At 44.4% G+C, this 72,089-nt stretch overlaps 2 long non-coding RNA genes across 2 annotated transcripts in view; one reads left to right on the forward strand and one right to left on the reverse strand.

The window, feature by feature from the left end:
* The first annotated feature begins 1,231 nt into the window (after positions 1–1,231).
* Positions 1,232–31,955, forward strand: LOC147019456 (uncharacterized). The gene is made up of 4 exons (XR_015062012.1): positions 1,232–1,288; positions 16,175–16,246; positions 17,895–18,022; positions 31,198–31,955. It is a non-coding gene; the product is annotated as an uncharacterized LOC147019456 (long non-coding RNA).
* Positions 31,956–62,335: 30,380 nt separating this feature from the next.
* LOC147019457 (uncharacterized) overlaps positions 62,336–72,089 on the reverse strand; it is a 14,751-nt gene continuing 4,997 nt past the window's right edge. The window contains exons 2-3 of the long non-coding RNA XR_015061418.1: positions 63,142–63,413; positions 62,336–62,522 (exon numbers count right to left, since the gene is read on the reverse strand). This is a non-coding gene — a long non-coding RNA (uncharacterized LOC147019457). The remainder of the gene's footprint in view (positions 62,523–63,141; positions 63,414–72,089) is intronic.

Consider the following 72,089-nt stretch of genomic DNA (forward strand, 5'->3'; position numbering starts at 1 on the left):
TCCATGATACTATATCCACAAGATCTCGTCGACACAACACCTCTGACATTAGAGACCTACAGAGTTAGAGAAACTGGGGACTTTGGATTATTTTGTACATTGGTTGAGGGGTTTAGTAGATGCATGGTGGGAGAGGTGTAAAAGGTAGGAGAGCAGAAGGGAGGAACAAGGGAATGTTGATGATGAGCTGGAGAACATCAGGGAGTAATTTTGACAGTTGTGGAGAGGTGCACCAGAAAGGGTGCAAGTGGATACTGAACGTGTAGTTGTCAAGTGAAAGCATTTGTCACAACTTCAAGACATGCTTCTGTTGTCCAGGTTCCAGCCCTCAATTACAAACATCTCGGCCAGGATGAAAAAGTGAACTCTTGAAGGTCTGTTAAAAAAAAAACCCCAAAAAAAACACAGCACCATTTATAAATATACATGTTCAGATGGGAAATGGGAAAGAGTGTGAATTCAACCGGAGAGCAAGACTAACAGGAGGGGGTGGACAACAATGAGAAAAGTAGGTTTGGAGGAAAAGTTAGTTTGTTTAGAAAAGTTTTTTTTTTTTTTTCTAGTTAATCAAATAATTGAGCAAAAGGTAGTTTCGTTTCGAAAGGTTCTTTCTTCATTTCTGCCAATCAATTCTTACCCTTGATCGCGCTCCGAAACTCTCAATGCATTTTGCTGTTTGCACAAAATAAATCAGCATGGGTTGAAGCTGATATGTGATTAACTCAGCGATCCAAGGCATATCGTATGAACCGAAGCATGATTGAGAAAGTTGGAATTTAATGAGCATCGAAGTTCCAAAGTATCCGAGCAGCAATTCCCAAATGAAGGACACATATTCTGAACAAACGACTGTTCTTTTTGTTCTCCCTGCTGGGTGAGTGCAAGTACGAAAATAGGTTCACACGAATGCTTTCCTCACCATGGGCGATGAGAACACATGAACAGTTTTATTCCAAAAGGAGATATCTCCATTGTGTTGTGGGAACACGTGAACGTTGGATGGCACGGTTTGTAGCAAAGCCGATTTTTCTCTTTCAAACTACATAGCAGGGATATTGCAGATTCAGTTGTGTACTGGTTTGAGCATCTGCTCTGAGTATGAAATGTTGGTGGTTTGAACCTGACCCTGGCTGAGTCATGCCAAAGATTAAAAATAAATAAATAAATAAATATGTGCTGCTTCCTTGCGTAACACTCAGCATTAAAAAGGATAGAGCACAAACAACCATCACACAAGCTTGATGGACTTCATGGCCTCCTCTTGCATCGAAGTTCCTTGTATTGTAAGGTAACTCAATATTATTATATTTTACTTTTCACCTGCGACATGTCACAGGTCTACAAGAGCTCCGCTTGGTTGTTGTTGTTGCTGTTGATCGATTTTTAAAGTGTGCACCCATTGGTCGGACAGCTGCAGGATCCCGCCCACACTTGTCAGTTTGACTCCACCCACCATGGCGCCCAGACAAAATAAGATGGCCGCCATCTTGGTTTTCTGGTGGACCAAAGACATCAGGCCTGGAGGCCTCTGTTGATTTTACATGGCCTGGGTTTGTTGCACCACATTTCCATTGGCTTTGTTTGAATCGAGTGTTACTCACGATGAGGGACCCCCAAAAAAATCAAATCATATGTCAAATAACAATTATTGGTATAGTTTAATGAAGCTCGTCAACACGCGCTTCCCTTTAAAAAATAAATAACCTCACGTCTTTTTTTGAATGGCCCCAGGTGGGGGTGAAACAATCCGTGACTGTATGACGAATCAGCTCGTTGTGATATAGCCGTGGTGGAGGTTGACATGGATGAGAGGTGTCGAGTTAATCTTTTAAGTGTACATTGAATGCACATTTCCCAATCGGCGCGTTACTGGGTTTTGTCGCTGGTTGTGACCACAGTGCAGTCTTGTTCGTTTAACAGCGACCCACAGTGAACAATGCTAAGGTGCCGGTAACTTGAAAAACCTGGAATTGGCACTTTAATATGGAATTTTGGAGACAAATACACTTACAATTCTAATCTCACTTACTGTTCTCTTGACAGCAGATTCATTGCTGCCAAAGCAGTGTCTTGTATGGAATACACTCAGTAGTTTTGCATTGCCTCACCAATAGCTGGGTGTAGTAGCGTGTGCCCGTAATCCAGTGACTCGGAGGCTGGGGTTGGGGGATTGCTTGAGTAACAGGAGCTCTGATATGGTGCAGTGCTAATGGATGGCACAGAGCAGCCTGGCCGATAGGATGGTGCCCAACCCTGATTGTTAGGTCAGGCCAGATCAGATCTGTGACTTGTGAAGGATAACATGTAAACCTGTACTAACATGTTCATGGTCAGGTTGTCTGTGACTAAACTGTCTTCCCCACCAGATTTCCTGGTGAGGAGGGTGTATGGATATGGACACCCAGCAGGATGAAGAACAAAACCTGTCAAAGAGTGGAGGAGCTCCTTGTGAGCCAATAGCCATCCATATGTAGTGCCTGTCTGTGTCTGTGGATGTCCTCCTGCAGTTGGGTTACCTTTTTCTTGAAGGTTGGTGGCAGAATTTGCACTCTGGCTACCACAAAACACTTAATTCTGCAAAAAACGCACTGAGGTGTGGTGTGGTGGAGTGGTGCTGAGTTGTTCTCCACCAGACGATGGTCTTTTTGGGTTAACCCTCCAGGTGGCTGCCTGGAATGTCCTATCCCAAAGAGATGGGGATGGGTCAGGCATATACCTGGGGGATGGCCAGACAGAGACTCCTGGTGTAGTGGTGGAAAGTGGATGCTGAGACACGTTTTGAAAAGTGCACGCTCTCATTGTATATACAGTATGTTACCAGAGTAGTAGTTAATAAAAGGTAATGAATTTGTAAAAAGAAGTCATAAACTTGTCATAAATGTACACAGAAACAGTCAGAGGAACTTCCAATAGCAGAGGGGAAACTGTGGCAGTTTCAAGAACATCCTATAGAAGCTTGAAGTTCCTCTGGACAATGTTCTTGACTTTAAGGTTGCTTGGATGGCAGATCAATGTGAACAGCATCCTTTCTTCAGTCCCCCTCCCCCACCCCCAAATTATCATTGGAATCTCCCGCAGTTAAAATAAAACCTCAGCGGTGAGCACAAGTGCCTTTAGAAGAGATCCAAGTAGGAGTGTATGGAGTGAAGAAACAAACAGAAAATTAATGGCTGATTTAAAGTTTCAGATATGGATCATAGACATCCACGAGTACTGAGGGAGGTGGCAGAGAAGATCAGCAAGATGTTAATGGATATGTTCAACGGCTTGTTGGAGTCAGGACATGCACCGGAGGATTGGAGAGTAGCATTATTGATTTATTTTTATTTGAATGCAGCCTCTGGCTGCTTGGTTGCATCATTTTATGGGGGCACTACTGTGCCACTGATGCAATGCCCCCCCCCCTGTTACCAGGAAGCTGATACTCATTTTGCTGACCTCAGAATGATGACAACCTGAGCCAACCCACCTGCTATTAATTCAATGGCTCAACAGGGGCTTGAACTCAAGACCATGAGATCTTAAGCCAACATCATGTTTGGAGAGGAGTAAATGAAACCCAATTATTTAAGAAAGGATCCAGAGAAGAATTGGGGAACTTTAGACCTAGATGGAGGAGGACCTGAGGGTGGGAATTGATACGAGGTGGGGGGGGGTGAATGGGGGGGAGTAAGCAGCAAGACAGTGAAAGGTAAAGCAAACGGAGGTTTTGGTTGTACTAGTAGGGGAATCAATTATAAATCAAAGGAGGTGTTTTTATCACTCTTTTGGAATTTAGTCGTCACATCGAGAATATTGTGTAGTTTTGGTTCCCACATCTGAGGAGGGACATGGCTGCCATGGAGAGGGTACATCGTCGAGCAACTCCATTGAATGCAGACCTGGCTCGACTAAGCTATGAGGAGCGGTTGGAGGAGACACGACTTGGTACATTGGAGAGGAGGTGGTTACGAGTGGATGTTGAAAATAATGAAAAGTGTGGACAAGACAGGCGTGGTCGAGTTTATCAGCAGAGTGGACAATGTTAGGACCAGGGGTCATAGCTTGAGGGTAAAGACGATGAGAGTTAGGACAGTTTTAAGGTTGGGGTATTTCAGTTTGAGAGTGGTTAATGCATGGCATGGTCTCCCTGGAAAGGTAGTGACAGTGCAGGGGGTGGATAAGTTAAAATGGGATTGATATAGGGACCTGGATGCATTGGAGGTAGAGGGGCATGGGAATATTGGCTTGTGTGCATGGTAGGTCGCTTGTGTGTGAATAGCCGACGATGGCCTGCACCCTGTGCTACCCCAAACCGCACCAACTGGGGTTTGTGCAGTGAAGACATGATGGGTCAAATGGCCTCCTCCTGGACCAAAGTTCCTTCATTGTGTATCCTTGTGTAATCTAAAAAAAAAATCATCTCAATATACTTTACACTTCTTGCTTAATACAATTTTTTGATTTTCAGTAAACGAAACAGCCCAAAATAGGTCCTCGTCTTTCCGCGGCTGACATTCCACTTCACCTTCCTCGTCGTCTTCCATCACATCATGACGTTGGCTGTCGAAGCAACGTCACAGTTCAGAACTGACTGGGTATCTACCTTTTCCAATAGTGGGGCATTTTAAGTGGCACGTTTCCTCGATTTCTCCCATGACAATACAATACTTTATCTTCCAGTTGCATTCCGTCCTTACCTGTGTGTATTTCTTCATTTGATGTGAAGATAATGAGTCCCATGAATTTGACTTTAATTTCACCTGTCAGCCTTATTTTCACTGAGGGGACACCGTGTTCCGCAGTTGTCCCATACGGTCTGTAACAAATGGAATTGGATGTGGAGAGAGAACAAATTATAGGATTTTGTTTAATTTGCATCGTTCGAAGTGGGAATCAAATTGCCCATGAACGTACCCTGGTGCAATGCTTGACAGAGCGAGCAAAGAAGATCTCATGGAGCAATCAACCTTTTGTTAACAAAACTCTTCCTCACTTGAGTAGTCTTTCTGTATCAATTCAATTCGTGAAAAACACAAGGTCCACGACACGATTCCAGGCCAAGGCTTCTGAATATGCAATTGGTAGTTGTAGCAAGTTGCGTGGACGTGGCATTGGAGTCCAGAAAGGTAGGTTATTTGTCCGGTATTTAATTATGGGGAAGTATGAAAGTAATTTTTCTCATAAGGATTCGTGTAATAGGTGGAGGTTGTGTCAGGACGTGGATAGATGGGAAAGCCGGAGAGAAGGGAAGTCACTCGTGCATTTAAATAAATAAAAACAAATTTCACGAAAACCCGATATGGTAAATGTTGTTTGCGGTGATGGTGGAGGTGAAGGGGCGATAGTGCGGGGTTATTGAGGAGTTCCATCAAGCAAGCATTCCATATTCTCCATGATGCCCGATCGGGAATGACTCACTTTCATTGTCGTTAATGTCGTAGCACTCCGAGCACTCGCTTTGATTATCCAGTCCCCCTGCGCAGTGGGAGATGGGGTTATGCCAGTTATGGGATGGGGTGTGTGTGTGTTGTTGGTTGTTATTTCCATTTGCGGGTTTGAGGAGATGGAACGAAGTCCTCCCAGAACTCAAAGTATCCACCTTTGCTTTGGTGACGGACCAAGCTGTTCAACTTTGTTGTTCTCAGAGTTTAGTTCCGTGGGATCTTTTCAGGATAGTCACCGAACCCCGGACTGCCTCCAATTGTAGTTCGTTTGTGGTGATATTCCCGAGGATGTTTTTTGAAATCTCAGTGATGTTCTTCTATATTACTCCTGTTGCTCCAATTGTCACTGGTGGTGCAATTTCAACTCTCATCATCTTCCAAGATCTCTTGATCTCATTTTTGAGGTCCTGGTATTTGGTCATTTTCTTGATTTCTGCATCATTTAAGCCAAAATTACTCGACACTGATAGCTCAATCAGAAACGCTGTCTTTTCATTTTTGTTCCTGAGAACGTTGTCCGGTCGCAAGACTTTGTTTTCTGTGTAAACGCTCGATGTGATCATTAGGTCGTACGTAAGCATGACGTCATTATTTTCAATGACTGCCCTTGCTTTGTGCTTCCATGAGTTTTCTGGAACTGGAATGTTGAAATTTTTGCAGATATGCCAATGAATCACTTTTCATACTTTGTTGTGCCGTTGTATGTAAAGTTGTTCTGATAATAGTTTTTTATATCCCAAAAGCAGGTGACTAGTACTTTCTGTTTCTGTCGTGCAGAACCTACACTTGTCTGTATGGCTCAGTCCAGCCATCTTTTAAAATCCATTGGTGTAGTGTCCTTCATCTTGGGCATTTATTATTTTTTTCTCCGTCCCAGGTGAGCTGACCTCTTCTTTGCCATTCCACTGAGCCTTCTTTGTCGATCCCCACACGGTCCAATTATTTTTTGTATTTTCCTGCTCTTTTGTCGTTCTCCCAGTTGTTGGTGTATATTTGTTGATATTTCTTTTTATATATTTCTTTCGTCTTTTTTGCAATCATTGGGGCTGTATTTGTTGCCGTTTCATTTTCCTGTGCGGTATCTTCTATTCACACCTGTTTTTGGAAATTCCTTGCGAGGTGAGTGAGGGATACTTCTTCAGGTTTGTTGTGTTCATGTTTGTTCACAAATTGAATCCGATAGTCTGTTGAGCATTTCACGTACTCAGCTCGTCCTACACTCGTCACTCTGTGCACCTGGTTGAGTTCCATCAGGTCACTCCCTCCCTCTTGTCTCAGCTGATGCATCCTCAGGATGCCAAAGATTTTTGCAGAACATCTTGTGGATGGTGAGAAGTTTTCTTGTTTTGATGTCTAACTTTATTGATTTCTGATTGGGGCCAGTTTACTATTCCACAGCTGTCATGGAACACTGGTCCTGCGAGTTAGTTGATAGTTTTGATTTTGTTTCTTGGAGAGCGGTACGTTTTCAGGATCTGATTTGTTCTTCGTCAGTATTCTTTGGTGATTGTTTTGTCCATTTGTTTGTCATATATTTGGTGGTCCTTTTCTACTCCGAGGTATTTTCTTGATGCTTCGTTTTCTGACTGCTGTATTGTTGTTTCAAGGTCAATTTTTATGTTGTCTGTCAAAAAAAAAAAAGTCTGGAAATAGAAGCCACCAAAAGCAATGGTTCCCTTCCCAGACTTTCAGCTTTGGATATGCCTCTGTTCCTCAAACCAATCACAGCGAAGCTTCCACCTGACCTCGTGGATCTTTGGAGGATGGAGACCTTCAAGTATAAAGAACCCCACAATGTCACCTTGCCACCATTTTCGATGCTCGCATCCTTTATTCTGCGCAATGCAAAGATTCAAAATGACAGTCTGATAGTTTCCTCAGGATATGATGATAGATCACATTCTTCAGCTACGGTGAAAGCTCAACTTACTCTGAAAAACAATGTCCTCCTTCACTAATGACGCTCGTCCAAGGTTCAGAGTAAGGAAGACCGAAATCACGGGTGAATTGCTGCCACAGATTGTCGAGCGACCAACTGCAGCAGTTGCGTAGACTTCAGAAAATCAGAACACTCGTCGTTGAATGGAAGATCCGCAACAATGTTGCCCTATTCACGGGACCAAACATCCTCTTGTGCATTGCAGAACATTCAAAGCAAAAACATTGCAATCCAGACTCATCATTATTAACCAATGGAAAATGGGTACCAAATGTGCTCTGTCAACTAACCATTCAGCCAAGGAGTGTCAAGTTAAAATTTCATTGTTCTCAGTGCGACAGCATCCGTCATTGCTCAGCACTTCATCTTGCCAGTTGTGCCACCCTTGACAGACCAGCTGGGAGGCAATTTATCAGGGACTCTATGAACCCTGACAGAGTATCATATGGACTCCAAGAACATGGTGAGGAGTGACCCTCAGTGATTAACAGGTGTACAGACATTCAAATTGGGGCCAGAGGAAGATCTTGTTACAAAATCTTTTTTTGTGAAGGCATTCATCATTGGTTATCCTGAAAACTTACGCTGTATTGGATGAACAGTCAAATTGGTCTCTGGGCCGCAGCGAACTCTTTGACGACTTCAACGTGCCAAATAATCCAGTCCCCTAAGACCTCAAAACCTGCTCTGGAACTATGGTGGCCATTGTTAGGCATGTCAGGAATCTAGTCATCGAATCTTTCAATGGAATCGTCCCCCTGCTGCTCCTGGAGCTAAATGAGTGTTATGACATTCCTTGTAATTCCTCCAATATTCCAACACCGGAGGTCACAAGGCTCCATTAACATATACATCCTCTTGCTGAAATGTTCCCGAACCGAAAACAGAAGCGACCATCTTGCTGTTAATTGGACGACATGCTCCTCAGCTGCTTTAGGTCAGAGAATCTCTGAATGACCAACCTAATTCTCCATGGGCACAGCGTATGGACCTTGGACGGGTGATAATTATAATAATAAAGTCTCTTTGCAAGCTTCTGGTTAAGAAAACAGCCCTAAAACAGCAGTGTGTGGATTTCATGACTAAACTGTTTTTCAAAGGACATGGTGAGCCTCTTGAACCAGGAAAAAAGAAGCAAAATGACCGTGATGGTATCTTCCTCATTTTGCCATTTTCCATTCATCAAACCTGAATATATTAATGTGGTGTTCGACGGCTGCGCTACCTCTTGTAATGTCTCACTAAATAAGGTACTACTTCCTGGTCAAGACCTCGTCGTTAGTCTTTTCTAGGTATTAGCACACTTCAGACAGGAACCCATCGCCATCATGGCCGACATAAAGCAAAGGATCCTTAAGAGTAAATCACCTTCTCAATGTAACTGCTTGGCAACTGACATTAATCCAACAGACCTGGCCACTCACTCCATAAAAGCCGATGACCTGATGGAGTCATTATGGCTGTCTGGGCCAACATTTCTCTGGGACTCCGAACTACCCATTAAACCCACTTTGTTTGCTACCCCCACTCTCTAACCCACAAGCTTCTTACTACCTTCCTGGCGGAGGTATGCGCTACTGTCAATGCTCGTCCAGTTGTACCGGTGTCTGCAGACCCAGACATGCCAGAAATCTTGACACCAGTGGCACTACTTACCATGAAGACAACGCCTCTTCGTGCACCACCAGGTGATTTTGGTCATCCTCCAGACACCTTCGACTATCAGTGGCAACGTGTACAGCATTTGGCGAATACTTTCTGGTCACGATGATGCAAAGAATATCTTCTGACCCTGCAGTCCCATATGCGGTGGCCAGTCAAGAAACGCAACCTTTTTGCCAGTGATATCGTTCTGCTGAATGTGGATGTGCAGAGGAACAACTGGCCCTATGGACAAGTGCTCGAGACATTGCCCAGCACAGACGGTCGGGTTTAAAAAGAGGGGATTCACACCATGAAGGACGGCAAACCCCATATCTACCTGAAACCTGTAACTGAGGTCATACTGCTTATACCAGCAGGAGAAGAGTGAATTCCTTCATTGTATCACTTAATTGTGAATTTCATATTCTCATGATTTTTTCCACTATGTCCCGATCCATGAGCCATAGTCTGGTCCATTAATTTAGTGCCTGTATATGATGTACTCTGTAATCAGTTTATTTCAGTTTTGACAAATGTTCAACATTTTTGAGAATGTTCAATAACAATTTGACAATGTTTTGAGCCAAGGTGGTGACCTGGGTTCCCGTGTTCATGTAATTCTCTTTGCTCAACCTTCTACTCGTGGTTTATATAAAAACCAGGTGTGGAGTGTGATGTAATCAATGTTGAATGTAAAATGTATCCTGTATTTATGTTCCACGCATATTCATCTTTAGCCTCATGCATATTTATGCTCCGCCCATGTGTTGCGTCATCTCCACTGGAAAGGGGAGAGGGTGGCTCTTCCCGGTCTCGTAGAACAGTGGTCGTTTGTGGATAAGGCACGGTTTTTACCATCGCATTTGGAGCGTTTTAAATTCAAGAAAAAGTGATTTAAATCTCTAAGTGTTGGTAAGCTGCCCTGGAATATTCTTTCTTCAAAGACTCGGGATACATCGGCCGTTCCAGGATACTGGTCTATTCTGTGTACGAGCTCTTCGATACGCTTCAACTTCCTGTACAAAAGAAAAGTATGTATGCAAGCATTTACTTAGCTGATACAATCTTGGAATGGGGAGAGAATGTGGTGTAATGTTTAGAGTGTCTGCTCTTGAGTCTGGTCGGCCGGTGGATTGAACCCCTGCCAAATCACACCAAAGACTTTGAAAATGGTATGTGCTGCTTCCTTGCGTGATATTCAGCATTTAGAAAGAACAGAGCATGGACAAACAACCATAGCTTGGCAGCCATTGTGCAAGCTTTATGTGCCTGATGGCCGCCCCCTGCGTTGTAGTTCCTTGCAAAGGTCTGGATGTTTGACAGATGGCGGGACCTGCTGAGCTCAAAGTTCAGATCTGCAATTATTGTACTCATCATAGCCTCTGCCCCGTGGTATGTTTCAGTGATATATCTTTTCTTGAGATTGAATGAAGTTCTGGAAAAACAAGTCAGAAGCATACTCCAGATGTTTTTTGCACTGCACATGCTTTTTGCAGTTATTTCCAAGATCCATTGTTGCAGCAAAAATACATGTGGTCCATTGTGCAGAAGACATGCATGGAGACTCCTTTCTTGGATCGTACCAAGTAATTACCAGTAAGGCCACACTAGTTCTTGATAGGCCGTCACATTTCTGAACAGCTTTTTGATGATTTGAGCCATATCTCGCCGCAGTGAATCGAAGTCACATTTCCTTTTTCAAATTATTTTAAAACTGAGAATGACTCCTGGAAAAGACGAACAAACTTCTTCTGCTGTGTGACCGGAAATTGCAAAATCACAAAGGAAAGGCCGATAATTGGATTCTCTTATGGGAGTACTTGCCCTTTGTCCACGATCGCTCTGATGCACACCCTAGTGCGTTTTCTTTTTTGCTCGGGCTATATACAGTGAGTCATAAGTCATGTCCAATGGGATTTTTAAAAATCTCTTGTTCATGTTATGTTTGTGTTTCAGATAACCACTAGAGATGGCTGACCCCATGAGATATAAACCGTCATAAAAATGGAATTTTTGTGGGGCTATTTAAAGGCTGGCATATACAAAGGATGCCCAAAAACCTTGGAAGAGCTAAAACACAATGTGTGTACACAATATGCAGCAAACACACCACAAATCCTCCAGAATGTGAGCCATTTCATCTGTTGTATTAACATTTGTTCTTGACTCCAGGGAGCACAATTTGAGCACTTATTATAAGATTAGTAAGAATATTAAAAATCCCATCTATTATGACTCACCCTGTATATGTATATCCAAGAAAAGGAAAAAATATTTTAAGAAAAAAATGCAAAAACAGAGCGATGAAATCTCAAAACAACTACCAAACGAGGTAGGAATGTCACCACATCACGATTCCACAATACGACAACACAATCCTCTTTTGGATTACCATCACGGCATCTTTTGCCATTTTACTTTTGTTTTGGGATTGTGATGGAACATCAAAATATATCATGATGCTAAACCATGAGGATTGCGAGGTTGCATAGTGGAATCGTAATGTGGTGTCATTCGTCATTGTTATTCTTCTCCTTCATCCATCACAATCCCACAACAAAAGTAAAATGTCAAAATATGTCGTGATGGTAATCCATAAGAGGATTGTGCTGTCGTATTATGACATCGTAATGTGGTGTCATGACGACCTTGTTTGGTTGCTTTTTTTAGAGATTTCATATGTCTATGTTTTTTAATTTTTTAGCCTCCGTTGGACTTGGTCAGAAACAGGTGGATTTTGGATTTTGTCTCCAATTTCGTGTGTGCGCGTGCATGCGCAACCATATCTCGGACATTTATGAACCGATTTTATTCGTCCTTGGCAAAAAAAAGACAACAAATGACGGTATACATATGCACATTATTTTGTTTCGCGATGCAATAAAAGATGGCCGACTGTCGGCCATTTTAGTTGGTAAAAAACACCCGGTGTCAAACACGTCCTCAATCATTTCTTGGCCATGCATTTACCATTATTGTTCAAACTTGGCATACAGATAAGGAATAATGGTTGACATAAGCACGTCATTTGCTTTTAAGATCAGATCCAAGATGGCTGACTGGTCGTCATTTTAGTTGTAAGAAATCCGATGTTGAACACGTCCTCAACCATTTCTTGGACATGCATTTACCAAATGTTGTTAAAACTTGGCACACATATAAGAAATGATGGCTTACATAAGCACGCCATTTGTTTTTGAGATCAGATCCAAGATGGCCGACTGGCAGCACTTTTAGTTGTAAAAAAACCTGATGTTGAACATGTTCTTAATCATTTCTCGGACATGCATTTGCCGATGTTATTCAAACTTGGCAAACTGATAAAGAATGAAGGCTTACATAAGCACGCCAATTTGTTCTATGATCAGATCCACGATGGCCGACTGGTGGCCATTTCAGTTGTTAAAAAAACAAAAAAAAACAACCCTTGTCCAACACGTCCTCAACCATTTTTCGGGCATGCATTTACCGGTGTTGTTCAAACTTGTCACACAGATAAGGAATGATGACTTATATATGCACATCATTTTTTTCGAGACCAGATTCAAGATGGCCGACTGGCGGCCATTTTGTTACTTAAATGTGTCCCCAACAATTTCTCAGAAATGCATGGTCCGATTTTTGTTCAAACTTGGCACACAAAATTACCGTGCTTCCCCATTGACTCGGGTCGCTCACCTGCATTTTTCCTTTTTTTTTCATTTGTAATTTTTTTTATTTATATCTTCATTTGCGCATGTTTTTTTCATTTTCTGATTCTGTGATTTTTTTTTCCTGGTGTACCTACGAGCTTCAATATCCATTGACACGCAAAATTTCAGCTTTCTCCGTCACCCGGAAGGTCCCGATCTTTCATGTGAGTGAGTGAGTGAGTGAATCAGTCAGTGGTTCGAAAAAGCTTTATGTGTGTATGTATGTATGTATGTATGTATGTATGTACATATATATGCATATATAATGGCGTACAGTAGTATGCATATATACATATATTGAAAGGATTGAAAGACATGTTCCAAGTGTCGGACCAGCTCGTGATTTTATCCAGATCTGCAGAGAGCGAAGAAGCTGCTGCCTCCCAAATGTGAAGGATGAGAGATGGTACGGCAGAGGGTGGAGTCATCAACAAAGAGATAAACGAGGATTGTCTCAAGAGTCTGAGAGATCATTGATGAAAACTGGAAAAAGCACAGGGCCCAGAAAACTTCCTTGTGGAACTCCAGCCTGCAGAGGAAGAGGATATGAGAGAATTCCATGATGAGCCGCTTGTTGACTGCGACTGGAGAAGAAGTCCGTGAGCCATGAGTGGAGATTACCTTGGATAACTTGGATTCCTTAGATGTGGTGTAAACTCTGCCAGGCTCACCCAAACATTGCAGACAAAACAAGCGTCTACGACACTGGTGCAAGAAATTTCAGCCACCCAGTTTTTGAAAATCACTGAAGGAGCGCTGAGCATGCTGAAGTCGTTGTTGGTATACCTCATGCAAATCAGAGTCAGCAGGAACAATCAAGTCCTCCACTCGACTGATGGCAACACAGAGTAAACGATGAACAGTAACAAGCACTAACAAATATTATTATGCCCCCGCTGACGAAGTCGCCGGAGACATTATGTTTTCGGGTTGTCCGTCCGTCAGTCCATCCGTCCATGCTAATTTCCTCTGTTTTCTCTGCAACCGCTTATCTGATTGACACAATATTTTCACCAGGGGTGCGACAACTCACGTACAATGTTTTTCTTATATAATTATGACGTCATCGGGCACGTGGTGTGGCAGCCATATTGAATAAAGGAAAAACTTTGGACCTCTGCATCTCCAAAACTGCTCCATGGAAAAAAATGAAACTTGGCACATGTGAAGTACTCCCCATGGGAAACGAGTTAGATTTTTCTAACGATGTGATAGGTGACTTCGTTATTACGTCACATTTGAAAACGTCAAACAGCATGAAATTTCAAATTTCCAATCGGTATGAAATTTTTTGAGGGTCATCTCGAGCTAAATTGTATTGGGGAAAAATTATTATGTCATCAGTCACGTGCTTTGGCAGTCATATTGTTTTTAACATAAAAACCTTCAAAAATCTTCTTCTCCGAAATACATGAACAGATTGAGGCAAAACTTTACAGGTGTGATTGCCTATCCTTGAGGAACAAAAAGTTCTCCACATATGATATCATAGGTCACATGGTTTGGCAGCTATGATTTTTTGAAAAATAATCATTTAAAACACTTCTTCTACAGAACGGCTTGCCAGATCGAGGGGAAACTTCACCCACTTCATGGATAATGCTGGGGAACAAAGTTTTTGTTGCATTGATACCAGCACTTGATCTTACCTAATTTGAGTGTGCTGAATTCAAATCTGAAGTTAGTTTCTCTCTGTAAGCTCTAGATTTTTTGCAATCCACCATCATCAACATTTATTTGGTAAGTTACAATTTGAATTAAAAGCAAATTTAAATTAACATATATTTCGACATAAAGACGATAGGTGATTCAGAACAATTGATAAGGATGGAATGCAAAGTTCAAATAGGTCCTATTCAGGCAAGAATTTGCACTTGTAGTTCTTGCGTTTGTGGACTTCCACAGGGCAATCTCGTTTGATGCTCCAGCAGTAGTCTGCCATCATATTTTTGTCCCATCGCCCTTGGGAAGCGCTCTTCCATCGTCATGAGGTCCTGATGGAAGCGCTCTCCCTGTTCCTCACTTACAGCCCCAAGGTTCTCAGGGAATTGATCAAGGTGACTATTCAGGAAATGGAGCTTGACACTCATGTTGTACCCAAGATCGTGAAAAGCCAACAACATTCGAGTAACCAGAAACTCATAGTTATCTGCCTTTTTGTTACCAAGAAAGTTTTGTATAACTGCGACGAAAGACAGCCACGCTGTCTTCTCCTTGTCATTCATCTTCCTTACAAATTCCTCATCACGTACAAGGGCACGAATTTGAGGTCCATCGAACACACCTGCTTTGATCTTCTCGAAAGACAAAGCAGGAAAAGCAGAAACTATATGTTGAAAACATTCACCATCAGTACTCAATGCCTTCACCAACTGTTTCATCAAGCCGAGCTTAATATGGAGTGGGGGGAAATGATCTTCTCTCGGCTGACGATTGGGTCATTCACAATGTTTGGCATGTCTGCTTCCAGAGTTTCACGGATGGGACACTCCTTCTGGATCCAGCGTTTCTCTCGAGCTCGGCTGTCCCACATGCAGAGATGGCATGGAAACTTTGTGAAGCCTTTCTGTTGACCAAAGAGAACGTTGACCATTTTCAGGTCCACACAAATGATCCAGTTGTGCTCGTGATATTGGAGTAAGTCAATGACCATTTTTATGTCATTATGTTCTTCTCGCAAATGCACTGAGTGACCAACTGGAACCACTCCATAAACATTGCCATTGTGCAAGAGAATACACTTGAGGCTGCGCTTAGAGGTATCCGGAAATAATCGCCATTCTGTTGGATTAGACCTATTAGTATTTATACACCCAGACAAATAAATTTACATTCAATATACAGACAGGCAGACAGATGAAAATGCTGACAATATACAGACAGGCAGACAGATAAAAATGCAGCCTTACTTTCAAAGTAGACTTGTTATGTTCACCAGGTAAAGAGCGCATCCAACCTGAGCGTGACCTCAGAATGCAAGTCAGACTTGCCAAGTTAAACTCATTATACAGGGTGGGTGAGAAGCCCCTATACCCCGAGGATATAAGGAACCCAGAATGTCTGTGTGAGCTCCCTTTTTATGCCTCCGGTGAGGAAGTCGTTGGTGGCATTATGTTTTCGGGTTGTTCGTACGTACGTACGTATGTATGTGCGTACGTCCATGCGAATTTTCTATGTTTTCTCTGCAACCGCTTATCCGATTGACACGAAATTCTCACCGTAGATGTGACTACTCATGCAGAATTTTAAAATTCACAACATGGAATGATGCATCACCACAATGTGCGACAGCCTTCATAACGTCTGCGGTGTGATTGTTGCAAATGGAGCAGAAACTATGATTCAATTCCTCATTCATCTGTTGTGGCTGTTTTACTACAATCTCTTTGATATATCCCCAGAGAGAATTATTGCATGTGCTGAGGTCGTTGGGTCCAGACAATGATGTCCATGCATTGTGTCCATCCTTGCAGGCCACTCCAATGGTGCTGAATATGTCGCAGACCCATGACTGATCCACCTCCGAAAAGACGATATCGTAAGAGGTATAGTGATATCATGCAGAAACACACACTGTCTCATCATTTCAAAAAATATCAAACTTTACATTGGAAAACAAAAAAAATCATTGAAACAAAATTGACACATTATGGTAATGGCTTGTGTTGATTTGCGGCGGTGAGTTGGTCGAACAATCGATGACATCAACACGACATTGATTGAGGTATCCTAACCTCAGAAAAAACAAAAACTGGAGAAGCTGGCCTGACATGGGAGTAAGAGAGTGCGTTTGCCTTGAAATTTTGGATGTTAACTCTTCATCGTCTTTTGCTCCGAGGAATAGTTAACGCCTGAAACTTCAGCTTCACTTTGCTTCCCATGGCAGTTATCATACATCAATCAAAGTCCCGTTGATTTAAACCATTGCCAATTAATATTAGCATTAGTCTTAAGAAAATAGGACTGAATATCATTAAAGAACCAAACAGAATTGGCATGATCTCGGTGTGGCTGTCATTCCATCCTTCCAAGCTCTCCCCCTTTAATATAAATTCAAAATCCCCATCTCAGTCTTGCCAGCTCTCTCGGATTAGGTAGTCGACATGAATGCATCTGGTGGAAGGACAAAAGGTGGATGGTGGAATTGAGGGAGAAGGAATTGGGGAAAAAGGTGCAAAATAATGGGTGACAAAAGAGGCGAAGAATAAAATCCAAGGTTGTACTCACTGGTCTCTTGGCTGAAAAGCATTTGCTAAAACAAAGCAGTTTCATGTTTGTTGGGAAAAGGTTCTCGTGGTAAACTCATTGATATATAGTGGCTTGCAAAATTTTTCACCGGCTACCAAAAAATGCCACATTTGGATGAATTATGAATCATGTAAAAACAATATTTTTCCAAATGAACTTTTTTTTTTATTCATAACCAAGGAGATCAAACGAAACACTGTTATGGTTGAAGGAGGTTCCATGTCAGGAAGACCTGCAAAGAACATGGACAAATCAAACCTCGCTGGTTGGAACAGTATTCAACCCCTTCGGCCATCACCTGGTGGAAGAGGCGACCCGTCCAGGATTGTATCCAATAGCCAAGGAGACTGCTTCGGCAGCACCAACGCTCTGCACAGAGTATGATCCCAATGGATGGATGGATTGTCAAACGTGCCTGGTGTTGGCTTAATGGTTAGGGTGGTGGGCTTGGGATCCTTGGGTCCTGAGTTCAAATCCTGCTTGGCTGTTGAATTAATACCAGGTGGGGTTGACTCAGCCTGTCATCTTTCCAACGTCAGCAAAATGAGTTCCAACTTGCTGGGATGATTGAGCCAGTTGAGTATCCTGTGTTGGAGTGACGTCCTGTCCAGGATTGTGCACAATAGCCCAGGAGACTGCTGAGGCAGCTCCGACGCTCTACACAGAGTATGGTCCCAATGGATTTGGATGGATTTTTGGGTTATCAAAGCACATTATTTACAAACACTGCCCTGCATGACACATCTCATCTCCAGGATCTTTTCTAGATTAAATATACACTTCTTCCACTCATTCGTCTGGGCTTCTCAACTCACGATGTGGTCAGCCACACTTTACCACGGTGTGCTGTGTTTTACTAGGCCGCGAATTGAATCCGTTCAACTTTTTGAGGCTTACACTGGTATCTCATTTACATTTACCAGAAACACCTTTTTTAATCCTCAGGGATGGTGCCAGACCAAGGAAAAGAAACATTCGTTTTCAAAATCACGATACGAGCCGGCTGAGTGAGTCGTTGCAAACAGCAAAATCAGACCTTCGGTTTTCCATGCGTTCAGCCACAAGATCACAAGGTGTGCACACTTTGAGCTCAACGCAATCTTGCAATTCTCATTTTTTTTTTTTTTTTACACTGGACGCAGCTGGGCATGATTAAAAATTCAATAACCATTAACACTCAGACCACTCCATGAGGGTAAGGGTTAACGTTCAAGAACCTGTCTGCTTGCACACATTTTCCATGCATAAAGATGAAAACCATGGAGGGAGAGTAAAGTGCCTTGCTCAGCATTCACAAGCGCAGATGCTTACACCCAACATACCGGCGTCATTAGCTCATTACATTGCAATATTGCATTCGCTCACCACTTGCTGCCTCCTTATCCCTTATCCCTTATCCCTTCCCTCATAGCTCAGGGATTCGTGCAGCCTTTCTTGCAGCATACCTGCGAGAGACGTTCAAATTAGCTACAACGAAAATATCGAGGCAACCTCAATGTGGCTGTAAAGGAGGTCTCAAATACGTCTTTCAAATTTTCCACTTCAAGTCTGTTACATACTTAGCTATAACAATGTACCTTAACAGATTTAGAGTCAGGATTGGTGGAAGAACAGGATGTCATCAGCCTATTGTCATGAATAACAGGTAGAGAGTAAAGGTTCTGGTCAAGGTCAGACAAGCAAACTACTCACCTTTCAATAATTAATTAAAGAGAGACACTTTCAGTTTTTTGTTTCCATCTGCTGTATTTGGGGCTGGCAACACACTCACTTTTGAGCTGTCTGGTTTTGGTTCGATTCCATACTCTGCTATCAATTGTCATGCTGGTATTTTCTCATGGTGTCCTTGGCTAAGAGTATGCAAGGGATGTTGGCAACCTGGCCAACGTGTACATTCCTGCACTGACTACCATCAGGAAGACGATGGCAAACTACCCTTGCCAATAATATGATTTGCCAGCACAGATTTGCCCTTGGGCAGACCACCACGGTGGATGGTTCAGCTTCTTGGAAAGTCAAACAATAAAGAATGGAGGGTTTGTTTATTCACTGGGAAAACGATGCTTAGGAATTAGCATTATTTCATCCATCAGAGTAATGAAGAGAGTAATGAAGAGTATAAATCAGACCAATGAAGAGTAAAAATGGGTTCGATGTGAGGATTGTGGGCATTGACGTGAGTATTATGATGCAACCTTGGAGAATTCCTGCAAATAACAATATTTGGTGAATGCACATAAGAAAATATTTGAACATAGGAGTAGCATGTGCGTCTGACATAATGGGGCTTGAAGGGATGAATGGAGAGTTGGAGTTCAGACGTTGAAAAAGGGTAAAATACAGTAAAGCCACCTGCATTCACACTTTATCATGTATGTATGTATATATATATATATATATATATATATATATATATATATATATATATATATATATATATATATATATATATATATATATATATATATATATATATATATATATATATATTGAAGTTTTTGTTTGTTTGTTTGTCTGCTCGACCTAAGCTCCTGAACTGTGAAAGATAGGAGGAAACCTCTGAAACAAAAAATGTCGGGACGGTCCCCGGGAAGGTTATAGGCTAGGTGACGAGGCCCCTCGGCGGGGGGGGGGGTGTTTCCCCGTCACCAGCCCCCTTAGGCTATTACTGCAGTGGCCCAATAGGGAAGTGATACTGGGCTCGCGTCTGACCTATGTACAGAAGATTAAATTCATTCAAAAAGAACCCTAGCAATGCTGGGTGCATTCACCTTGTGTATGTGTGTGTGTATATATATATATATATATATATATATATATATATATATATATATATATATATATATATATATATATATATATATATATATATATATATATATATATATATATATATATATATATATATATATATATATATATATATATATATATATATATATATATATATATATATATATATATATATCCTGGTGTTGGCGCAGTGGTTAGGGCAGCGGATTGGGATCCAAAAGGTCCTGAGTTCAAGCCCCGTTGGGCCACTGAATTAATACACCAGGGGTTGACTCAGCCTGTCATCCTTCCGAGGTCGGCGAAATGAGTACCAGTGTACTGGGCCGGTGTATACCCCGGTTAAAATAGGTGTACCATTTCCCTGTGTTGTAAGAGGCGACCAGGGTTGCGTCAGGAAGGGCATCCGGCGTAAAACATGTGCCAAATCACTATGCGGATCATACGGATGATCCGCTGTGGCCACCCCGAACAGGAGCAGCCGAAAGAAGAGGAAGATATATATATATATATATATATATATATATATATATATATATATATATATATATATATATATATATATATATATAGATATTGTTGCGCAAATGGCCCTTAGTGTGTTATTAAATATAGGATTAGTCCAGATCCCCCATTAAATGCATGTTTAGACAGGTTGTTCGGTAATTGGACGTTACATGTGCGCCAGGAGATGTAGGAGGCTGTTCATTGTTCATACGGTGGTGGTGTACTTCTCCTTCCTTCCCCTCTCCAAACAGTCCCCGCCCAGCGCTCTGATAGGGAGTGGCCTAGATTTAGAGAAGCGAGCACCGCGAAGGGAAGGTGGAACTGAGAGCGCCGAGGTGGGGCGATCGGCTGGACAAGGGACGGCTGTGTCTGTTTGCGATCTGCTTTCATGAGGAGCGAGCCGAAAGAAAGGCAGGGAAGGAACTGCATGAGGTCTATCTGCCATCGGCTGGGAGAGAAACTGCCTGAGCATCAAGTTGGGCGATCGGCTTTGTGGAGAGTGGTTTTTGCCGGCTGTCCCTCCTCGGCCATGGACCCAGCCTGCGGAGCCCAACACCTCGATTTGGCATTGTCTGGTGAACAAGCCAGGCCTGGATTCGTATGCTGGACCTTGTGAAAACCAGCTGGAGCACACCGTGGACCTTCCGCTCTTGTGCCGTAGACCTTACGAGGGGCTGAACGCGCTGAGGCTGCATGCGTGGGCGGTGCAACAAAAGGAGGCCGCCGCCATTTTGCCACGCAGCATGTTTGAGCTTGGGCACTCGAATCCGTTGACATCGGCTTGTCACGAGCCGCATTCGTGCCTTTGACACTTTTCCTCTCGTCCATGAGGCATCACCAAGTACTCTGTGTCTTGTCTGCGTGTCTTGTCTGCATGTTATCTAAGGTTTATCTCGCTTGGATTCCCTTCGAAACCCGTAATCCTTAGCTCCCAAGTTAAGAATGGGTTATAGATTAATTATAACATTGTCGTGAATGCTTTGCTTGTGTTGTGTTCCCCGATGTGTCCTCAATAAATCTGGCTGAGTTATACGAGATTTGCCGACTTGAATTTATGAGTGCCACGCCGAGGAACGATCCGCTCAATTTGGATATAAAACCCAAACGGGCTACAGACTGGCAGACTCCGCTCGGTCTCTGACAAATCCAGTCTGTAGCCGGGGTCTATTCCCCCAGCTGGCAAGGCACAGGTGTATTTTGGTATCGTGATACGAGGCGCGTAACCCGAGACCTGTGCCACGCCAGCCGGCGTTATAACCCCGGAGATGGCGATGCTGTTAAGTGACACCGAATCTTCAACATTTGGCTGTCGAATCCCGACACCGCTGAATACTTAACAATATATATATATATATATATATATATATATATATATATATATATATATATATATATATATATATATATATATATTGCCGCTCTCCAACCTGAGACAAACGCTGTGACGTAACTATTATGATGCACATTATGATGCACGCTAGGTCTGCGGCTCCCAGAAGAAATTTCTCTCAGTACTAATTACAAAGATGTTAAATGTAATTTAGTGTCAGATGCTGTCATAAGGAAATGTAAAGTGCAGTTACCTTTGCCCTTGTTAGGGCATCATCAGGGCAACAAAGCACATTTCCATCCACTTACAACTGAAATCTTTTGGTTATAAACCAGTGATGGGACGACTCCAAACTGTGAGTGGTGAGAGCGCCCGAACAGTGTCCCACACAGCCCTTACTGCACGGTACCGGGAGCGATAAGTGCTGCCTGCCACATGGAACATTATCTCCTGCTTCACCGAGCTTGCACAGCTTGATAGCTTGCATATCCCTGTATTGCAAACTCCTAAGGATGTGGACCGAAGGCCCGAAGTGCAAGGCCTGAAGGTTTGTAAACGTGCGCGTTCTACCCAAACCTTCGACCATCACTGCCAGTGAGTGGTCTTTGAATCTTGCGGGATTACCTCGTGTGAACATGGCAGGCTTGATGATTTATTTAATGGACGTCTTCAATTAGAAAGCCGATGCCGCCATGCCCAACATTCAGGCAGACTTCCCAGGAGACACCATATCTGGTTTGGTTGCTTCTTAACAGTGATGCAAAGGTAATATTGTTACAGATCTGGAAGCCATTTGCACACAAACAGACAGCAGTCCATAAGCTGAGTTATTTCAATAAGTATGTGTATAGTTAGATTCCTCCCTATGTCTAAAGGGAATTACATGTGTGCGCTGCGAAGTTTCTTCCTCGTTAGATTTTTGCAATACCCAACGCAAACAAATCAATCCTTCACTTCTTCGCACCATCGACGCCATTGCCCACGTGCGTTCGACCTCGGACGTGGGCGGAGGTTTCCTCACCTCAGAACACCGACTCCACCCAGGAAAGGAGAAGGTTCCACCCTGTCCAATCACGGATGGCAACCACATCACCCCACGAAACCCTGTCCAATCAGGGCAAAGATTACATCAGAGCTCCGACTCCGCCCCAGAAATGCAGGGTTTTCCCCCATGTCCAATCAGAGGGGGACAGATGTCACCCCACGAAACCCTGTCCAATCAGGGCAAAGATTACATCAGAGCTCCGACTCCGCCCCAGAAATGCAGGGTTTCCCCCATGTCCAATCAGAGGGGGACAGATGTCACCCCACGAAACCCTGTCCAATCAGGGCAAAGATTACCTCAGAGGACCGATCACCACACCCCGGCCGGGGGAGGGATAAGAATCGCCGGGCTCCCCTGAGTGTTCGCTGGAGTTGGGTTGGAATTGTCGGAGAAGAAAGGCGTCGCCATTGCTCTTGGTGTGCGTCGTTGGTGGTCGTTGTTGCAGCGTCTCAAGCTGGTCTTCTGACTATTCCACAGCCGTCGACTTCCATCTCTCCTTTTGTCGAGCAATAACCTGGAGTCCAAGCCGGGAATGTCCGCTGGCCCTCTGTGAGGAGTGACCCTGACCCCTGCCTGGACCCCGCTATACTGTGTCTGGGCCTGCCGACGACCCCGAGTTTCACACCTCCAGTCGTGGGCCAAACCGCACGAGGCGGCCAGGTACCGACCAAGCTCTGACCTCCAACCTGTCTATCCCCTTGGCTGCGAGGGTCGAAATAAAGACCACCGGGTCCATTTTCTTTTGGTGTGTGTGTGTCTGTGGTGGCGCCGTCCCATAAGTAGAAATTGTATCAGTGTTGATTGCTCATTGTACAATGCCTGTATATTCGGAATAAGTCTACACTGTCTTACTATTGTAAATAAATAACTGTTAAATGTTCTAGTTCGTTGCCTGTTGTTTCTGCCACTGACCCAGCACGGTGCGGGCTTGAGAGTTAGCGAGGCCGTTTGTGCAGTAAGTTGTTATTTGGACCAGCGCGGCTTTGGTAACTCCCGCTCAGTTACGCTGGATCCGAGTTGGAACAGCGACTCGGTCCGGACAAAGCCGGCCGAGGGTGTGGCTTCTCCAGTAGTTAGATGGCGTGAGTACTTAGGTAAATTGGAATAGACAAGTGGACCCTACCTCACGCCGTCGAAATATTGGCGACCACGGTCCTTTAAGCAACCCGTTAACTCTGGAGTTATCCAGGGTGACGACCTTCGATTCCGGGTGTTCGGTGGGAGACGGCCCTGCTGCTCCATCTAACGGTCGTTCCTCGCCACCGACCCCCAGCCCACAACAATATCTGGGGCTCGCAAATGCACAGTGTAAGTTTAAAATCATGATATTTACTCACCAGCTATCATGTGCAGCCTATGGCTGCTGGATGCATCATTTTCTGGGGGCACGACTGTGCCATCTATTATTACCAGTACACTGATACTCATTTCACCAACCTCGGAAGGATGACATGCTGAGTCGATTCCACCTAGTGTTAATTCAATGGCCGACAGGGGTTCAAACTCAAGACCCTAAGATCTAAAGCTAGCCACCTTAATCGTTAAGCCAACAACAGGCTTCTATGATATTTACCACTAGCAAATATCACCCATCACTTTGCTGATGGTAATACTGAAGGGGGAATGGAGAAAAAGAGGGGGAAGAGGGAGAGAGGGTTGGGGAAGAGGGAGAGAGGGTTGGGGAAGAGGGAGAGAGTAGTGGGGAAAGGAGAGAGGAGAGGGGGGGAGCAAGGAGGGAGGTGAGGAAATGGAAGACAGTTTGAGGTGAGAGGAAGGGAAGGGAGTCGTGCGGTGAAGCGTTAATTACGATTCATACCATCTCACCAAAATGATTCTGCATAGACTAACAGTGAAGATGGAAATAAAATAATGTCTGAAATCCCTTTTTTACAGGTTGTACTATAAACACGGCCCGGAGACAAACACCGCCCAGACATAAATACCGCCCGGAATCCCCGGATGCGTCCGGAGATTAACACCATCCAGACATAACCACGTCCAGAGACAGAGAGAGAGAGAGAGAGAGAGAGAGAGAGAGAGAGAGAGAGAGAGAGAGAGAGAGAGAGAGAGAGAGAGAGAATTGAGAGAGAGGGCGGGGGAAGATTGAGAGAGGAGATGTGAGAGGAAGGTATTGCAGTGTATTGGGAGGGGGTAGAGCAAAGATGGCAGAGAGAGAGAGAGGGGGGGGTAGGGGAGTTAGCAGGAAGAATATTTTATGCTGAATGAACAAGACACACACACACGCACACGCACACGCACATGCACACACTGCCTTATATGAGTATCGATTAATCATATTTGGGAGGAGGGAGTGTGGTGGGAGTGGGAGCTGTACAGGCCGTGGGGGCCGTTATAGATGTATTTTTGTTTGTTGCTGGGGCCACAACAGAAATGACACGAGATTTTTGCATCTATTGGTGAAAGGAGAAGTGTGCGTGTGTGTGTGTGTGTGTGTGTGTGTTTTTGTGTGTGCATGTGCACGCTAGCTTGTGTGATGACAATTGTTCCCTAAAATTGCACTCTTCCCTCCATGCATTGTCATGAAAATTATGTTTGAAAGACGATTTGAATTACAGATTTTGTGCTTGCAACAGCAGGATAAAAGCCGAACTGAGTCGGTGTAAACACACACACACACACACACACACACACACACACACACACACACACACACACACACACACACACACACACACACACACACACACCACATGTGTAAAAGGCCTCGTTTAACATTCACATCATTTCTAAAGTCACGTATCTGACAAGATTGATAGAGGGTGATGCAGTTGCTGTTTTACTGACAGTGACATTGGTTACAAGATCACACAAAATGGAGAAATCTGCTGAAAGGAAGAGGGTTGTTGAGAAGGCAAGGAATACAAGGAGATATGGTGGAGGGCAGAGCAAGACAGGTTAGGTACATGAGATTTTTGTGGAAAATACCTACAAGTACCGAATGCATTCCGCCTTGTGTCGATCAGAGTCTGCAGTGATGCCATTTGAGGTGATGAATGGAATGGATGTGGAGCATACACCAGAGAGGGACTTGAACGGATGCCACCAAGACTTTGAGGAAGGATACTGCTTTGAGAGACTCAATAGCCTTGTGATTTGCAAGATGATATTGTTACGAATTCTCACCCGCCGGCGTGCGAACGACCACGTTTTACTCATAGCGGCCGTACGCCCACCGGACGAACAATTCAGTCGCCGCTTTCCGGATCAATGCCGAAAACCAGCCACGGGTGTGTTTTTAACCACACCACAACCTTGTCCGCACTCTACCCGCGCTACAGGGTCCGATCGCCAAATCTTCGATTTACCTAATTATTCACGCGGGTAGGTTACCGAGAGATTGTACCTCAACGGGGCCGCTGGGACACGAGCCGCTTAATGCAGCTCGCTCCGTTTTTGGGATAACCGAGCGGGGTGTTATCGCGACTCCCGTTGGACCCGATCGCTTTACCGGCTATTTAAAAACCAACTATATTCCGAGGGCAAGATGGCAGTTCAATTGGGGAAAGAGGACACAACGAGCAGGTTCACATTGAAAGAAGCACATTTATTTCCACATGTATACAGTGATGCAGTCATGCAATGAATGGGGAGGGGGGGTGCACACATGCAATTATACAGCCAAACAAAAGCAATGTAAAGGAGCTATGGCAGCTAGCGTAACCACGGCTCGGCCGCGGCCTAGTGATTCGGGCCCCAGCCGGCAATGCCTGAGAGGAACGAATGGGTCTTTGCTCTTTCAAAGTTGATGCTCTCTTTAACAACCCGTCCGTCCCTCAATGATGCTCGGACTGTTCCGAAGCCTGATCACCTCAGACCGTTCGGTGCTGGTTGGCGAGCTCTCTCCACGTCCCGCACATGAACACGCAGCTCCGCGCGGCACAGCAGGCTTGGCCATACTCCCAGCTCACCTCTCCTCTGCTCTCCTCAGCTTCTCCACCAATGGCAGGCTTCAGGCTCCAGGCTCCAGGCGCTCCTAACCCCGACAGACACTCCACAGACTGACTGCGCTTGGCGCTCCGCTCGCCCTTTTATGGGGCCCGAGAGGCGAGGTTTGGCCTTCGATCCCTCACCTCTGATCTCTGACCCCCCCACCCCCCCCCCCGCTGGCTCTGCCCCTCTCGATCTCCTGATCTGATTCTCGGACGAAGCTTGCACAGAGCGGACGTGCGCAAAGACAGCGACTTGCGCGGCGAGGAAACCCCCGCGTCTGCCTGCAGCGATGCCGTTCGATGCGGACTTGCCGTGGCTGGCGCCAAGATTGCGTCGTTTCGGAGACGAAGGTGAGGCGATGTTGTTCGTGTTGATCTATTGGGGGAGATGTGGATTAGGAGATGGTGAGATGTCGTTGTTGTGAAGGCGGTTGTGGAGAGGGTGGTTGGTGGTTGGCGTAGTGGAGAAGGTGGTTGGTGGTGGAGATGGTGGTTAGTGGTTGGCGTGGTGGAGAATGTGGTTGGTGGTTGGCATTGTGGTTGGTCCAAAATAACGATAGTAAAAGAAAAACGGCTACCTCAAAGATTACAGCCCTGATCACACGAATAATTCTCATTAGACAACGGTGGGGAAATCTATCTGAACAGAAACTTATCGGCATAACTGAACGAAGGACCTATATGGTGCTCTGCGAATTTCCACAGCCGTAACAATATATTTGCTGCTTACCTAATGATGGACAAACACTTGTTGTGTACCTTATAGAAAGATAAAGTTTCCTTCTGTCGGGTTAGTCTTCCATGTTGAGAAAGCAAAACTGTTTGACCCCAACTGCTTTGACACAGGATTCAGTGTTCCAATCTTCCAGAGCTGGGGTTGTGAATAACCACAGATGGAATGGGTTAAACTAGTGTATGAGAGAGTCGGCTTCTGTGGAAGGATTTGCAGGCAGAAGCAATATAGGATGCTGCGGAGATGGCAGGCCAATCCTTTTGTGAGTTGGCAAATTGCAGCCCTTGCCAGTTGGCAGTTGGCCTGTTGAAACAGCCATGTTATAGTTCATGACATTATCCATTAAATTGTCCTGTTCCGTTTTTCTCTTCATTTGCACTTCTGCACCGAGTAAGAGTGAAATTAATCGACGACAATATCATGGATAATGATTCAATGATTTGGAAAAACCTGCAAAAACTTCAGGTCAGGTCAGGTATGGGAGCATATGCCAGAACAGCGCGTCGCTGCGTCCACTTTCCGCCAGTACTCCAGGGGCCTCTGTCTGGCCATCCCACAGGCAGATGCCAGGCCCATCCCCATCTCCTTGAGATGATGGTCAACCTGCTGCAACCATGAGGCACGTGGTCGGCCCACTGGCCTCCTCCACTCATGAGACTCCTTCACTGAGAGAATCTGGTGAGCAGCATCAGGAAAACAAGCCACATGTCCATACAGCCGCAACTGACGCTCACGGACTATGCAGGTAACAAATCTCATCCGAGTCTCTCTCAGCAACCGCTTGTTGGACACAAAATCCGACCAGTGATAGCCAAGGATTCTCTGAAGAGACCTGGTACCAAAGGAATTTAGTCTCCATCTCAGATCCTTGGTCAGAGTCCAAGTCTCGCACCCATAGAGCAAGACTGGAAGTACCAAGGAGCTGAAGACTCGGACTTTCGTCCTCCCGCACAGGTACCGGCAGCGCCACACACCATGATCCAGTGAATCCATGACTCCCCAGGCCCGACCCAGACGTCTATTGACCTCTGACTCGCAGCCAGCAGAGACATGAATATCACTGCCAAGGTAAGTGAATCTATCCACGACCTCAACATCCTCACCACAAACAGACACAGACAGGACAGCAGCATCCAAGATGTCACCGAAAGCGTGGATCTGAGTTTTGATCCAAGAAACCCGTAATCCCAGCGGCTCCGACTCCTCATTCAGCACCTCGAGGGCCCCCAAAAGGATATCTAAAGTCTCCGCAAGGATGACTGCATCATCTGCAAAATCAAGGTCCGAGATCTTGACATTCCCCAACGATGCACCGCAGCTTGACCTCTCCGACATCCTCCCTAAAATCCAGTCCATACAAGTGCTGAAAAGTGTGGGGGCAAGTACACACCCCTGACGAACTCCAGTAACAACTGGAAATAAGTCAGAGATGGTACCACCACACTTCACAGCACTCTCAGTACCAGAGTAGAGTTCAGACAACAGATTGATCAGTTTTGGTGGCACCCCACGAAGACCAACAATCCTCCAGAGTGTATACCGATTCACTGAATCAAACGCTTTACAGAGATCAACATGGGCTGCAAGCAGCCCCTGCCGAAACTCTCGTCTGCGTTCGGTGAGGACACGAAGTGCAAGGATACGGTCAATCGTTGACCACTTTGGTGTAAAGCCTGACTGCTCTGGACGCTGGTGCTCAAGCAGATGGTGGCGAACCCTATCAAGAATTATCCGAGCAAAGACCTTGCCCGGCACTGAGAGCAGCGTCACCCCTCGGTAGTTGTTGCAGTCTTGGCGATCACCCTTCCCTTTCCAGAGAGGGACAACAAGGCCCCTCTTCCAGTCAGTTGGGATGATGCCTGTGTTCCAGGCAGAGCACAAAACTGCATGCAACGACACGAGTGCAGCATTTCCACCAGCCTTGAGAAGTTCAGCATGGATGCCACAGATCCCTGGAGCTTTGCCCCGTTTCAACTGGTTCACCGCAGCCCGTGTTTCCACAAGCGAAGGTGGACCACAGTTGATTCGAGGGTTAGCAACAGGGATTGTAACACCCCTGACATCCAACTCGACAGCTGGGGGATCAGCCTGGTACAACCGCTCAAAGTAACCAGCCCAGCGGGCCTTCACTTCAGACTCCTCTGTCAAGAGCCTACCACTCTCTGCTCTTACTGCAGTGTTCCGAGGGATGGGCTTGGATGAACGCAATGTGTGAATTCCCCTGTAAGCGGGACGAGAATCACCTGTCCACAGGTGATGCTCTACCCCCTCACAGATTCCTCGCACATAGGCCTCCTTGTCCACCCTCAGTGCACGTACAGTTTTACGCCTCAGCTCCCTGAACAGCTCAGCTCTGCCATTCAGCCTGGCCCTGCAACTCTGGTCAATGGTATCCAGTGTCCCTTGAGAGACAAAATTCTTCTTTGCCCTGCGGTGAGCTCCAAGGTATCCACCGGCAACATCAAGGACGGTGGTCTTGAAGGCGCTCCACAACTCTTCAGGTCCCCCCAAAGCACCCAGACCCCCCAAGTGTCCACTCAGTCTTTTTGCAAACTCCTCAGCTACTCTCTCATCCCTGAGCTTGCCAACATCCAAATCCTGCCACCAACCTTCAAGAAAAAGGTAACCCAACTGCAGGAGGACATCCACAGACACAGACAGGCACTACATATGGATGGCTATTCGCTCACAAGGAGCTCCTCCACCCTTTGACAGGTTTTGTTTTTTATCCTGCTGGGTGCCCATATCCAAACACCCTCCTCACCAGAAAACCTGGTGGGGGAGACGGTTTAGTCGCCGACAACCCGACCATGGAACAGGTTAGTACAGCTTTACATGGTACCTGCAGCAGGTCACAGATCGAACCTGACAAAAACTCTACCATCATAAAAACATCAGTCGTTGTTTTCAAAATTCTGAAAAATAGAATCTAAGTGTAAATGATAGGCCTGTACATTGCGCGAGATGATGAAGTTTTGTTGTGGGTGAACAAGGTACATGCATCCATGTCACTGAGGCAAGGTAGTTTCCCATCCCCATAGAGCAAACACAACTGCAGCCCACACATTCCCATTGTATGGAGATGGAATCCATAGCCTGGAAACAAGCTGGAATGTGCTGGAAACAAGGACAAAAGAAGTACACCCTTAAAACTTTGGTGGACCTTTTTTGGATTTATTTTTTTGAATTCATGTGCAACACAAGTCGCTGCCGAAGCATGCGAAGAAAGTTTGGGTTTGGAGAGATCGGTGTGCAAAGTGCATAAAGACAATGTGAGCGGATGATGTTTACGCTGAGAGTCAAAATATTGGGGTCTGGGGAACCCAATGGCTTAAAAACATAAACTTGTGTCCCATCTTGTGTCAAAATATTGGGGTCTGGGGAACCCAATGGCTTAAAAACATAAACTTGTGTCCCATCGACATAAAAAGTGCAGTGTGACATGAATTTAGTCATCTTGACATACGTAATCAATCGATAAGGCATGAATGACTATTTATCTGATGGAGGGACGGAAGTTAATTAAAACCTGCTCATGATGGTTAAATCCAGTGTCGGACCGAACATGCTCCAGTCACCTGATCCATCAATCCAGTGAACGGAGTAATAAGTGGAATATTTTCATGCATCATAAAGTTTACACTCCTAAGTTGTTTCACAAGGCCATCATATGTCATTTCACTACAATTTCGGAAACACATTAGAAGGTTATTTTGCTCCTGATATGGTATTAGATGCTTGAATGTGCAACTGTAGTCCGTGATGCAGCGTTCGGTGAGATGGTTGCACATCTGCTTTGTACATTGCTAAAGTTTGATTTTACTTTCGAAAATATTCCTGCTACATGTTACACTGTGTGTTTGGTGTGTGTGTGTGTGTGTGTGTGTGTACAGATGCCTGCAAAAGTATTCATCCCCTTCCAATAATGACCAAATCATATACAGAAGAGGCTGCAAGACGTTGTCCACCTTGCTTTAAATGCATCCATTATCTCAAAACAGTGTCTGTGTCAACTGTAACGGTGGCTTCGTATTTCTGAAGCAGAGAACTTAGCATTTGGTTGCCAAAACTGTGGATGTCTTGATTTTCCTTGGACCATGTTTAATCCTGATGTTGGCTTAGTGGTTAGGGTCCTGAGCTTGAGCTCTGCAGGCTGCTGAATTAACACCAGGAGGGGTTGACTCAGCAAGTCATCCTTCTGAGGTTGGTGAAATGAGTACCAGCTAACTGGTAATAGTGGCATTGCATCAGTGGTGCCCCCCATTTTCGGGAGCAGTGGTGATGCACCATTGTTCATAGCCAGTGAAAGCATGAAATCCATGCCACCACAATTAGTGGATAAAAAAGAAGGTCGAGCGATGAAGAATCAAAATTTTTTTGCATGAAGCTGGAGATAAGACTCAAATCTGTTTTCAAATTCATGAATTAAAGCTCTCAAAATGTCAAGTTTGTCCGTGCGTGTGCACATGTTTCTTTCCTCTCCTAACTTGCCATCACTTTCAAGTAAAATTGTAAATTGCCCAATTGCTTCCACAAGCTCATCCTTGCATTCGCCAATGGTTCGTTTTTCATGCTGAGATGTGAGCGAGGCGTGTTGTAAAATGTTGCCGATATTACGAATGTGGCCAAAAAAACCCACTGAAAACGCACTACAAATTTCTTACAAATACTTATCATCAGTTGTTGAAACTTGGACCTGAATGGCTGGTAAAAGCCTCAAATCTTCAGCAATGCCTTGTGTCTCCGCGCGGACCACCTGATATCGTGAAACTTTGCCAGCTTTATATAAGAAATCCTATTTTCTTCACATCGTTTCTTTAATGTTTCCAGTTTTTTTTACCTTCGCATTCTGCGAAAGGTTATGTTTTGGTCGGCGTGTATTTATTTATTTATTTATTTATTTATTTGTAATCTTGTGAATCGTATAACTCAAAAAGTATTAAACCGAATTGCATGAAATTTGGTGGGATGATTGGTTATTAGCCAGGAAGCATTCGATTAGATTTTGGGATCGTTCGGGTCAAAGGTCAAGGTCAAGGTCACTAAAAGGTCAAAATCGCCTTTTTACGATAACACGGTCAATTTTTATTCAATTTGCATGCAACTAATGCCAAAATGTTCAGAATTCAACGCCTCATCTTGTGATATGCAATATGACACAATGACGCCCATACTCTTGTTACCGGTTAGGGGTCAAAGGTCAGGGGGGTCACGACCTTGAAAAATATGCGGTTTTTGTCATAACGCGGTCAATTCTTCTCCGATTTACATGAACCCAGCACCAAAATGTTCAGAATTTAATGCCCAATCTTGTGACACAATGACGTCATAACACATGTCACCGGTTGGGGTAAAATGTCGGGGGGAGGGGTCACGCCCTTGAAAAATATGCAGTTTTCGGCATAACTCAGTCAATTCTTATTCGATTTGCATGAAACCAGCATCAAACGAGATTACCTTCTCTTGTTGAAACGTTGTATTCACCGAGTTTGTGAGTGAAGACTCGCCAAAACGACGTGAGTTGATTGTTGTTTCGTCCGTAGCCCCCCGGGAGGGGGGGGGGTCATGACATTATAGATATGTGGTTTGTGTCATAAGACCATTCATATGAAACCAGTTCCCCACACTCATACCAAGAACAAAAAAAGTAGTGGCGGCGAAGGTATGCGCTCTATGAATGCCCGTTCTCGTTTTAAATTGCTCTTCCTTTTTGCAAATAGAAACTCATTACCTTGCAAATACAGCGATTGGATATTTCACAGTATGGAACACAATGATCAGCTGATGTTGAGCAATTTCCCAGTGTGTGTGTGTGTGTGTGTGTGTGTGTGTGTGTGTGTGTGTGTGTGTGTGTGTGTGTGTGTGTGTGTGTGTGTGTGTGTGTGTGTGTGCGCGCGCGCGTGCGGTGCACAGAAAATGAACGAGGGGATTCCAGATTTCAACGATGCCACGTAATTTTGGTCCAAATCCATTGTGCACACCAACATTCACTGCAGCCCCGTCTGTGCAAGCCAACTCTAGTTTTCTCATCAAATCATCCCCTAGTCCCGAAACGTTAATAAAGGGTTCACAATTCCATTCACAATATCCTGGGCTGAGTGATCCGCACCTCGCAGAATATCACCAAGGAAGTCGGAAGAAAATTCCCCTTTGTTTGATGCACTCACAATGCACACTATTTCCTGCTCTGTTTTGTTAATGTCTTCTCCAATGGCTTGATTTCCAATCATCAATTTGGTTTCAGACCAGGTCACTCTACCCTGGATATGCTGCTTCTGCTCTCCCATCAATGGATGGAGGTCCTCAATGCCAGACAGGAAATCCGAGCCGTATCCCTGGACATATCACGTGCTTTTGACACAGTCTGGCACCCTGCCCTACTCACCAAACTCTCTTCCCATGGTATTCAAGGCCATCTCCACTCATGGCTCGCAGACTTCCTCTCCTGTCGCAGTCAACGTGTGGCCCTAAATGGAGTTCTTTCATCCCCTCTTCCTGTGCAGGCTGGAGTTCCTCAAGGTAGCGTTCTGGGCCCTGTTCTTTTTCTGGTTTTCATCAATGATCTCTCGGACTCTCTGGAAAATCCTCTATTTCTCTTTGCTGATGACTCCACCCTCTGCCGTACCATCTGTCATCCCTCAGACCGGCAAGCAGCAGCTTCTTCGCTCACTGCAGATCTGGATAAAATCACAAACTGGTCCAACACGTGGAACATGTCTTTCAATCCAGACACATCTCACACTCTCACTATGTCTCTTCGAAAGGACCGTTTACAAAACCCCCCCATCCACTTTCTCAACAATCCTCTGGAAGAAGTCTTTTCTTTCAAGCTTCTAGGTCTCACTATCTGCCATGACCTTTCCTGGGAAAGTCACATTTCCAACCTCGCCTCAAAAGCCAGTCGCCGACTGGGAATCCTCCGTCGTGCAAAGTCCTTCCTCGGCCCTCTTGAGCTCCTGACCACTTACAAAGCTTTTGTCCGTAGCCTGATGGAGTACTGCACTCCCCTCTGGGCTGGTGCTCCTGCCTCCCACCTTTCTCGGCTTCACGCTGTCGAAACCAGGGCATTTAAGATCATCGGCATCTCCCGCAATGAAGCTGAGTCTTTGGGCCTCTCACTCAATCACCGCAGGTTGGTCGGTGGTCTTTCTGTCTTCTACTGACTCCTCTCCAGCCTTGCCCCGCCTGCTCTCTCTGCGATTTGTCCCCACCACATTTCCACAGGGCGCTCAAGGTCCGCCAACAACCCCCTTCTGGTAAAACTACCAAAATCACGAATCACTGCTCATCTTCACTCTTTCATTCCTCTTTTTTCCCGCTTTTGGAATAAACTTCCTCACTCTATTCTTTCCCATTCTTCCCTCCAGGCTTTCAAAACAGCTGTTCACCACCACCTCTTATCTTCCCCCATCCAAATCCTCGATCTTTTCTACCCCCGATAATCCACCCAAGCCCACTTCCTTCAATTCCCCTGCTTTCCTTCCTGAAAGTCCCTGAAATGTCCATCTTCTCTTCGCCATGTTCCCCATCCCATCCCCATCCCTCTCCCTTCCACAGTTCACCTAATGTGTCTGTTCCCCACTGTTTTGTCCCTTCCACTCCCGCCCCTCTTGTCTCATGCCTCCTTGCTGTGAGTTGTGTGTTAGCTCTCATACGAGCCTCGACCAAGGTATACAAAAAAAAATGTCTTCTGATCCGACAAAAAGCAGACCCCAGAATTCAGCTGATTTCACCTTTTCTTGCACTAATCAAGTCTGCTAAAGTATGCATAATCCGTGCTCCCCCTGTATCCCTGTGATATGCACTTCCAACATTTACTCCAAGCCGCTTTAAAAGTACAATATCTTCTTCATAGTTACAAATAGGACGTGCAGCTTTGGCTTCGTGGAATGCAAGTAAAACTAGAAGGGCACTCTTTGATGTCGTGAGATCCCCAGATATTATATGCCTCCGCCCACATTATTACATCATTATAATACTTGTACCAATGTGCCAAGTTTGATTGAAATCCCTGAACCCAGATTAAAAATATTAAATAATTCTGACTGCTGGACCATGCGTCTGATCAGGTTGAAATTTAGAATGCATTCCCCATGACTACGAGATCGCGACTGTGACATTTCACGTCAATTGATGAAGCGGTTCAAGAGAAATAATTTTTTTTTTAAGATTTTCATTCAATCCAATATGGCTGCCAGACCATGTGACCTATTAATTATAATCAGTGCTCAAAAGAATATTCTTGTCTGGGGTATCAGCTCAAAGGTATTTTCCTTCGATATATTCATATCTTTAATATCCATGAGCGAGTAGGTTCAAACAGACAGGACAACCAGCTTAATCTCCATTTCTCAACGTCAGCATTCATCAGGATGCAGTTCCACTTGCTACCGCACAGGATGGCATTTTCATAATAATTTTATTCCAAGACTCAAACATAACACCAATCAGATAATAGTCGAGCACTCTGCTGCTCATACTCTGTCCTGCTGTATTGTTTACATCCATAAATTGGAGGGCTGCCATCGGAGATCGCTGATGGTTCCTGGTGTAGTCAACTCATTTTCTGAGCCAATTGGTAGCACTTGAAATTCTCTCTCATAATCATCATCATTTCATATACAGCCTGTGACTGCTGGGTGCACGGCTGTGCGGCTGATGCAGTCCCCCCTGTTTCCAGTGAGCTGATACTCATTTCGCTGACCTCGGAAGGATGACAGGCTGAGTCATCCCACCTGGTGTTATTTAATGGCAGGAAAGGGGCTCAAATTGAAGATCCGAAGATCTTAAGCCAGCCACCTTAACAACTCGGCCAACAGGTGGCTTTGCCTCATCATGAAAACAAATGTATTTTCTTTCCAAAGTGAACATTATAACATTGAAATTAAATAATTTTAAAAATCAAATGAGGGGAAAAAAGTTAAATCAAGGAAAATAAAATAAAAAATAGAAAATCGAAAAACTTGAAAATTGGGAAAATGAAGAATTAAGTAATTAAATGATTGAAAAGATAATTGAAAAATTAAAAAAAAACAAAATTTAAACTAAAAATTAAAAAGTTGAAAGTTTGGAAAATGAATTATTAAATAATTAAAACATTTAAATTGTGGAAAAATGACAAAAAAAAATAAATCATTGAAAATTTGAAGAAAAAAAATTGAAAACAAATGAAAATTTGGAAAAATAAAGAATGAAATGAGTAAATAATTGAAAAAATATATACCGTATGTTGAAAAATAAATGATATAAAATTTGGGGGAAAAATATATAATTGAAATTTGAAAGACTGATTAATTTTTTTTTTAATTGTAAAAATTATTCTTCAAAAAGCGGGACACCACAGACAACAAGACGGAACACGTTATGCCTCCTTCCGGGGAACCATAACAAGTAACATGGAAATGACAGTGTACAAAAAGTATTCGGATTTATCCCGGTTTTAATTTGAAAAATACTGGCAATACCCTTGGACGTGCACCTGGTAGAATAATGATACAGGAGGAAGTGAACGTGGGATAAAATCAGCAAAATTGAACCAATGAACCAATGTTGCACTAAACAAAACCCCACGAGACCCCAATTTATTTAATGTCATGAACAAACTTTGGTATATCACCAGTGATGAAGGTTGTCGTTAAGTTTCATCGGAATTGTACGTGTAGTTTCCGAGAAGAAAGCAAATACCTCTTTAGGGTGGGGGGGGGGGCAACTCTCTCACCTGGAAACTCCATCCATAGACCCCCTCAGACCCCGATTTTTCTTTTAATGCCATGAACAAACTTTGGAACTTTCATATACAAGAAAATATACACAACATATTAACCAAAGCTTTTGGTGCTCTACTTCTCAAGGTTAAATCACAGCAAGAGAACCAGGAAGTGATAGAGTGTGCATATATGGCGTTGTCAATGTAAGATCGACACTGATCGGTTCATCAGTTTTACCTCCACTGGTTAGCCCACAGTCATCGGTATATCTGGCTCCGACTGGCTGGAGCAGAGTACAGGCTGATGACTCACCATTCGAACCAATGCCTTGGAGGGAGGGGGGATGCGACGCCCCCAAGGCCGATGACTCACCATTTGCATGCATACCTTGGACAACGGTCGGTGCAACAGCTTTGATGTTTCCATGTTGAAAGAGAATGAGAAAATGTACAAATTCCTTTTGATGACAAAACACAGGGTCCATGGAAAGGATGAAGGTTGCTTCCAACATACGTAGATGTGAAACACTCCGACATCGACTCAACATCTAAAACATATCTGTGTTGTGCTCATCTGCACAGACGGAGTTGGCAACTAAGTGCCGTGCAATGGCAGAAGAACAAGAAATGGGCCGACGGTCCTTGAACACTCCTACATGCTCTTACTGGTTGTGTCCTAACTCTCAAGTTCTTTTCTTGAATCGCCAGAGGGACATGCCGTTTGATACGATCAGTCAACCTTTTGGATGATCAAACCTGCTGCTCCGACCGCTGTCCAAGGAAAGCATGCAAATGGTGAGTCATCAGCCTTGGAGGCATCACATCCCCCCTCCCTCCAAGACATTGGTGTGAATTGTGAGTCATCAGCTTGTACTCTGCTCCAGCCAATCGGAGCCAGAGATACTGATGACTGTGGGCTAACCAATGGGGACTCAGATTACCATTGATGGCAAAACTGATGAACCAATCAGTGTCGATCTTACATAGACAAGCCTATATATACACGCTCTCCCTCACTTCCCGGTTCTCTTGCTGTGATTCAACCTTGAGAAGTACAGCACGAAAAGCTTTGGTCCATACGTCGTGTTTGTTTTCTTGTATATTAAAGTTCTGCAGTACCAAACATCTGAAACTTCGGGACATACACAGTAATGAACATTGTGGCAAAGTTTCATCAAAAGCGGCTGTGTAGTTTTCGAGAAGTCGCAAGTATTTGTGGACGGACAGACGGACTGATGGACTGAAGGACGGACGACGTGCCATCCCATAAGCTCCCAGGAACTATGTTCCAGGTGAGCTAAAAATGACAGTGTGATGACGTCAACAAGCTCTATCGTCACAGTGGGAATGTGGTTGTGTACTTCTCACAGCTTCATTCGCAAAGAAGCCGAGGTTTTAACACTAGCGCACAAAAATATCAACAATAAGTTTATTTCACAATCAGCAGCTAAATATAGGCCGAGTCAAGTTCATTTAAGCTGATTTAATGTTCTGCCAAAGCTCCATTAGCTCGCTCTAATAGCTCGAACACAGAAAGATTGCTTACTCCATCCTCAAAAGTGGACTTTCTTGTAAGACCCAACCAAGCAATTGTCCCCCCTGATTGAGTAGCCACTAAAAATTGTCAATATTACATCGTCTTTGCTGGCTTATTCTCAGCAGAGATTCTCAGCAGAACAACAACACATTCAATCATTTTCTATTAAATATCTGAAAAGTCTGCCCATGGGATCACATCATGTTCCTGGAAGTTTGTATTGTTTATGAGATAAAGTTGAACAACATAAACAGTTTAAAGTGTGTCAAGATAAGAGCTTATACCGGTGTGCTTTGGCTTGAGTGACACGAGCCACGGGGATGAGCAAGTAAACCACCAGTGTTGAAAGTAACGAACGTTAGGTGACGCAAAGCAGTTACAATTAAAACAGCAACTAACCTGAAATTATGATTATAATCCAAATCAGTAGTTTGATTCAAACGCAAGAGCAGTTCCAGTGTGATGTGGACTTTTTATTCTCGAAAGCTTGTACCTTGATGCCGACTGTGGACAAACGTTTAGTGTGGGCACACAGCCATTTCGGGACTTGTATATTGATGTCTTGATGATTTGTAAACTTCATGCCACCCAGATGTTTTTCGAGTGATTGAAAGATATGAAAATGACGAGGTGACAAGTCTGGACAGAGGTCTGATTTGAAATCTTCCATCCCATCTCTACTGGAGTAGTGGTCACATTTTCCATGTGAGGATTAGAATTATCAAGCAGTAAAGTTACACCCTGAGATTGTATCTCTGACTATCATCTTTTTTTCTTTATTCTTCACGTGAGTGAGGTTCATGGAGAAGCGAGGTAGATCTGACAGTGGAAAAACATCAAGGGAATGGATGGACAGGATAAGAGGAAAGGGAGGAGGGGAAGAGACGCTGAAATTGGTAAGCGAGCTGGTTGGGTTAGGAAAGGTTAATGGAGGTATTAAAGATCACCAGTTAAAATTGGGGATGATTTGAGATGGTGGTGCTCCGCCTGCTTGAAGCCGTGGAGGAAAGCGTGAGACGGAACAGTCTCTGGAAGGTTGTTTTGCAGATAGGACAAGTGATGAATAAAAGAGTTGAGATGTGCAGTCAGCCTGAATTTTGGAAGCTTTACAAGGAGGGGCTGACTGAAAAAATAATTCTGAGAGCTTTAGACTCCACATAATCCAGGACAGACATATGTGATGCAGGGGTGCAAAGCCAATAGCGGAGAGCAGTACTCCACTGAGCAATGGACAAAGGCATTGTAAACCGTAAATAGCTCCAATTTTCCAAGGAAAGACTTGGATCAATGGAGGATTTCCAGTCTTCGACTGGCTTTGGAGGCCAGCTTTGCAATTTAGTCTGCCCAGGAAAGGTCACGGCTGAAGATAAGGCCAAGAGACTGAACCTCTGGAAAAAAAAAGTACGAGAGAATGAACCTCTTCCAGGAGATGACGAAGTAAATAAATAGGTAGGTTTGTTTGACGATTCATCTGGAGCGATCGGGTGAGGCTGTGAGATTTTCCAGGATTTATGGACATGTTACATTTATCAGATCAGTGTTTAAATTTTTCCTGATCAACAGAGAGGATACAATATGGAGTCGTCTGAAAAAAAAAAAACAGGAAGAGAGGATTTTAATCAGACCCTCTCAACATATTGCTGGATGCTCTTCTTGTCACCATATTTTAACTAGAACTCCATGTATTTTTTTTATCCATATTTCATGATTGTTTCCACATTTCCAACACTGTCCTCCAATTATCTGTTTAACAGATGAATGTTGCTTCAATGACAGCATATTTATTTACATGAGAGATGTTAACGATCACTCACCAATTCAAGGCCATGTTTGAACTCGCTGTATAATTTAAACACAACTACATGAAGGACCTCCATCAGCAAATTGTCCAGACAGTCTTCTGTGAATTTAAACTTAACTAACGATGTTGGCCACAATATTAGTAAAACTTGGAATGCTATCAGCAGCCTCGATGTCACGTCCTGTACAATTTCTGATGCGGGTGAAAGAACAACTTCAATTTGCACATGAAACAGATTGCAAAGTAAAAAAAAGTCAAATATCAAAGGTGTCTTCTGAAAACGACCTGCAAACAGGTCGAAAGTTCACGCTTAAACTGATCAAATCATAGCAATCACTGCAAGCATATAATTCAAATGCAGATAATGCACTTCATTATCGCTCAACTGACACACAAATCAGGTAAAATTAACATCGTTTACTCAAGGAGTACAACCTTTAAACCAAACTTCACCTGAAGCAGGTCCCTCATTGTATTCCAACATTTCAATTAATGTGATGTCTTCATGAGCTGAGTTTATGAGTGTCTGTGAGCAAGAGGTGCAGGTCGCCAGGATCAAGTTGATGTGCTGTGATTTAGAGGACAATTTGCATCGCTCATTTGCACCTGCCGTTGAAACATCAGGTCTTTGACAACATTTCCAGTTGTACTTGTATGCCCGTGCAATTTTCACAATTTTGTGAGTATCGCAGCAAATGAAACTGAACGCATTTATTTCGTCAGGAACTAAAAAAGCTCTTTCAGTATCAGTAACAAGCCAAAATTGTTTTAATAGCCTTTTTAAAGGTTAAACCTCCTTTTTCATGAGTAAAAATAATTTCAAGAGAATGGTTGAATTCTGGAGGTAAATTTATGCAAAGAGGAATGAGGTCAGAAAAGTGAAACGCACAACAAAATAACTTGGAGTGGAGAGACTGAATCTACTGGTTCCATGCAAGCTTTGCACCAACGTAAGATGGAATCTTAAAGTGAAACGCTCATGAGGTTTCAAAAATTCAAACATGTTTGATTTGAGCATTATCTATTTTTTTTTTTTTTCACGACGACTCCTTTGATCAAAAATTTGCCATTGAATATGTCATGAACCATATCAATCAGAACTCAGCAATCACATTGACTTTGCCATAGTATATGCCTGAGTCGTTAGTTAGACACTTCGCAACCAAATAATGATCACTAATCTGACGACCTGTTTTCAGATTCCACAAACAAGACATTCACAATAGTCAAAGACATGCCGTGTTTTTAAAAGATATTGCATATGTATTTCTACATATGACGTGAATGTATATGTACGTGTCTTTATGTATGTCGCCTACGTCATATGACACATATGTATTGTATATGTATGTGTCTTTAGCTGCTTACAGAATGTAAACACAATCCACTTCATCAAATACATAAAGCTGGTATTTATTATGTCTGCCTGGAGGATACACTCCAGCTTCTGGTTGCAGTCTGCAAGCATGCCCCACCAGTATATGTAGACAGTAAAACCTCAAATATTGCGGGTTCTCGTATCGCGGGTTTCGACAAATCGCGGGCAACCTGTTGTGCTCACATTTCGTTATCGCGTTATTTTATAGTCTTTCATTTCGGTCAATCGTGATCTTTCAGCTAAGAAGAGTCATTGTTTGCATTCGCGTGGATGATTAACTCCCATTACGAGCCTTTTCGTTGTTTCTCACACACCGTTAATTGCAGTAATTAGACCAGCATAGGAGAACGGAGCTAAATTTAATCATGAATCGTCATCGAACAGGAAATAACAAAGGAAGATCCTGTGATATTAGATCGACAAATGTAAATTGATGCACAAAATTAGTTGTGCCAAAAGGCAGAGAAAGGTTGTGACATTGTGCAAAACAATCGAGTTGTTAGGTTTACGAGAGGTCAAAGTGCGGCATCTGTGGACCGCCATTATGGCATCAATGAATCGACTACACGGTAAACGTGAGTAAAATGCAATAATATGGGAGAAACCAGTGTGGATTTACCTATTTGGGTGGACCAGTGATAAGGGAGAAATCATTGCGAATTTACCAACATTTCCATGAGGAACCCGGGGCAGAACGATCCAGTTGAACCATGACAGATGCCTAAGAGACGGGATTCTTTTGGAAGAGGATGCCATCTGATACCTATCTCTCGAAGCAGGAAAAACGTGCTCCCCGACAAGGTGGCTAAGGATAGTTTGAGCCTTCTTCAATGTGGCAGTGCAGCCGGTGACTTCATCATGATGCTGATGATTGAACAGCCATCGCAAGTTCTGCATCCACACCTTTTGAACCAACACACTCCCCTCTCACAGCATCATCATCCTGAGCTAAGTCTTGTGTTTTCTATTCATGGCAGAGGACAGTATTAAAGAGTAGGTATAAAGTTTAACCTCACCCACCTCACTGTTTTATAATAAACTTAAAAGGTAAAAGTCTTGTGTTTTTGTATATTTTTTCCTGCATTCATTTTATTAACATGATTATTTCAATCTTAACATGCTTCATATACATTCAGACCCCGACATTCGTGGGGGATACATTCCTGGAAAATTTTGCGAATGTTGAATCCGCGAATGGTCGGGGCATTGTTTCAATGGGAAAAGGGGGGATACGTTTCTGGTGGTTCGTGATTCCTCAGGGAAAATCAAACATTCTGTGAAAAACTGTGAATGTGCCCGCGAATGTAGAAACAGGTCAGTTTGAGGGTTTACTGCATGTGTATAAGCTTGGTGTTGGCTTAATGGATAGGGTGGTGGGCTTGGGAGCCGAGGATCCTGAGTTCAAACCAACCTCGGCTGTTGAATTAATACCAGGTGGGGTGAACTCTGTCTGTCATCCTTCTGAGGTCAGCAAAATGAGTGCCAGCATGTTGGTATCCTGTGTTGGAGTGGCGTTCCATCCAGGATTGTGCCCAATAGCCAAGGAGACTGCTAAAGCAGCACCAATGCTCTGCCCAGAGGATGTACAGTATATGTGTGTGTGTGTGTGTATATATATATATATATATATATATATATATATATATATATATATATATATATATATATATATATATATATATATATATATATATATATATATATATCTTCTTCTTCTTCTTTCGGCTGCTCCCGTTAGGGAGCAGCGGATCATCCATTATGATCCGCATCGTGATTTGGCACATGTTTTACGCCGGATGCCCTTCCTGACGCAACCCTGGTCGCCTCTTACGACACAGGGATATATATATATATATATATATATATATATATATATATATATATATATATATATATATATATATATATATATATATATATATATATATATATATATATATATATATATATATATATATATATATACACACATATATATATATATATATATATATATATATATATATATATATATATATACACACACACACGCATACATATACCGGGCGTAGTGGCATGCACCTGTAATCCGGCTACTCGGAGGTTTGGGTTGGAGGATCACTTGAGGACGGGAGCCCTGTGCTGGGCCGCGCTATGAGAGGGTGTAGGGCAGCCCGGAATCATGGTGAAACCCAATCCTTATCCCTGTGTCGTAAGAGGCGACCAGGGTTGCGTCAGGAAGGGCATCCGGCATAAAACCTGTGCCAAATCAGTATGCGGATCATAACGGATGATCCGCTGTGGCGACCCTGAACGGGAGCAGCCGAAAGACAAACAACAACATATATATATATATATATATATATATATATATATATATATATATATATATATACATATATCTTATGAGCAGGGTATGCTTACACATTTTGTGTAAGCATATGAACCGTGCTTCCCAATTGTCTCGGGTCATTCACCTGCATTTTATTTTTCATTTGTTTATATATTATTTCATTTATTGATATTTTCATTGAAGGATGCTTTCCAACGGTTCTGGGATTATTCCTGGTGTAATGGTTTGGATGTCCGTCAGCACACAAAATTACCATGCTTCCCCATTTTCTCGGGTGCTCACCTGTATTTTTTCATTTTTTCAAACATACTCTTCAACATCCTCACCACACACAGGTACATACAGGATAGCACCATACAAGATGTCATTGAAAGCCTGGATCTTAGTTTTGACCCAGGAAACCCGGAATCCCAGCGGCTCTGACTCCACATTCAGCACCTCGAGGGCCCCCAAAAGGATATCTAAAGTCTCCGAAAAGATGACTGCATCATCAGCGAAACCAAGGTCAGGGATCTTGACATTCCCAAAAGATGTACCGCAGCTTGATCTCTCAGACATCCTCCCTCGAATCCAGTCCATACAAGTGCTGAAAAGTATGGGGGCCAGTACACACTCCTGATGATCTCCAGTAATGACTGGAAATAAGTCAAAGATGATATCATCACATCTTCCAACACTCTCAGTCCCAGAGTGTAGTTCAGACATCAGATTGATCAGTCTTGGTGGCACCCCACGAACACCAAGAATCCTCCAGAAGACATCCTGATTCACTGAATCAAATGCTTTGTGGAGATCAACAAAGGCTACAACCAGGCACTGCCGAAACTCTCACCTGCTTTTGGTGAAGAACTGACGATCAAGGATACGGTCAATTGTTGACCTCTCATGTGAAGCCTGACTGCTCCGGGTGTTGGTGCTGAAGCAGATGGTGTCAAACCAACCAAGAATTATCCGAGCAAAGACCTCGCCTGGCACAAAGAGCAGCGTCACCCTTCAGTAGTTGTTGCTGTCCAGGCAATTACCCTTCTCTTTCCAGAGAGGGATGACAACGCCCCTTTTCCAGTCAGTTGCGATGATGCCTGTGTTCTTGGTAGTGCACAGAACTGCATGCAATGACATGAGTACAGCATTTCCACCAGCCTTGGGAAGTTCAGCATGGGTGCCGCAGATCCCAGAAGCTTTACACAACAAACAAAGGTGGAATACAGTTGGTTGGAGGATCAGCAATAGGGTTGTAACACCCCTGACATCCAACTCAACAGCTTATTGGTCAGCCCGGTACTGCCGCTCAGAGTCACCGACCCAGGGGGCCCTCACTTCAGACTCCTCCGTAAAGAGCACACCACCCTCCACTCCGAATGCAGTGCACTGAGGGACGGGCTTGGAGGAACGCAATATGCAAATTCCACTGTAAGCAGGTTGAGTATCACTTGACTACAGGTGATGCTCTACCCCCCACAGGTTACTCGCACATAGGCCTCCTTGTCCTCCCTCATGCACATTCATATTTATGCCTCAACTCCCTGAACAGCTAAGCTCTGCCATTAAGCCTGGCCCTGCTACTGGACAATGGTATCCAGTGTCACTTGAGAGACAAAATTCTTCTTTGCCCTCCAGTGAGTTCCAAGACATCCACCAGAAACATCAAGGATGGTGGTTTTGAAGATACTCCACAACTCCTCCGGATTTCCCAAAGCACCCAGACCCCCCAAGTGTCCACTCAGCCTGTTCGCAAACTCCTCAGCTACCCTCTCATCCTTGAGCTTGCCAACATCCAGCCAAGGCTGGGATGGTACCATTCTTCTGGATTTAATCTGCAACTTCAGCATTGCTGCAAAAAGCCTGTGGTCCCTGTTGAGGAACTGAGCACTCCGGTCGGATCCTGCAGTTCTGGATCATCCTCCAGCGTCATGAATGAGCACATGGTCAATTGCGTTTGCCACACCACCAGCATTGGAATACCCAGTCCAGCGATGAGCTTGTGGGCACTGAAACCATGAACCCACCACCCAAAGTCCATGACTTCTTGCAAAGTCAAGGAACTTAGTGCTATTCTGGTTCACAGTTCCAGACCCATGGGGACAACACACACCTCATAACCATCCTTATCAGTTCCAGTTGATGCATTGAAATCCCCCAGAACTGGAAGAGTATCTCGTCTGGGGCACTGATCGACCACCAACTAGGGCACCACATAGAATAACACCCTTCACGGTGAGATCACTCACCTCAGACGAAGCATATACTGAGACTTGGGAAATGACACACGAGGAGTGAAGAATCCATCTCATAATACGCTCGTTGACCGGTGTTACCTCAATTATCATTGGACTCAACTTATTGGACACAGCTACAGCAAATCTTTGGGCATGGTAACCATCAGAATGACCTGACCAAAAGAGTAGTCTGAAAACCCACTCCGTGGGAGTTCCTCCTGTGTAGGTTCCCTTTGCAGGGCAGCTCACCAGATTACGGGATTGGGGCAAAGCCTTCGGGATCTCCAATCTTTGATGTGAGGAGGGAAACTACGGGGTAACATTCCCGGATCAGAATGCAGGAGAGTGTGTCAGGGTGGTGCAAAGGTGTCGTCCACCAGACGAGGGTCTCCTTGGGTTAACCTGATGCGGTCCCTTCGGGGTGGGTGCCTGGAATGTCCTATCCCTAAGAGAGGATGATGACCTGTCTCTGTTATGATCTGCGCTCAAGCGTTTGGTCATTGGTATTGCAGCTCTCTCTGAGGTTCGGAGACCGGATTGCGGCGAGATCATGGTGGGTGGTTACAGCTCCAATTGGTCTAGTCGCTCTGATGGTTACCATGCCCAAGGAGTTGCTGTGACTGTGTTCAATAAGATGACTCCAATGATAATTGAGGTAACACCGGACAATGAGCATATTATGAGACAAAGGATTTGTCACTCCTTAGGTGTCATCTCCTGGTCTCTGTGTATGGTTCGACTGAGGCGAGTGATCTCACCGTGAAGGACGCATTCTACGCCACGCTCGAGTCTGTGGTCGATCAGTACCCCTGGCGAGATACACTTCTAGTCTTGGGGGATTTCAATGCATCGACTGGAACTGATTGGGATGGTAATGAGAAATGTGTTGGTCCCCATGGGTCTGGAGCTGTGAACCTGAATAGGACTACATTCCTTGATTTTGCAAGAAGTCAAGGAATTAGGGTGGTGGGTTCATGGTTTCAGCACCCACAAGCTCATCGGTGGATTGGGTATTCCAATGCTGGTGGTGTGGCAAAGGCGACTGACCATGTGCTCATTGATGACCACTGGAGGATGATCCAGAACTGCAGGGTCTACCGGAGTGCTCAGTTCCTCAAAACTGACCACCGGCTTGTTGTAGGAACTTTTAAGTTTCAGCTTAAATCCAGGAGAATGGTACCATCCCAGCCTAAGTTGGATGTTGACAAGCTCAAGGATGAGAGGGTAGCTGAGAAGTTTGTGAACAGGCTGAGTGGACATTTGGGGGGTCTGGGTGCTTTGGGGAATCCGGAAGAGTTGTGGAGTGCCTTCAAGACCACCGTCCTTGATGTTTCAGGTGGATGTCTTGGATCTCACCACAGGGCAAAGAAGAATTTTGTCTCTCAAGGGACAGTGGATACCATTGACCAGAGTCGCAGGGCCAGGCTGAATGGCAGAGCTGAGCTGTTCAGGGAGCTGATGCATAAAACTGTACGTGCACTGAGGGTGGACAAGGAGGCCTATGTGCGAGGAATCTGTGAGGGGGTAGAGCATCATCTGTAGTCAAGTGATTCTCGGCCTGCTTACAGGGGAATTCATGCATTGGTTTCGTCCAAGCCCATCCCTCAGTGTGCTGCAGTTCGAGCAGAGAGCGGTGGACACTTGATGGAGGAGTCTGAAGTGAAGGCCCGCTGGGCCGGTTACTTTGAGTGGTTGTAACAGGCTCATCCACCAGATGTCGAGTTCGACCTCAGGGGTGTTACATGTCTTTTTACATAAAGATTACATACATTTTACATAAAGATTACATAAAGATTACATACTTTTTACATTACATACATGTTACATAAAGACATTCACCTAATGTCTTTAATCGCATCTGACTGAAAAATAAATAAAAAATCCCAGTTTGTAATGTATGTTCGTGTTCCGTCAATCGTCCTTTGTTTCCAACTTCAGTGCCAATTTACCCCACCTCCTTGAATCTACGTTATCCTAACTCCTCACCTGTTATCCCCAATCTTTACCCCTCCGATCTTGACCCTCATCCTAACTCTGCTCTTAGCACTTCTTCACTGTCTTCTGCATCAGTATCAGCTCCTCCTCTGTTGTCCCAAAGTGTGTGGTGTTCTAACATCTGTGGGCGCCATTCTAACCAAACAGATATCTCCTCCTCTAAATCAGTACATTCATCACCACAAACATGCTCCTTCCTTCCTTTCAGCACACCTCCCCCTCTTCCCAACCCCTCAAATCTTGTACCTCTCCCTGTCCACCCCCTTCTTGACCATCCCACTACCAAGTCTCATCCTTCCCCTCTCCCCAACAATCACATCGGCCTCCTGCACATTGGCCGTGCCTGCCCTCATCATCTCCCCTCCCTCTCAAAGCAACCTTCACATTCTTCCCCCTCCAAGCTTCCCTCTCACCTCTTCCATTATCTCCCACCCTCACCCTTCTCCCTCACCCTTCTCCATCCAATCATCCCCCTCACTCCCCCTTCCCAAAGTTGCCCCCCCCCGTCACATCCACAAAGGTGCCTCCTTCTTCCACCCTCTCTCTTCCATCTGATCACTCCACCTCCTCCAATCTTCAACTGCCCTCTGCCTTCTCTATTATTACTCCCCACTGTACCTTAACCCATCACCACCGAGCCTTTTCTCCTCCTCATCCGGCCCTCTCCCCAAGCTCTTCTGCAATCCCCCACACTCTTTCAACAACTGTCCTTCCCTCCCCACCCTCCTCCCTCGTCCTACACTCCCCCTCCCCCTTCCCCCACACCCAAAATCTCCTCTCCTCCCTCTTCCTTAACAGTGTGGACCTCAAATATCCAGGGCCTTCGCTCAAATCTAACAAATCTTTCCATACAGGTTGCCACTGACAAACCAGACATCTGCGAAACAGAAACTTTCCTCCTTCAAGACGTCTCTGACTCCCGAGTATCTCTCCCTCATTACTCCCTCCTCGGGGACGACAGACCTGAGCCTCATCCTGGTGGAGGAGTTGCTCTCTTCATCAAAGACTCTATTCCTCACTCACTATGCACTGCCCTCACTCCCCCACACCCCCAGGAATACCTCTGTCTCTGGCTTCCCCTCCACTCCCACCTCATGTTTATATGTGTGTTGTACCGTCCACCAAACAGTGATGACTCCATCTACTCCTCGCTTGCCGAAAACGTGGACCAACTTCTATCCTCTCATCCCAACTCTCTCTCTCTCTCTCTTCCTCATATGTGGCGACTTCAATTGTCATCATGCCAGTTGGCTGGGTGTGGGTACCTCTCTCACCTGCCACGGCACCACAGCAAAAGATTTCTGTGACTCATTGGGACTGACAGTCTGTCAACTCCTCGACCCGGATCTCAACCATTGGTACTCCATCTCTTCTGGACCTGATTCTGATCAATTTCCCTGAAAATATCTGCTGTTCTTCCTCCACTACAATTGGTTCATCTGACCACATGCTTGTCAAAGTGGACATCTCTCTGGCTGTTATTAGAGAACCAGCTCAGTGCCGTCGAGGGTGGAATTTCACTCAGGCCAACTGGCAGGGTCTTCAAGCAGTCATCAAAACTTCGAGACTGGTTTCCCATTTCTACTTCCTCCGACATCAACTTATCCTGGGAATTCTTCCAAAGAAACTTGCTCTCCCTCACGCACAGATTTATCCCATCTCATCTTCAGTTGTGCTATCCTTGCTCCTGCCCATGGTACACTGAAGCTTGTGGTGAGGCAGTTGTCCTGAAACAACTTGCCTTCGCCTAATGGAAGGCTAATCCAACTGAAGGCAGTCTAAGTTCTTTCCACAAAGCTCGAAACAAGTGTGTATCTACCCTGAGGAGAGCCAGAAAACAACATCTTTCTCATCTCAAGTCTGAACTCTCAAACTTCACTCCATCCTCACACACACACATAAAATAAAAATTTTATGTTTATAAAAGAAAATAAAAACTCCATCCTCACTACAGACCAATCAGCCTTCTCCCAATCATCAGCAAGGTTATGGAATCCATCATCGCTTCAGACATTAAATCCTTCCTCTTCTCCAATGGCCTGATTTCTGATCATCAAATTGGATTCAGACCAGGTCACTCTACCCTGGATATGCTGCTTCTGCTCTCCCAACAATGGATGGAGGTCCTCAATGCCGGACATGAAATTAGAGCCATATCCCGAGACAGATCACGTGCTTTTGACACAGTCTGGCACCCTGCCCTACTCACCAAACTCTCTTCCTATGGTATCCAAGGCCACCTCCACTCATGGCTCGCAGACCTCCTCTCCTGTCATAGCCAAAGTGTGGCCCTAAATGGAGTTCTTTCATCCCCTCTTCCTGTCCAGGCTGGAGTTCCTCAAGGTCGCGTTCTGGGCCCTGTTCTTTTTCTGGTTTTCATCAATGATCTCTCCGACTCTCTGAAAAATCCTCTTTATCTCTTTGCTGATGACTCCACCCTCTGCCGTACCATCTGTCATCTCTCAGACTGGTAAGCCGCAGCTTTTTCACTCTCTGCAGATCTGGGTAAAATCACAAACTGGTCCAACACGTAGAACATTTCCTTCAATCCTGACAAATCTCATACTCTCTCTATGTCTTTCCGAAAAGACCATTTGGGAACCCCCCCCCCCCTACTCCATGTATTTTCTCAACATTCCTCTGGAAGAAGTCCTTTCATTCAAGCTTCTGGGTCTCACTATGTGTCATGATCTTTCCTGGAAAATCCACATTTCTAAGTTGGCCTCCAAAGCCAGTCACCGATTGGGCATCCTCCATCATACAAAGTCCTTCCTTGGCACACCTGAACTCCTGAACACATACAAAGCTTTTTTCCACAGCCTCATGGAGTACTGCTCTCCCCTCTGGGCTGGTGCTCCCGCCTCTCACTTTTCTCGGCTTCACGCCGTGGAAACCAAGGCATTTCGGATCATTGGCATCTGCCGCGATGAGGCTGAGTCTTTGGGTCTCTCACTCTCTCACTGCAGGCAGGACGGTGGTCTTTCTGTCTTCTCCCATCTCCTCTCCAGCCTTGCCTTCATTGCTCTGTCTGAGATATGTCCCCACCATATTTCCGCAGGATCGTCAAGGTCCGCCAGCAACACCTTCAGGTAAAACTACCAAAATCAATAATCACTGCTCACTTTCACTCTTTCATTCCTCTTTTTTTCCCCAACCTTTGGAACAAACTTCCACACTCTTCAATCCCACTCTTCCCTCCAGGTCTTCATAAACTAATGGCCTCCACCATCTCTTATTTTCCCCCATCCAAAACCACTACCCCTGCTAATCCACCGCAAACCCACCTCATAAAATTCCCTGCTTTCCTTTCCTTCCTGAAAGTTCCTGTCGTGTCCATCTTGTTTACCCCGTGTACCCCGTCCTATCCCTCTCCCATCCACAGATCCCCTCATGTCTCTGTTCCACACTGTTTGTCCTTCGCTCATAACCCCTCTTGTCCACTGCTCCCCTTGTTGTACATTCTGTGTGTGAGCTCTTATATGAGCCTCGACAGTACATACAACCACCCCCCCCCCAAAAAAAACAACAACAACAACAACAACAACAAACAAACAGAGCATTGGTGTTGCCACAGCAGCTTCTGGGCAAACGTTATTCTGGATAGTTTGTCATTGTGTTCCGGGTGTTGTTCGTCCATGTTGTATTCTTTTGAATGCTGGTTCTCAAGGACGGAAGCAGCACGTACCATTTTAATATCTTTGGTGTGACTTGTCCAGGGTTCGAACCACTGCCCTCCTCGACTCAGAGTGGATGTTCTTACTATTACGTGTGTGTGTGTGTGTGTGTGTGTGTGTGTGTGTGTGTGTGTGTTTGTGTGTGTGTGTGTGTGTGTGTGTGTTTGTGTGTGTTTGTGTGTGTGTGTGTTTGTGTGTGTGTCTGTGTCTGTCTCTATGTGTGTGTGTGTGTGTGTGTGTGTGTGTTTGTGTGTGTGTCTGTCTGTGTCTGTCTCTATGTGTGTGTGTGTGTGTGTGTGTGTGTGTGTGTGTGTGTGTGCCAGTGCATTTAGAGAGAGGGAAAAAAAAGTTTGTTGTTTTTGTCTCTGGAAAATGCTTTTCAACGAGATGGCGTGAAACTTCAACCTGTGACACAAAGCTTCATATTTCTTAAGCAAAAGCAAAAGCTTGAGGCAAGTGTCAATCATTTCAATGCTTCTTATGTGTGGGTGTCGTCATAAATAAACGCTTAACCACCGATGTACATGACCAGCACATCTACTTGAAGGGAGCTCTTCAAGCCCAGAATAAATGCATGAGCTTTTGAGGAGCTGTCAGTTTATTTGAATATACGAACAAAGAATAACAAATCTACATTTCTGCGTGAACGATTCCATACATCAAACTAACTTGGACGTGAAAAAGAATACGTGACACGTTCAAAAAGTCTGTGCAAAAGCCAGAATAGTGCAACCCATCCCAAAAAGGTATCAAGAGCTGTGGACAGAAATAATGTACAATACAGTGGCCTGAAAAAGTGTTCGTCCCCCACCAATGATGCCTCATTTAGATGAATTATGGGGAAACAATTTTCCCAAATGAACTTTTTCATTCATAGCTGATGAGATCAAACTAAACACCGTTTTCGATGAAGGAGGTTCCATGTCAGGAATACCTGTAAAGAACATGTACAAATCAAAATTCACTGGTTGTAACAGTATTCAACCCCTCCGATCAGTACCTGGTGGAAGAACCTTTTATAGCAATGACTGTTATCAGTGTTTGGGGGTATGTCTCCACCAGCTTCGCACAGTGAGATGGTGAAATCTTTGTCCATTCTTCACGTGAACTTCTCTCTAGTTCCGCCAAGTTTGATGGGGATCGTCGATGGAGTGCAATCTTCAAATCACGCAATAAATGTTCAGTTGGGTTCAAGTCAGGACTTTAAATGGGACACTCAAGAACATTTACACTACATGGCCAAAAGTATGCAGAGACATCCCTTCGCATTAGTGGATTTGGCTATTTCAGCCACACCCATTGCTGACAGGTGTATACATCAAGCACACAGTCATGCAATCTCCATAGACAAACATTGGCAGTTGAATGGGCCGAACTGAAGGGCTCAATGACCTTCAACGTGGCACCGTCATAGGATGCCACCTTTCCAACAAGTCAGTTCGTCAAATTTCTGCCCTGCTCGAGCTGCCCCAGTCAACTGTAAGTGCTGTTATTGTGAAGGAGAAACATGTCGGAGCAACAACGGCTCAGCTTTGAAGTGGTAGGCCACACAAGCACACAGAATGGGACCGCAGACTGTTGAAGCACGTAGCATGGAAAAATCGTCTGTCATCAGTTGCAACACTCACTACCGAGTTCCCAATTGACTCTGGAAGCAACGTCAGCACAAGCACTGTTCGTCGAGAGCTTCATGAAATGGGTTTTCATGGTCCAGCAGCTGCACACAAGCCTAAGATCACCATGTGCAATGTCAAGCGTCGGCTGGAGTGGTGTAAAGGTCACTAACATTGGACTCTGGAGCAGTGGAAACACGTTCTCTGGAGTGATGAATCACGCTTCACCATCTGGCAGTCCAATGGATGAATGTGGGTTTGGCGGAGCCAAGAACACTACCTGTTTCAATGCATAGTGCCAACTGTATGTTTGGTGGAGGAGGAGTAATGGTCTGGGGCTGCTTTTCATGGTTCAGGCTAGGCACCTTAGTTCCAGTGAAGGAAAATCTGAACGTTGTAGCATACAATGACATTGTAGATGATTCTGTGCTTCCAAGTTTGTGGCAACAGTTTGGGGAAGGCCCTTTCCTGTTTCAGCATGACAATGCTTCCATGCACAAATCGAGGTCCATACAGAAATGCTTTATTGAGATTGTTATGGAAGAACTTGGCTGGCCTGCGCAGAACCCTGACCGCAACCTCATCGATCACCTTTGGGATGAATTGGAACGCCGACTGCGAGCCAGACCTAATCGCCCAACATCAATGCCTAACCGCACGAATGCTTTTGTGGCTGAATGGAAGCAAATCCCCATAGCAATGTTCCAAAACCTCATGGAAAGCCTTCCCAGGAGAGTGGAGGCTGTTATAGCAACAAAGGGGGGACCAACTCCATTTTAATGCCCAAGATTTTGGAATGAGATGTTGGACGAGCAGGTGTCCACATACTTTTGGCCATATAGTGTATTTCCTTCTTATTCAGCCACTCCAGTGTGGCTTTATCTTTACGATTCGGATCGTTGTCCTGCTGAAATGTGAATCTCCTACCCAGTTTCAGATTCATGGCTGATTCAAGCAGGTTTTCATTAAGGATTCTCCTGTACTTACACTGTCCATTGGCCCTTCTATCCTGACAAGCAAAACGTGATGCTACCACCACCATGCTTGACAGTAAGGATGGTGTTGACTGGGTGATGTGCAGTGTTTGGCTTGCAGCAGGTGCAACACTTTGACTTTCAACCAAAATGTTACATTTTTGTCTTGTCTGACCAAAAAAACATTTCTCCACATCCCTGCAGTTTCGTGAAGATGCTTTTTCGCAAACTCCATCCGAGCTTTTAGATGAGTCTTTTTCAGTAATGGCTTCTATCTTTCCACCTGTCCTCAGAGGCCAGCTTCGTGAAAGGGAACGGAATATTGTTGATTGATGAACACTGACCCCAATCTCAGACATCGAGCCTTGCTGATCTTTTAAAGTCATCCCGGCTTTTAAAGTCATGCAGTGACATCCCGAGCCAGTTTCCTGCTTGTCCGGCTGTTGAGTTTGGATGGGCGACCTGGTCTGGGTCGAGTCTCAGTGGTATGATACATCATCCACTTCTTAATTATGGATTTCACCATACTCAAATGGATCATGAGTGACCTTGAAACGTTCAAATAACCCTCTCCTGAACGGTGCTTCTCCACCACTTTATGTCTGACTTCTTTGGAAAGCTTCTTGGTCTTCACGTTTGCCTTGTTGGTTGACCAAGTGAGTTGTACCTTAAAAGTGCTTCGATAAGTGGGGGAGTTTAATTAGCTCACCCAGAACATCGTTCCAGGGAGCTAATAGGATGGCGCATCGTCAGTCCATCTGTCTGCCCACAAATACTTGCAACTTCTTCTCTGAAACTACACATATGATTTCAATGAAACTTTACCACAACCTTCATCCTTCATCACCCGTGATGTACCAAAGTTTGTTCATAACATTAAAAAAAAGATCGGGGTCTGAGAGGGTATACGGCAGGGTGGGGGGGGGGGCGGTGGCACCCCAAAATATGCATTTGCTTTCTTCTCCAAAACAACTCACACAATCTCAATGAAACTTGACCACAACCTTCATTACCGGTGGGGGGAGGAGGGCAGGGAGGTGGGGGTTGCGCCCCAAAATAGGTATTCGCTATAATGTTGGTTCAATGGTACATTTTGCTGATTCCATCCCATGTTGACTTCCTCCTCGGTATCATTATTCTACCAGCTGAGCACCCAAGGGTATTGCCCCTATCTATTTTTTTTTTTTCAGTTAAACCACTGATTACACACAGGTGAAATCTATTAACTTATTTTGTAACCTTTCAAGCAAATAATTTTCACCTGAAATAATTTAGGGTTCATTCGGTGAAAGGGTTGGAATGGTCATGTAAATGAGAATCATCTCATTTTCTCTGTTAATCAAACGTATTCACATTTTTATCTGAATTTTTTTTAAACTTTATCACTTTGGAGTAGTTTGTGAAGACTCGATATATTAAGTTTGATTTGAAAGCCTCATGAAATAAGTTCAGGTGTTATGAAAATGTGAAAACTTTGCCGGAGTGCGGTGAACACTTTTGCAAGCCACTGTCCATATTACATTTATCGAGTTTGTGTGGATTACATGTCTCCCAAATGTGGAACCGCCTTCCAGCAGTTGTTCTATCCCACTTTGTCCTCAAGGAAGCAGCTGGTGCACCGCCATGTGATATAATGAAAAATATAATCATTTTGGGATGACTTGTTTCCCCTGTTTACCATGGCCACTTCTGTATGTCTGACCGACTCGGACTACGATTGTGAGTATCTCGTTTGCATTACCTTGAAACACCCCTCATTACAACGATATGTGTTTGGAAGCAAGCGACGTGAAGAAGGCAAGCACTCTTTGCACTTAAAACTTAAGCAGTTCAAATATAATTCAGGATTCTAAATACGTTAACGTGCAAAAACTGACTTGTTGCATGGAGACGAAGGTTTGGCTTCGAAACTCATGGCAGTGAATATAACTTTCAGTTTTCGGCTTTTTCATTGTTCTCCTTTTTTTGTGATGAATTTGAGTGGTTGAGCTCAAAAGCAAACAGACTCAAATATTGTTGCGGCTTCTCGTCCGCCGGTTGTGTAGTGTTGCGCGTTTAACGCTTTGTGCACACTTTGGAGCTGATCATATCGAAGGAAGTAATTATGTCGCGCACGCGAAGCGAAAAGCAGGGTTCAGCAATTGGATCACATCTCTCTGTCTGTCTGTCCGTCCACAAACGTCAGTTTACGATCGAGGAACAACTTGATTTGAATTGAATGCTATATTTTAAACAGGAATACGAAAACGAACCTGTAGTTTAACCACAGTTTGGCTCTGAATTCGTCCCAAGCGTGCATGCGCAGAGAGGAGTGAGATAAGTTTTTTTCTTTACTCTGTCTGCTGCCTGGCAGTGAAACAAAATTGAAAATCATTCCAAACAGGAAACTTGCTGTTTTTTTTTTAAGGACGTCATAAAGGACACAAACAACCGGCACGAAGAATGAATGTAACGCGTTAAATTTGGCGGTTTTTGATTTTTAGTTTTGTTTCACTGCCAGGCCGTTCCAAACGACAGACTTGTCTTCTATTCATGTTCAAAATATAACATTCAATTTAAATAAGTTGTTCCTCGATCATGAACTGAGAAAACAGACAGACAGATGGACATGAACCAATTTCTTAACCCTGCTTTTTGCTTCGAGTGTGCAGGGTAACTAGAAATGCACTCCGTAGAGCACATACAGCCGTAGTTCAGCCAGGCTGAACAGTTTAAATTTTGGATCCCATTGATAGGTAGGATCTGAATCCGGAGCTTCACCAAAATCGAATCAACTTATTCTTGTCACCTATTCAACTCATCCACCTAATTTTGTCATAACTCCTCCACAGCTTTTTGAAATATCATGCTTATATGAATGTCGTTTTTGGCCCGATCTCTCAAAGGTGAAGAATCACTGAAAAATTTAAATAAAATCTCGTATCCGAATCCGAATGTGGATCGTCACCAAAATTGAACCAATTCGTCCTCGTCACACATCCAACCTGTCCACCAAGTTACGTCGGAATCTGTTCATAATTTTTTCGAGATATCCTTCTCAGAGACAGACAGACAGACAGACAGAGGTGAAAACATAACCTCCATCCACCTTTGGTGACGGGGGTAATAAGTGAATCTTACTATAATGGAGGCTGACAGATGGCCTCAAGGTACGCATACTCACCTCTAAGCTGTCTAGTCTGGGTTTTAATCCCGACCGAGTTATAAACCGTCATCCCGGTATTTCACAGGCAGGGGTGATTCATGATGTGTGTGCCATTCCTCAGATGGATGGTGGAACGGGCGTCCCATCTTCCATCATTCATTGGTGGACGTTAGAGATCCCATGGTGTCCTTTGCGAGCTATCTCTGGCATCCTGGCCCAATTCCCACCATAACCAGCAGAAGGCATTTCATCAGCTGCACAACGCACTCTCAGCCAATGATGGTAACCCGCAGCCTTGTGCTACATGTGAACAAGGAAGAAGACTACAATGCAGGTAACGTGGTTGTCATCGAAACCCAAAAATTGACATTTAACAGTCCTTGGACCTATGTAGAGGTACCAAACCCGTTTCTACCTCTGGTTCCAACTGCAAAAAATGGCCATAAGTGGTCACCCCAGGCCAGCAGAAGAGCACGTACTTAAAAAATTCACTTTGTTCAGGGACCAGGCTGTGCACATACTCTGGCATGTACTCCAGCCCGAGCTCCGATAAACCGAGAAGGGTATTCTCGCCTGGTGGGCGAGGGTGGCCGCGAGTTGGACCAGTTTACCAATACGAAGTAGTCGATCAATTTCTTTATTCATAGAAGCATCTCTGGTTGGTTTGGTGATCAGAAGTGGATGAAGAAATTGATCGCCAGCCATTGAGGCAGCTGTGGATTGACAAAGTGGTGGCCTGCAGTCCATTGCACACAAATGCAGAGAAGACTTTGATATAAATCGGAAATGGAAGAGGACATGAATGCCACCCTGAGGAACAACAGCCTCCAAAAAGAAGAGTGGGAAAAATAATTGCATCTTCTGGAATGAAATTGAGTGAAAATAAGAGAAATCCATGCATGATCGGAGAGGACCTACGATCCAATTGGGGGAAACCTTCATGAGGACATCTTCCATGCCAGACAGTGTCAAATGCATCAGAAATGCTTGGCCTTAGTAAGAGGAGCATGTTCAAGGTGGACTGAATAAGATGGAGACTAAAGTAACGGTGTGTGATCGATGTGATAGAAAACAAATAAATCCATTTCTGCAGCGTTTACAGATTACATTACTGTAATGAGGAGGACAGAAGGCGGGCAGGTATGTAATTGAGAATATGGGTCTTAGCACTCCTCTCTATTTAGAGGGGTGACATTAACCACCTTCCATAAAAAAAAGGAGAGATGACCCAATGAGAAAGATCTGCGGAAGAGTGAGAAAGAAAAGTTGGAACGGGTTCACAGTTTTTGAGGATGAGAGCTCTAATGTCTTCGGACACAGTTGCAGAATGAAGTGACAAGTTTTGTTCGAAGCTGTTCCAAACTTTTAGGGAAGAAATTAAATTTGTTCAGGCATCAGGCTGCGAGTTCGAGGAAGAAACACGTCAAGAAGGGCTGTGTTTGAAACTTGATGTTTTCTACAAAAATGCTGTTCGGATACCCAGCCTTGTGTTACGAGCTGTATCCACCATGAGAGCATTCCGGACAAGCAAAGGGACGGAATTAAAAGCAAGCGAGGGTATCGACAAGTTGCTACGGGGATGACGAAGATGTGAAATGACTGAGAGCACTCACTGATCTCATACGTGACAGGTGTTTCACTACATCTCTTCTAAAGATGGATACGCATCGACGTCAGCCTTGTCAAATGGCTGAACATTCTCCCTCATGTAAGTGGCATTGGCTTTCCATGCAGATAATTCAAGAGGCAATGTACTTGCTTGCTCTTGCGCCGTGTACACTTGTGTGTCCCAAAGATGAGACACAGCACAATCAGCCTAAAGATGAAGGAATGAACTTAGGAAGGAAGTCGAATGAAAGGAAGTTGATGTTTCTGCTTGCATGATGTCAGCTGAAATTTCTGGAAAGTACCGGCTACATCATGTGATTTGGACTTTCCTCGATAGGATTTTGTTGGGGAACTTTCCCGAGTTGAGTTTCTCAGGGGGGAAGCGGAGCCGTTGGTGGTTATACAATTAACGATGGCTGTGTACAGAGCTTTATATAATTGTATTCGGTCTGCATTTTCATCGCCATCGATCTTTGCTGTGTTACATTAACCTGCACCGAGCCAACTGTTAGTGTTCCGAGCATCTTCATTCTGCATCCAGCTACCACCACCGATTTGATTGAACTTTTGTTTTTCAACTTAATCCTCGCATCAAGTCCTATAGATTCCCCACTGAAGATCTTCCAGTACACGCCAGCATGAAGAGCCTCGCAAGCGAAGTACGCGACATTATGATGACTTCTAACTCTGCAAAAAAAAAAAACCCCAAGGGAAGGAGTTATCCCCTTACACGAGCAGCTTTAATGGCTTCTTGTTTCACTTATTATTTTTTTTAAAATTCAGCACCAACACACCAACACACACACATCATCGCCTACCTCCTCCCTCGAAAGATCCTCATCCGCAGCAGTAAATTGCCTCGGAGTTAATTTCCCTGCATTTAATTATCCCAGCTGTAAAGTTTACCTTATCGTTTAAATAGCCTCATTTGTCAAACTGTCGTGCTCTGCCATCATTGGCTGCATCTGATTACAGCACTTTGATGTTTCCCTCTCATCAAATAGAGCCCCTTGTTTTCCATGCGTATTCTACAGTCAATCACCCCTTTGTTTAACCCTAATACTACCAAGTGGGGTCTTTTTGGACCCCAGGCATACATTTTGATGTGTTATTTCTACATTAATTGAACAATCTATTTCATGTTTTATTAGTTTGTTTTCCAAGATGTGCCGGTAATAAATATACATGATGTTTTAAGATCCCAGCTTGCTGCACAGAGTTGCAAGCGCATCCTTTTTTGGGGGGGTCCGAAAAGCCCCCCCCCCCTGGTTGGTAAGATTAGGTAAGTAAAAGATGTCGGTGGGATTAGGCTTGAACTCTTTCTTTTTGCGCTTCTTGGTGCAACACACGGAGTTTAGTGCGGAGTATACGGAATAAAATATCACGTTGGCCTGTGTTGTTGCGGTCGGCTGTTCGGCCATCTTGGCGTTTTCGCTCAACAGTTGAACGATACTCGTCAACCACGGACTCGGGCATGTTTGATTGGGGTTTAAGGACCCTGGATATTCATTCAAGTGAGAGCAATGGGAGCCTGTGGTCAGCTAGCTTCTTCACTCACAACACTATGATGAGAACATTCACTTTGCAGGGAAAGAATGTTTGAAAATTAATATGTGAACGGATTCCTTTCTCTTTCATTACGCGTGAATGCAAATTCTTCAATATAAATTGGTGCGTTGAGACCATTTGTTATTATACTTGGATGGAGGAAGGAAAAAGAATTAGCAAAAGCAAAATTGCTCCAGACTAACGATTCGACATTTTCCATTTTCCATTGCTAGGCCGGAGAAGAATGCCGAGCATGGGATTTCAACGAGACACCGTCGAGAGAATATTGCTAACGTATGAATAAGCAGTCACTTGGAAATCTTTTAAAGACTGATATTAATTTAGGAGCTACTTTCAGACTGCTGGCAGGATGGCAACATGGCATAGACTAGGCCCGAGAGGTATGTGCACTCACCTCTGAGCTGTCGAACCTGGGTACGAATCTCAGTTCAGCTACAAACTGCGTCCTGGTCTTTCACGGGCAGCCTGGGGACGCATCACTGTGTGTGTCATCTCTCGGATGAACGTTAAACTCGGCGTCCCGTCTGCCAGCATTGAAGATCCCACGGTGTCCTATGTAAAGAGTAGGTGAGCTATCATCAGCACCGTGAACAAATTACAGATCACTGTCGCCTTCAGTCGAACGTCAGGCCTGACCAGCGGGTTTGCGAAAGGGTTAGACGAAAACCAATTCGTAGCAGACTCACATGAAGGTCATGAAAGGAGTGGTCTACCTAGTAGTTTCAGAACCTTAATTAACTTCTTTCGTCTGCAGCAAAAGGCTGCGGGGTAGCCTCATTGGCTGAGGGCATGGCTAGCCGCTGATGCAATGCCCTCTGCTACTTCGGGCAGGAATTTGTATCTTGTTCAGCGTGTCGGTGATAGCTCACCGACTCTTCGCGAAGGACACCGTGGGATCTTCAAGGTCCACCAACTAGTATCGGGAGACGGGACGCCCGGTTCAACATCCATCCGATGGACGGCACACACATTGGTGAACCACCGGGATGACACTTCTCAGCTTGGTCGAGATTCCAACCCAGGTTAGAGAGCCTACGGGTAGGTGTTCAGAACTCGAGGGTATCCTGTAAGCCCATAACCTGATCTATGTTCTCTCTTGTCGAAGTCAGTTCCCCATTAGAATAGCAAGTGGTAGCGAATAGAGCCACTCGGTCTGAGTGCCAGCAACGCAGTGGAGCTAAAGCCATCGATGGTGTTCAATGAGTTTATAAGCAGAGACGCAGCGACCAAATAGTGGACAAGAGGAGTCGATTGTACAAAATAAGGAACCAAGATGGTTTAGCATAAATCAATCAGGTGTGAATGGAGCAAAGCTTGATCAGCTCAGCACCTGACTATGCTCTTACCAGAGCTTTAATCTCAGATAAAGAAAGCACCATTTATTTGGCCGTATGTACAATGCATACTTCATGAGAAAACATTGACATAAAAACCAAACAGCTGAACTATTCTCATTTACAGGGAAATAACTTCAACCGTGAAAACATGAACGGCTCGGTGCTGGAGTTGATAAAGCTTCGTTACCTTCACCTGAGTGCGTGCAGCTCCTGCGCAGGTTGCTTCGAAGCGCACCGATGGTCTTTCAACACTATGGGACTCCATGACCTCCCTCAGGATGACATTTATTTAAATGGCCAAGGGCATTCAAAGTATGATTTTTCTTTCTGCATCTGACATTTAATAGGAAACGGTAGACAATCAGGATCCATCCATCCACTGGGACCATACTCTGTGCAGAGCGTTGGTGCTGCCGAAGCAGTCTCCTTGGCTATTGGGCACAATCCTGGACGGGTCGCCACTCCGACACAGGATACCAGCATGCTGGCACTCATTTTGCCGACCTCGGAAGGATGACAGGCAGAGTCAACCCCACCTGGTATTAATTCAACAGCCGAGTGGGATTTGAACTCAGGATACTCGGATCCTAAGCCCACCACCCTAACCATTAAGCCAACACCAGGCATAATCAGGATGAGGCTGCCCCAATTTATGGAAGATTGAAAATGGAGGCAAGATACATGTTCAATTACAAAACAATTACCAATTATGATTACGACCATCCGGCAAGATGCTCTTTGACTACTAATAAAAGGATTTTCAAAATAGAATCTCTGTTTGAAACATTCATCGAAGAAGGTGAAAAGATGATGGCACTTTCACAATAGGAGGGGGCCAAGTTAATCAGATTTGGGACTTGATTGTTACAAACATGTAACTCATAGCCCGAGTTCCTTGTGACATATCCTAAGATATCTTGGAGTTTCACGGTGTCGTGGATAGTGTGCTCACCTGACAATGAGAGAACCCGAGTTTGATTTCTGGCCGGTGTGAAACCTCAGGCAAGTTTCATCATTCCGAATGCCTCTGGTTACCAAGCAGTAAGTATATAGGGATGTGGTTGTTAGGGGACCAGCGGATGACTTTCCGGAGTGGGGATGTTGAAATGGTTCTGCCAGTATGGATAGGGATAGCAAGTGGTCTGGTCTTCTCAGATATCCTTCGACGCCATGATACACCGCTTGCTATCTTAAGGAGTGTAATTACTTTGTGGGCAGCAGTTTCTGCAATATAAACACATTCACACACCCAGGTGTTTGCATGTCATCTGTTAACCTCTCATGTGAAACATTCATGCTTTTTATTTTTTTTTCACCATCACTGTTTTGCACTGATACAGGTAGATATCACAAGCTGGCTCCCACGGGGAGTGTGCTCACCTCCGCTAATTTCCGCAGGTGCTGAATGGTTTTACAAGGTCTGAGCGAATGTTTAATCCAGATATTTACATCGTGCAATGGTGAGCAGGTCACACAGACAGGCTCTCATTAGGTGTAAAGTAATAATGAAGAGAACAAACAAGAATTTCAAATTTCAGGATAAATGTACAATTGTACATACTGGGACACCCGATCAACATCGACATATTTACACTTCAGAAACCATCATGAAGCTTGATGTTTAAATGTGAAGCAAAAAATAAACTTGAGAGTGCACCATGGCAAGGATGGGCCAAATAGTCTTATTTCCTTCTTGGAGGTCAGTTTCTTGATTTTCAGATGTACGAACACACATACATAAAATTTGGTGGAGATCGGGCCAGGGGTGAGGAATTGCAAAGAAATCAAAGAAAAGTCTTCACACACACACACACACACACACACACACACACACACACACACACACACACACACACACACACACACACACACACACACACACACACACACACACACACACACACACACACACACACACACTTATGGATTTCAGAATCAGATCCGACTAATGCATACAAACATTTCGGTCCTCAGACAGTTATTTCCATAAATGCATGTCCAGGATAGACCTATCCCCTTGTCTGGTGGGATTCTAACTTTGATGCGTTGGAGAAGGGTGTAGAACAGATTCTCTTTCTTATGGGATGGTCTTTTTCTCTTTTCGACACATTGATGCACGTGAGATACCCGCTGGCCCAACGGAGGCTCATCTACCCCCTTTCATTCAGGACACATTGACTTTAAGGTGGACGATTTATTACCTTCGCTAACTTCGTTTGACGAAGGTATTGTATTGACCCCTGTGTATTTATTTATTGGTAAATATGTGTGCGGACAACATTGCGCAAAAACTGCTGGACCGATTTGCATGAAATTTTCAGAGATGATGTGCAGTTACTCAAGGACGCCAGGCGAAGCTTTTGGGAGCGATCGGATCAAAGGTCAAGGTCAAGGTCACAAAAAGGTCAAAATCGTTTTTTTGCGATTAAAGTGTCAATTTTGTTCCGATTTACATCAAATTAAGTCCAAAATGTTCAGTGTTCAAATCTCGATCCACTGATATAGCGCATGGTATAGTGTTTGCAACCCTAGTTAGTCTGTGGAAGTCAAAGGTCAAGGGGGTCACCAAAATGGAGTTTTTGATTGGGAAGCATTGTGGACAACATTACACAAAAACCGCTTCGCAGATTGTCATGAAATTTTGTGGATGTGTTTGGCATCACGAGAGGACAAATCGATTAGATTTTGGGAGCGATCGGATCAAAGGTTAAGGTCAAGGTCACAAAAAGGTCAAAATCGTTTTTTTGCGATTAAATTGTCAATTTTGTTTTGATTTACAGCAAATTAACTCCAAAATGTTCAAAATTAAATTCCCCATCCTCTAATATGACACATGGTATAGTACTTTTGTCACCCAAGGCAGTTGAGTTCAAAGGTTGGGGTCAAAGGTCAAGGGGGTCACACAAATTCACATTTATATTGGAAAGCGTTGTGGACAACTTAACGCAAAAAAACAAAATGCAGAGAGGCTTTAATTGCTTTGGATTTGTTTGGCATCATGAAAGGACAAATCCATTAGATTTTGGGAGCGATCGGATCAAAGGTCAAGGTCACAAAAAGGTCAACATCGTTTTTTTCATGATGAAAACGGTTAATATGTTTCCGATTTACATCAAATTAACTCCAAATTGTTCAGTGTTCAATTCCCCATCTTCTGAAATGACACAAGGTATAGTACTATTGTCACCCGAGGTAGTGGTTGTGGGTCAAAGGTCATGGGGGTCACGAAATGCATATTTGTATTGAGATGCGTTGTGGACAACTTAATACAAAGGTAACTAGTGGCTGCGGCGAAGGTATACGCTCTATGAGTGCCTGCTCTAGTTTACACTATGGACTTACAGGACGTCTGATTAGACACACCGCGGGCTTTTCCTGAGCAGTTATTCTGACGGTCAAATACGGCTGTGGAACATTTACGTCACCACATATTTTTCATTGTTGTTCGACACCCACCTCTTTCACCGACGTTGACGTCCACCTTTTTCCATCGACGTTTGGCAGCTCCATGGATGCTGGCTGGTTCTTGTTCATGTCGGGCTGAACGAGGAAGGAATGATCGCGAGGTGGACGGTTGGTCACGTGTAACGATGTGCCAGTAGGCAAGGTGGATTTGGCTGAAGTCTGCTTGAGACTCCGCCCAGACTGTCGCCTAAAAAAAGGACGGGAGGACCGTTTTCCTGACAGTTTTGTGACAGCTGGGTGACGTTATTTTCAGTTCCAGTCAGTTGTTCCAGTCAGACAGTTGGTGAGCTGGTGACAGACAGTCGGTTAGTTAGTTTGGACAGTCTTACAGCTTTACAGCTCTGACCACTGGTGACAGCTGGTTACAGCTCCTCACAGTGCCTCACAGCTCCTCACAGTGCCTCAGCACCTTACAGCTGTCCGTTGGTTGCGGCTCCTGGTGCCTCCTGATGGTGGGTGACAGTTGGACCGTTCCTGCTGGTTCTGCTCGTACCTGATTCTTGGCATCCCTGGTTCCTGGAAGTGACGACCTGGCACCGATTGGTGTTTGAGTCTGTTTGTGGGTGGGTGCACCGCGAGGCAGGGCACTGGCAGCGGACCAAGGCTCGCTAACACATTTTGGGACATTTTATGTGATGCACGACGACTTCTACCTTGGTAAGCCGAGACTGGAATTCTTCCCCCCCTGAATGATCTGCTGGGTACCCTTGTCTCGTGTTTAATTGTTAAGTAAGACATAGTGATAAGCATCTGCTCTTTGTCTATTTGTCTTTCAATGCCTGTTTAATTCTTTATTTGTTTGAAATTATTTTGATTGATTTGAATTGACCTATTTTCACCGCAAGGAAATAAAAAGATCTGTTTATTTATGTTTCTTATTAAAAAAAATTCCTTGTTTACATTACAACCTGTCTATGCTCGTCCTTTCCTTCCATTGATCCAGCATTGTCCGAACCTAGATAGACTGTGAGGTCGTTCCCAAACGAATTAACCTGTCATAGTCGGCATGCACCAGCGGTAAATGCTCGGCCGCCTTACTTAAGATCTAATCAAGATAAGATTGGTGCATTGCCGAGGGTGCAATCCCCGTTCAGGAAGCCACGTGACCTCTATTTAAACGGCAAAATTAGACGGTGGACACTGGAACTCGTGGTTAACTGATTGGCGTTTGTGGTGCTGTAGCAACCCACCGTACAACAAAGTTAATTGTGAGCGGTGGCCCCAGGTCCGGCTCTTCCGAGCATGTACACGAAGAAAACTCCAGGGAAGTGCAAGTGAAAATTGGGTGTTTGGGTTAATTGAAACACCCCTTTTGAAGATAATTAACAGCCTTATTTAATTACATCCTTTATCAGGCGATCGTCGGCCACCTTGCTGTCTGGAGTCTTAAGGTGTTTCCTGGGTAACCTTGCATGGGATCTGAAGTCACCATGTTTTTTGGCCTGCTCAACCCCACACTACCTTGACTTGGAACAGGCCACAACAATTTCTTAACGATAAAGTATATTTTTCACTTTCCTCACTCATATCGAATGCCTGTTAATCGTAGCTACGAATCGCTACATCACTTTTGTAAGTACTATAAGTTTTCAAATTAAGTTCTTGGAGCGATTTCATGCATTATATGATATGATTTTCCACGATCGACTGCCACGGATTAAAGTATTTCGGTTTTGAGGATCGGATATTGTCCGGACGAAATACATGTCAAAATCTGTTGTGAAATCTGATAATATAAAGGGTATACTAATCAAGGTCAATGTGTGTGTGTGTGTGTGTGTGTGTGTGTGTGTGTGTGTGTGTGTGTGTGTGTGTGTGTGTGTGTGTGTCCTCCAGAACTCCAAATCCATAAAACCGAGCAGCCTGAAAATTTGCATGCATACAAAGAAAACACCAAGGAAGTGCAGGACCGAAAATTGGGTGTTTGGGTTAATTAAAACATCCCTTTTGAAGATAATCGACAGCCTTATTTAATTATATCCTTTATCAGGCGATCCTCGGCCACCTCACTGTCTGGGGTCTTAAGGTGTTTCCGAGGTAACGTTGCATGGGGTCTGAAGCCGCCATGTTTTAGGCCTGCTCAACCATGACTTGACTTGGAATACGCCGCAACAATTTATAACCGATAAAGTATATTTTTAACTTCCCTCACTCATATTATCAAATGCCTATTCATCATCGCTTTTGTAAGTGCTATCCTTTCTAAATTAGGAGCTTGGAGCAATTTCATGCAATATATGATACGATTTTCCACGATCTACTCTCACGGACTAATTAAAGTATTTCATCGAAATATTATTTGGGTTTTGAGGATCGGATATCATCCGGACTAAATAAGTGTTGAAATCTGTTGTGAAATCTGTTAATTTAAAGACATAACGAGTCCGATAACTAAGCCGATATACCTATTTGCTATAAGCATGCAAGGCTATGTTCTCTCCTCCATACATACACAATAAAATGTGAAATTTCCAAAGTATTAAACTTATCTATTTCTACTGTTTGGAGAATTATATTGAGTTAAAAAAAATTAGGAATGTGCCAAAATTAACCAGCTTCATTGAACTGTATGATTTAATGCATTCATTGCTAGACCTCTTAATCTGTCCCCTCGAAGGACTGCCTATCCAGAGCATCTGCCAGATTTGTGTCGATATTTATGGAAGGTTCGTGAGGTGCTCTGAAGGGAATGAAAGCAAATTAGGTAACCCCCCCCCCACACCAAAAAAAAAACACGTTTAAAAAAAAGTAAAACGTTTGCGTGGACCCCGAACCGATGCACCACCGGCTTTAAAGTTAAAGGGATCCTTTATGGGATGCATCGACAGCCTGGCCAACTGTTCCTTGTCAACAATTAATTGGAGTGCTTGCATGAGGACTTAAGCCACTTGCCGAGCACCCAATGTCGACAGCGGTACCGCACTACATCATTCTGAGCGAATTGTTCAATCACTGCGGACTCTTTTGCCACGCCATGTCATTCAGAGCAAGTGGTTCCTACTCCGTCACACTGAGCGAGTGGTTTATGCTCTGTCGCACTGAGCAAGTGGTTCATGCTCCGTCACACTGAGCGAGTGGTTCGTGCTCCGTCACACTGAGCGAGTGGTTCATGCTCCATCACACTGAGCAAGTGGTTCATGCTACGTCACACTGAGTGAGTGGTTCGTGCTCCATCAGACTGAGCGAGAGGTTCATGCTCCGTCACCCTGAGCGAGAGGTTCGTGCTCAGTCACCCTGAGCAAGTTGTTTGTGCTCCGTCACCCTGAGCGAGTTGTTTGTGCTCCGTCACCCTGAGCGAGTGGTTCGTGCTCCGTCACACTAAGCGAGTGGTTCATGCTCCGTCACCCTGAGTGAGTGGTTCATGCTCCGTCACCCTGAGTGAGTGGTTCGTGCTCCATCACACTAAGCGAGTGGTTCATGCTCCGTCACACTAAGCGAGTGGTTCGTGCTCCATCACCCTGAGCGAGTGGTTCGTGCTCGGTCACCCTGAGTGAGTGGTTCCTGCTCCATCATTCTGAGCGAGTCATGAAATTACACCCAATTTCCAAGCTGTTTGCCGTGTTTACGTGTTTTCTAAATTATCAAGCCAATTTTTTTTTCCACCCGTCACACGCAGCTGTTCATAAAGAATCATGGTCAGCCGACTGACCGCACCAGTAATTGAGAGGCAGTTCGTTCTCATTTGCTCTCCTTCCTTCTGGCTAACTACTCTTCATTGGGATTGTGTGTGTGTGTGTGTGTGTGTGTGTGTGTGTGTGTGTGTGTGTGTGTGTGTGTGTGTGTGTGTGTGTGTGTGTGTGTGTGTGTGTGTGTGTGTGATGGTGCCTGTCGTAGCCTAAGTTAAGGTTGTAGAATAAATAATGGGATAAGTCTGCTCTGTGTCTGCTTTTTAAATTGCTTGCCTTTTGTTGCAGCAACAAATTCCTTGCTATCGCTACTGTACATAATAATAAACCCCATTCACTGTGCCACATAGCTTTCCTCGCGAATTGTAAATAAATACGTTGTGTAGAAATGTTCTCAGCTCGTTTTCATCTTTTCCTTCATTGGTCCAGCAAGGTCCGTATCCCAACCTAGCCAGGACATTCTCCCAAAACGATCTGTTTCCTAGCCGGTACGTTCTTGGTAGGTACGCTCAGCTGCATCTGATCCAGTAAGGTGATCCAGTTTGAACAAGGCGTACCGAGGGCGTGTCCCCCGGTAATTAGATCATGTGACCATTTTAGGTAACTGGTTTCCATTAGATGGAGGACCCTAAGTCACATGGTTGAGTTATTGGTGTTCATGGGTCGATTAGCGACCCGTCGTGTCACGGAGCTATCCGTGTGCGGTGGCCTGCAATTCCGGAGAGTCTTGTGGGAACCAGAGGTAGCTCCCCCCCCCCTCGTCCCGACCTCGGGTCTGCAACAATATGTAGATATATGTATACACACACACACACACACACACACACACACACACACACACACACACACACACACACACACACACACACACACACACAACAAAAAAATAAATCATGTAGGGATGATATCTCAAAAAAAAAAAAAAAAAAAAAACAAACAAGGTAAGATTGACACCACAATCCTCTTATGGATTACCTTCACGACATCTTTTGACCTTTTACTTTTGTTGTGGGATTGTGATCGATGCAGAGGAAGAACGAAGAGGAATAATAACAATGAACAATGACACTACATTATGACGCCACAATACAAGACACAATCCTCTTATGGTTTAGCATCACGACATATTTTTAACGTTGTTCCATCACAATGCCACAACAAAAGTAAAATGTCATCATCAGCAGAACTATAATGCCAACAAATGCAATTCAGCAAAAATGATTTCCCCAACACACAATTCGTCACCCCTGCTGGAAAACAACGACATGGCCATATCGTCGTGGACTGACAAACAATATGCAAACACCTCATCCAAAGGTGAATCCCCATTTGCTGTCAATCTACACCTAGTGTGGCCGTTCCCTCTTTTTATTCTTCTCTTTAAGAGCAGATCAGCACAATGCATGAAAATCCTCAGTACCATCACGTGCAAATATATGTACTTGTCAGTAATAGGTGGTGTGTGCGCATGATGGTACTGCAGGTGCATCCTCGTTGGTTGAGTAACACCTGTGGAAGCACCAGAATTGGGAGAGTCCAATTCATGGAAGTATTAGGAGGCAATTTGATGAAGGAGAGGGAGACAGCCACAAGGCACACGGTATGAGGATGAGACATGTTTATGGTAAACCTGAAAGGGCCCCACTGTATTCAGAGGCGGGGGGAGAGAATTGCATGCCACAAAAGGCAAGAGCTAAGCAGCTTCTGGAGCTCACGTGGCACGTCCCCGAAGAGGGTCTCACAAAGCTGTAAATCAGCTTCAGAAACACTGGGAGATTATTTATGCTGCGATGAAAATTCATGTGACATTCTCTCCACAGATCACAAGGAAATGGGCAAAAAAATGTAGGGAAGTCTCGGGTGGATTTGCTACAAGTTTCAGGGGAATCTCAGGCTAATTAATTTCGTGTCCGGTGAATTAATACAAGGAAAGACAAGGAAAAACAGACGTGGCAAAAATAGGTTGTTCACACAACCTGTGACACACCATCAATCACTCCAACATTAAAACACATTCAATAATCTGTGACCTACGTAATACAACTTCACCGACTGCACAAAAGGAACTTGGCACAGGAGGAGGACATTTGGCCAATTTTGCATGTGCCGCACCAATCTCAGCATTGTCACCATCCACATCCAATCCAATATCCACATACCTCTCCATCTCCAATACATCCAGATCCAGGTACCTGTATAAATCGTATTTTAACGTATCCAACCCATGCGCTGCAACTACTTTTTCTGGGAGACCATTCCATGCATTAACTACTCAGACTGAAAGACCCCAACCTTAAAACTGTCTGAACTCTCATCTTCTTTACCCTCAAGTTATGATACCTGGTGCTAACATTGAGCACCAGCGTCCAGAGCAGTCAGGATTTACACCAAAGAGGTCAACGATTGACTGTATCCTTGCTCTTCGGGTCATCACCGAACGCAGATGAGAGTTTTGGCAGGGGCTGCTTGTAGCCTATGTTGATCTCTGTAAAGCGTTTGATTCAGTGAATCAGGATGCCCTCTGGAGGATTCTCGGTCTTCATGGTGTGCCACCAAAGTTGATCGATCTGATTTCTGAACTACATTCTGGTACTGAGAGTGCTGTGAAGTGTGCTGGTTCCATCCCTGGCTTATTTCCAGTTGTTACTGGAGTTAGTTAGGGGTGGGTATTGGCCCCCACACTCAACACTTGCATGGACTGGATTTTTGGGAAGATGTCGGAGAGATCAAGCTGAGTCGCACCGCTTGGGTATGTCAAAGATCTCTGACCTTGATTTTGCAGATGATGCAGTCAACCTTGCGGAAACAC

Source organism: Eptatretus burgeri, chromosome 9 (genome assembly GCF_056783735.1).
Source record: "Eptatretus burgeri isolate ZD-2024b chromosome 9, Ebu_testis_v1, whole genome shotgun sequence".
Taxonomy (NCBI): Eukaryota; Metazoa; Chordata; class Myxini; order Myxiniformes; family Myxinidae; genus Eptatretus; species Eptatretus burgeri.